The sequence below is a fragment of the Panthera pardus genome, unplaced genomic scaffold (assembly GCF_024362965.1).
Source record: "Panthera pardus isolate Hobbes unplaced genomic scaffold, ASM2436296v1 HiC_scaffold_6, whole genome shotgun sequence".
Classification (NCBI taxonomy): domain Eukaryota; kingdom Metazoa; phylum Chordata; class Mammalia; order Carnivora; family Felidae; genus Panthera; species Panthera pardus.
The window spans coordinates 27,101,981-27,174,069 of record NW_026526991.1 but is presented as its reverse complement, the minus strand read 5'-3'; the positions used below and the strand labels follow the sequence as shown (position 1 = coordinate 27,174,069).

Sequence of the window (72,089 nt, the reverse complement as noted above, 5' to 3'; positions counted from 1 at the left end):
GTATGTAAAATGTATGTCATTTGAAAAATTTACACTTCTACATTGGCCAGAAATACCAAAGCATAATTGATCTTTTACATATCACGGATTCATTGTTGGGGACATTTTTTAGAAATATAAGACTTTAAACAGTCTATGATTCCAGGAGAGGTGTTACCCTCATCTTAACATAACACCGTGTTTCATTCTACAAAGGTATTACAGGACAATCAAACACCATTCCAATATATAATTTATATGAGTGCCTGGCACCATTGTGGCTTTTTATATTCATTAGTTGGTTTAAATCGCACTTTTTAAAAATGTGCAATGTGAATATTTAACAGATGAGAATCAAGGTCCAGATAGGTCAAGTTTCTTGCCCAAGTTCACACAGCTAATGAGTGATGTCACCAGGACTCAACCCAGATCCTAGGCCCACACTCTTTCCTCTCCAGTAAACAGCATACACACACACACACACACACACACACACACACACACACACACACACACACATCTATGAATCACAATTCATAGATCATAGATCTTTCCATTCTTTTATCATGAATCTGTGATAACAGTTCTTCCGGTGAAATTTTAAAATAAATAAGTGAAGCCTTTATAAAGCACTCTAGAGCCCATGGATGGAAAATTTTAAATCATTGCCTGATTCGTCCCGCCTGGCTCTCATTCTCAAATCTGTGTTTGCTTTGGAATCTAGGGACTGGAATAATCTACTGAGACTAAATGAAAGAAGCCACAGAGCATTTGTTGGCCAAAGGGCAAAGGGGGTGTTTCCTTCACTTTGTTTAAGTGTTAAAACAAAATTGTCCATTATTCTACACACTGAATTATTGTTAGCATCTTTAGAAGGGAAGCAGACACATTGATTGCATTTCAAATAAAAAATTGAAAGCAATTAGCAGAGGGAAGAGAGAAATGAGCTCTACTGTCTACAACCACTGTCTGCTCTTTCAAGCCATGGTCTTTAGGATATGACTTTTTTATTGAATTTTTTACTCTCATTAGTGGTTTTTAACAGTGGATTTCTAAATACCCAAGTCTAAACCAAAGCCAACATTATTTAATTCTGAACTGTTAGAAACCTCTAAGAACCCATTCAAAATGCCAGAAAAAGCTCACATAACCCTCATGTATATAGTGAGATTAATATCCCACAGAAATACCTCATTAAACTAATGTCAAAGTAATTCACTTAAAACTTTTCCTGGCAAAACCTAAAACTTCTATGACAGAGAATAATACTGCAGAGATACCAAGACTAAAACAAGCTGAAGAGCTTCGAATCAGATGACCAACTGATTAACTGATGAAGAAAAAAGGAAATATTATCACTGTTGGAAAAGCAGGTTTTTAGTCCAATATACTTCCAATGATACTGAAAACCATTTTGTATCATTCATAGGAAGCCTTCACATATTCGGTCAACAAAATTGGAAACTGGTTTCCAACCTGGTTTTAAATCCTAATCCTATTTTCCATGAAAAATGTCTGTACTTTAAAGAGCTCAGGATGATAATTCCTTTGGAAAAGATTTAATTCTGTGGCTGGCTTGTTATTGTAGATACAAACATCTTAGCTGTCAGCTACAAGCTGAAAAAATCTTATTTCTCTCTGGCTTATGGAGCAAGGAAACAATAACAAAAGCATCTCCCCTGATCTTAAAACCTTCTGACTTCCAACTAGAATATGATACCTAGCACTGTAAATAGTCTTATAAATCTTGCCTTTCCTAACAGACTTAACCTTTCCATTTTCTTAGATATTAGCAATAAAAGTACCACGTGTAAATCTTCTTAAGATTTGGGCAAGACTGGGGTACCTGGGTGGCTCAGTCAGTTGAGCATCCAACTCTTGATCTCAACTCAGGTCTTGATCTCAGGGTTGTGAGTTTGAGTCCCATGTTGGGCTCTGCAATGAGCGTGATGCTTAAAAAAAAAAAAAAAATTGGGGCAAGTTTGTCACAAGATTCAAAATACTCAGTCCCTATGGACAGTTGGCTTTTCATATGGTTAAAGGTAGTGAAACAATTTTGGGAGTGCACAGGGAATAAAGAGGAAAGAGTCAAAATAATAGGGGAAAGACAGAATCAAAAAAATATGTTAGGTTTTAAAATATGTGATTTTTGTTATGCAGACAGTTTCAAATGGAGTAATTCAAGCTGAAGTGTTTTTTGACTTTGGTTTTCCTTAGGGAAACATGCACAGCAGCAAAGAATAATGGAAAAGGCTGGCGTGGACTCTGATACAGAAGGTTTCAATCCCAGTTCCATTTTTCCTAGCCCAGAAACTTGGGCAATAAAAATAAATTGATAATAATAACGGCTAACAGTTATTGAACCTTAAAGTGAGCCAGACACTGGTCAAAGTTTTATGTGTATTAGCTCATTTAATTCTATGAGATAGTAAAGTGTTTAAAACTCTCCCATTTACTAGCTACATAATCCTGGACAAATTCCTCTTCTGCAGAATCATCACGCAGTCTCATCTATCTCCTAGACTGCTTATGAGAATTAATGAGCTAATACTAAAGTTAAGCACATAAAACAGTGTTTGTTTGACACAAGGCAGACACTCAACCAACGTTTGCTATTGTTACTCCCATTTTACATCTAGGAAACTGAGACAAAGAAAGTCTATTTGCTAAAGAAATGGTAATTAACATCTAACTAATGAACCTATAATATTTGGCCTTTGTAAATATTCATACATGGTAGCTATTTTTCATCCTATAATAAACAGAGATCACTGTGAAAACAACTCTCTGTTATTCAAAATGGTGCTTTGCCTAAACTGAACACAAAGAGTTCCAAGTGTAGATTTCTAATACAAAATGTTTAACTAGCTGTCAATTATTATTTGACCTTCCTCTTACATTACTGATTATATCCAAAGCACATCAATAAATTACGCAGATTGAATGGAGACCTACATTCTGCAATAACTATTATACTAAGGCACCTTTCCAATAAGAATCAATGTACTGATCTGTAAAATGGGCAACCCAAACTGACACCCCCCCCCCCCCCCAACAGCAGGGCACTTTCAGGGTGAATTCTCCAGTCTCCAGGTCCTGGTCTACTGGCTAGGCAGCCTCAGGAGCTTGCCGCTGAGAAGAACACAGCCATCTCTTTTGGACAAATTCCCCCTAACCAAGCTCATCACCAAAACCCATGTACAAAACCAGAATGCCAAATGATTAATTACAAGGACATATAACACATCAAACAGATCTGAGACTAGATTAGTTGATGGCCGTATTCACTGCCTGTGAACCAATCTGCATGGGAAACTGGATTATAATTAGAAGGCTACTTGGTGAATGTAGAACCAGTAAGAAGGTACATCGAGTCATCTCCAGGGTAATCAGAACTGAAGAGTTCATACTGGGGCTTGATAGGTCCAATCCTTGGCTCTGCAGATAACCCCTCACAGACAATTTAATTTAGTTTATCTTCGAATCTCTGAGGCTATTAATCCCCTCAGAACTCATTCTTTCTTCATCTCTGAGAATAACTTCAAGCTTGTTGCAGTCAAGGCCAAGGAGCCTGGAAACTATTCCATCCTTTCAGGTAATCCACCTCTATAATCGGACTCCTTTTACACTTGTTTCACAATTTACCTTTCTTAGAAGACAATCTCGTTTCCAAAGCTCAAAGCACAACGGTAGGTACATCTCCATTTCTCCCAAATACTAATAGTAAGATAATTACCTGATCTAGCACAAAATAAATCCTTCCCAAATGTAACGACTTTCTTAATGCCTCCTTTCCAGAGGTCAGCAACAGTTTACCCCGCTGTGGCAGGTACAAGTGTTCATGGAGGATACTGGCAGATCTAAGGGTCAGTTCTTTCATTCACTCCTTTAACTTCTATTTACTTGGTGTCTGTTATGTGCCAAGCACTGAGCAGTACAGTGAGTCAGCAGGAGACCCTGACTGCCCAGATCTCTGAGCACTGTGAAACAGATACTAATCATTTGCTGCAATGCCACCAGAGAAGGGAAAACTACAAACTGAGAAAGTATCCTGGAGGGAGAAAAGAATTACAATTCTTTGAGAAAACTAATGAGTTGACCCAACCAGAAGGGTTAAAAAGCTTTCCCTGAAGAAACAAGATTTGAGTGGAAGTTGAAAGAAGAGTAGTAGGCACTGATGGGGGGGATCAGAGAGCTGCCAGGAGGGGTTGAAGAAAGAAAAACAATTTCAGATGAAGGAAACTGCACTGCAGAAGCCTTGAGGCTTTTGTGAGCAGCAAGCAGCGTGGGCGAAAGAGGAATCTAAAGAAGGTCAAAGGTACCCAGAGGGCAATGAGCCATTGGGCAAAGCAGTCACAAGAACAGTGGGGCAGGTAAGAAGGGGCTGGGCCATGCAGGACCTTGCCAGCCAAAATACAGATTTTGATCTTTATCCTGGGTTGAAGAATTTTAGAGGCAGTTGATGATTCTTGATCAGATTTGCCTCTCAAAAGATCACTCTCCTACAGAGTGGAGAATCAGTTGAAGACGCTATGGAGGAGGCTGGGGCATCAGCTGAAGAGGCAATCACGGTAGTCCAGGCAAGAGATGCTGGTTCCTTAGTGATTAGCACAGATGAAGAGAAACAGACAGGACTGAGATACTGCAAAAGTAAATGTCCATTAACAGGCAAGGGGTAAGAAAAAACTCATTCCATTCTGTGGACAGACTACTCAGCAATGAAAAGGAACAGACCATTCAGAGGACAGAAATTCAGAGGTTCAGCAAAAGGGAACTGACCAGAAATGCACACAAGGGAACTTCTAGAGATGAAATCTAAATTGTGTTGGTAATTACACAAGCATACAAATTGGTCAAAATTCATCAAAATAGGTGTTTTAATGGCTAAATTTTATTGTATGTAAAGTATATCTCAAAAAGGTTAATTTTTTTAGAAATCAGTACATCTTAATTATTAATAACATAGATTTTGGAATCGTACATACATGAATTTAAATCCTAGCTCTACCACTGGTAACTGTGTCACTCTAGAAAAGTCAATAAAATGAGGAGAGAGGATGGCTGTTTTAAGGATCAAATCACCCAGTTTAGCACACTGCCAAATACAAAGGCAGGAGGGTCTACCATTCAAGTTTCATTGACTCAGTAACAGGAGTAGGTAAAGCAATGAACATTATTTGAATGTGTAGGGGTTAGAACAAATCACCCCAAGATGTGCTACTTTGGCATGGGGATTATTTTGAGCTGAAAACAAGCAAGGCCCAAAAGATGCAAGAAGAAACTGTGATCTTTCTCTAACTGCCTAAAAGAATTTAGAGGATCTGCTTCAGGAAGAGAGTTATTACCAAAGATAACTATAGTATAATACAAACTAGGTAGGGTAGACAGGGAGAACCTAGCAAAGCCTATTTGATCAAAGTCCTCTCTGTTCCATTGCTTCTGTATGGCCCAGCAAACATTTGTTTACCAAACATTTAGTCTTTTTTACCTTCCCATGAATTGCTGTCCTTCCCATTTAAGTCTCAGACTCCCACCCCCTTCCCTTTAGTTCAGGATGACATAAATACCTCATTTTGCCTCTCTTTAGAATCTCATGTTTATATGGATTCCCCATATGTATGTAATTAAATTTGATTTTCTCTTATTAATCTGTCTCTTGTCAATTTCATTCTTAGACCAGCCAGAAGAATCTTAAAAGGTGAAAGAAAAGCTTTCCTTCCCAACAAATGCTTCCTGTTCTTAGGTATGTGGTAGGCCCTACAGATGTTTCTCATTTGATCCTAATAAAAATTCTAAGAGGTGGCCATTGTTTCTATAGCTCTGAAACATAGAAATCTCCCAGGAGACAGTAACTTGCCCAAAGTCATTCACAGAGTGAACATGGAGCCCAAGGTCCTTGCAGGTGGTGAGAGAATGCCACCTTAGCCCCCACTTCAGTGTTCTAGGAGGAAACCTGTGGGTCCTCACAGGAAATTTTCCAAAAGGCAATACTAAAACACAGGTAGTCTAAGAAATTCTTTTAAATGCATACAGTTGGACACTTATTTTTTGCTTTTATTGTATTTGTTTTTACGGTTACTATCTTGGTCTGTCCAGGCTACTATAACAACGTATCAGAGACTGGGTAACTTATAAACAACAGAAATTTATTTCTCACAGTATTGGAGGCTGGAAGTCTGAGATCAGGGTGTCCCCATGGTCAAGCAAGGGCCCTCATTCATGTTGCAAACTTCTCCATATATCCCGACAAGGTGATAGTGGACAAGAGAGCTCTCTTTAGCGTTAATCTCATTCATGACAGCTCTACCCTCACGATCTAACCACTTCCCAAAGCCTCCACCTCCTAATACCATCACACTGGGCTTTAGAACAGTGATAGTGGTTTTCTAGTTATGGTGATGAATTACATTTCCTTTCTAAGATAAGTTTAAGTGTTTTAAGTAAATCAAATTAAAACCATGAAGGAATTGGCAGTATGGGCACTACTTAGCTATCTCAAAGTTGTGAAGAGGATTTGGAAATGACTGAAGTTGAGAAAGGCTGGATCAGCTCAAGTAGACAAGGACAGGGCCCCAAGATGCCAGGGAGGTGGGCCAGGGAGGCAGAGAGGATGCAGGCTGATGCTAAGCAACCTTAGGACAGCCTGAGAAGAGAGTTTATAGTCATGTCACTACTGCCTCCCATTTGAGTGGTGTCATGACATTTAGGACAAAACCTGGGCCTTGGAGAAGGAATAAAAATAGGGAAAGGAGAATGGCAAGAGGGGGAAGAATGGGGGGAAGATAGGAAGGGAGATGGAGCAATGATACAGATAGGGTATCTGTCAATACCAGCCCAGGTACAGTGCTATTATGTTTCCACTCCAGCTAGACAGCCTTTTGGGGAAAGCCAAAACAGCTCAAAGCTTTTCTTAGAATCTTTTTTCCTCTATGAACTAAGGAGAATCCATGTGTAAAATGATCATTTTCAGAAACAAAAGAATTAAAATGATGAATCCTCTTATACTTTTGACTTCACTCTGTCGCTGTCACAGGTAGCTTTTGAAAATGAGGCAAGAGACAATAATTATTCCTAAAAAAAAAACAATGATGCTCTGCAAATTGAAATCCACTGCCTCTTACATTGTATTTCTTAAGCAAAGCCTTTGCAGGGCAGCTGGATGACACAAATGATATATTCTTCTTAAAAGAAATATATTTCTTAAAATATATAAATATTATATATGTATATATATATGTATATATATATATACATATATATATATATATATACATATATATATATATGAATATCTCTTAAAATATATTCTTCTTAAAAGAAAAAACCAGTCAGGCCTGGTTGGTCGGTTTTCCTAGTCTGATATCCAAACTAATCTATATGGGATTTTAAAAATGCTTATGGAATGTATTCTATGCCATGTTTTCTCTCCTGTTTCTCTCAGTGATCCTAGCATGTTCTAACTTAAGATTTGGTCAAATTAACTTCTAAGCAAAACCCCTAATTTCTACTCTGATATCTATACCACCATCATCCCCCAAACACACACTGTCTGTGCCCAGGTTCTCAGTAGACATGTCCTAGAAAGTCACCTTTGGAGTGAAAGTTCCTATATTCTTATAGAAATTCTCATATTACTATATTCACCTGTGGAAGCAATAAGACGAAGTGAAATTAAAAAGACTTTTTAGACCTGCAAATCAGTCTGAAGGCTAGAAAGGCAGGAGAATAGAGATAAAACAACGAGAGGTGGCCAAACTTCATGGTCAGACAAGGACAGGACCCGGGAGAAAGAAGCAAACAACCCACACCTGATGGGTGAAATCACTTGGGGAAGAAAGAAGAGTTTATAAAGCAGGGAACTATAGCATCACATGAGGTAATTCTAGAGAATGCTTGATTCAAAATGGACACTGAATGAAGGTTTGCTGATTGAATCAGTAAACATATGAATGATTGCCTAAGCTAGAGGGTCCACGGCAGGCTCAAGAGAGAGAAAATAGGGAGCTGACCACCCAGAAGCTTATCTTTATGCTTCTCCAGCCTCAGTCAAATGTGTGTTGAAGGACAGAGGATATATCAGATATCTTAGCCCCATTGTCCGGACCCATGTATTAGATCAATATGAGACACAGCACGTCTCCTCCTACATTGTACAATAAAGACCATGCCAAAGTGCCTTCTAAGATTAAAGAATCTGAAACTCACTAAGAGTAAGAGAGTCGTGAGAACGTGATATATGATAACTTCCAAAAGAACTCTTAGGGTAAAAATACCCTAAGAATTGGTCTGGTTATTACCATAGCATTCATTGTTTCAGGGAACGTTTATTGAGAGGCTATTGGTACCGAACTATGGTATGGCAGACACAAAAAACTGGGGGGGGGCGGGGGGGGGGGGAAGAGCCAGGAAATATGAATCTGAACCCTGGCTCAGATACTCAGTGACTTTGGGAAAGGGCATTCCAAATGGAAAATAATTTGTGAGCCAACCCAGAGAGATAAGAAACAGCATGAGTTCAAGAAATTACAAGAAGCATCGTGTTCAGCAAAAGTGTCGGTCAGGGATGGCAACACCTTAGGCTAATATATAGTAAGTGCTCAGTAAATATTTGTTGAATGCATGAAGGAGAAATAGGTAGAAACAGATCACAGAGGACCGTATATTCATTCTACGCTAAAAACTTAGGTTTCTCTTGTAGGCAGTGGAGAATCACCAACGGGACAGAACTTTACTCAGATTTAAGTTGTAGCTAGGTGCTATGCTGTATGGAAAATTAATGTAGGCAGAACGAGAAATAAGACGGAAAGACTAGCTGATAGGCAATGGTCCTAGAAAGGGAGAAGAGCAAATGACTTAGAGAAATCAGAGCTAAAAGAGACAGCATTATACCTTGGTGTCGAACACTGGTTCCTGATCTTTTGTACTTAAACCCACTTCATAGTAGTATTTAATTTCATGAACCCGCTTAGGAATTTTTAAAAAATCATTGTATTATTTTTGCAAAGTAACTAGAAAGTAAAGAAGTAATTTTAAACTAAAAATCAATTGATTTTAAACTAAAAATCAATTTTAAACTAAAAAATCAATATTATTAAAGATTCTATTGACATACATTTTACTATTTTCTGAATAGGCCTATAGAAAATTTAACATGAGACAGTGAACAAAAAACTTAGCACAGAGCCCGGCTCATAGTACAATATTCTGTAAACGCTCACTTTTATCATTGTCGTTGTTATCGTTGATCTCTAATAATCATCCAGATGTTTAGCCAAAGAGTGGCTCAAAACAAATGCTAGTTACCTATGGTTCACTAGCATCTCATGACCAGATAAAGCAACCTCATTTTCCAAAATAAAAATAGAAACTTAAGATCAGATACAGGGGTTTTTCTAACATTTTTAGTTTATTCACATGAAAAATCACATTTTTTAGTTTATGGATTTTTTTAATTTAAAATAATTGCCTGAAACTCAGACTTCCCTGGAATATTCAGGGTGTGAAGTTTACTCCCCTAAAATATTGGTTAACAATATCTCAAAGAACACAAACTAGCAGTCCTCCATTTAGATTCAATTTTGAAGACTAAAGTTTCATTTATATCCATATCTTGGCCAGGATAAAAGACTAAATAAATAATCTAGATACACATTTGGAACCTGTGCTTCCAGAAAGATGGAGATGTGCTTTTCCCTATTCCTCCTGCTAAGTACAACTAAAAACTCTGGATCTTATATATAAGACAAACCTAAGACTCTGAAAGGTAGAAAGAAGAAAGACCACTAGGGACTTTGCTAAGACATACAGTCAAACTTCTGAAAACTGAAGACAAAATAAAAATCTTGAAAGCAGAAAGAAATATATGACACTTTATCTATATGTGAAAAAGTGATTATAATGACAGCAGATTATTCATCAGAAATCATGGCAGTCAAGGAAGTAGCTCAACATCTTTCTGTCAGCCCACAATTCTGTATCCAGTGAAAATATCCTTCAAGAATGCAGGAAAAATGTATCCATTCTCAAATGAAGGAAAACTAAGAAAATTTGTCACCATCAGACATACCCTAAAAGAACAGCTAAAGGAAGTTCTCTAAACGGAAAGGAAATGATAAAAGAAGTAATCTGGAAGGAAGGAAGGAAGGAAGGAAGGAAGGAAGGAAGGAAGGAAGGAAGGAAGAGAGAGAGAAGGAGGGAGGGAGAAAGGGACGGAGGGAGGGAGAAGAACAACAAAAACAGTAAAAATATGAATGAATAAATCCTCTTGAGTTTTCTAAATTGTTTGACAATTGAAGCTAAAATGATAACACCATCTGATGTGGTTCTAAATGTATGCAGATAGATTACCTAAGGCACTTATAAACAGGTAGAATAAAAGGAGAGAAGGGGAGGTTAAGATTTCTACACTGTGCTTGAACTGGTAAAATGTCTATACCAGTAGACTGTGCTAAGTTATGTATATATAATGTAATACAGTAACCACTAAAAAAGCTATACAGAGAGATATACTCAAATATACTCAGTAAGAAAGTAAAATTCCAAAAATATGTTCAATTACCCATAGGAGAATGGGAAAAAGAAAACAGAGAAACAAACAAACAAAAAAAACAGAGAGGAAACAAAACAAACGGAAAACAAATACCAAAATAGCAGACATAAGCTGTAACACATCAATAATGACATAAATATAAATGGTCTAATACATCAATTAAAAGACAGATTGGCAGGGGCGCCTGGGTGGCGCAGTCGGTTAAGTGTCCGACTTCAGCCAGGTCACGATCTCAAGGTCCGTGAGTTCGAGCCCCGCGTCAGGCTCTGGGCTGATGGCTCGGAGCCTGGAGCCTGTTTCAGATTCTGTGTCTCCCTCTCTCTCTGACCCTCCCCCGTTCATGCTCTGTCTCTCTCTGTCCCAAAAATAAATAAAAAACGTTGAAAAACAAAAAAATTTAAAAGACAGATTGGCAGAGTGGATTAAAATGCATGACTCAACTATATGCTATCTGTAAGAAACTCATTTCACATATAATTATGTAGGCAGTTTGAAAGTAAAAATATAGGGACATATCATGCAAACATTAATCAAAAGAAAGTGGGAGTGGCTATATTAGTATCATAAAAAGTTAACTTCACAGCAAAGAAAATTATCAGAGATAAAGACATTACATAATGATAAAAGGGTCAATCCACCAAGAAGACATAACTATCCTAAATGCGTATACAACAAAGAGAGTTACAAAATATATAAAGCAAAAACTGATAGAAATGAAAGAATAGGCAAACCCAGAATTATAGTTTTAGACTTCAACACCCTTTCTCTGAACAACGAATGAAACGAGGCACAAAATCATCAACGACATAGAACTCAATTACACTATTAACCAGAAGAATCCAATTGACATTTATAGAATAATCCACCCACCAAAAGCAAAATACATGCATGGAACATATACTAAAAGGGACCATACCCTGAGTCATAACACCTAGATCAACAAATGTGAAAGAAATGAAATTATACAGAATGTTCTCTAGCCACATGCAATCAAATTAGAAACCAAACACTTGGCAACTAAATAACACATTTCCAAATACTCCATAGGTCATAAGAAGTCTCAAGGGAAATTAAAAAAAAAACACATTGAACTCAATGAAAATGAAAATGCAATATAACAAAATTTGTGGGACACAGCTAATGCAGTCTTAAGGGGGAAAATTTGTAGCACTTATGCTAACATTAATAAAGAAGAAAAGTCTCAAATCAATAACCTAAGCTCCCACTTTAAGAAATGTTTTTAAAAAGCAAAATAAACCCAGGGGCACCTGAGTGGCTCAGTTAGTTAAGCGTCCAACTTTGGCTCAGGTCATGATCACATGGTTCCTGAGTTCAAGCCCTGCATCGGGCTGTCTGCTGTCAGCACAGAGCCACTTTCTTTTTTTTTTTTTTTTTTTAATTTACATCCAAGTTAGTTAGCATATAGTGCAGTAATGATTTCAGGAGTAAAATCCAGTGATTCATTCCCTACATATAATACCCAGTGCTCATTCCAGCAAGTGTCCTCCTTAATGCCCATTGCCCATTTAGCCCACAACCCCTCCAGCAACACTCAGTTTGTTCTCTATATTTAAGAGTCTCTTATATTTTGTCCCCCCTCCCTGTTTTTATATTATTTTTGCTTCCCTTCCCTCATGTTCATCTGTTTTGTATCTTAAATTCCACATGAGTGAAGTCATATGATACTTGTCTTTTGCACAGAGCCCACTTTTGATCCCGTCCCCCTTTCCTCTCTCCTACTCATGCTATCTCTCTCTCAAAAATAAATAAACATTTTTTAAAAAGGGCAAAATAAACACAAAGAAAGCATAAAGAAGTAAATAATAACTGACAAACCTCTAGCAGTGCTGACAAAGAACAGAAAGAGAAAAAAACACAAATTACCAATATCAGGAACAAAATGGGATATTGCTATAGGCACTGTAGACATCAAAATGACAGAATGGTACAAACAACTCTACACACATAAATTTGAGGACCTGGATAAGATGGACCAATCCTACAAAAAGCGCACACTACCACAACTCGTCCATATGAAACCAATCATTTGATTAGCCCTGTAACTATTAAAGAAATTGTATTTATAGCTTTAAAACTAATGAAAAGAAGGACAGCTGGGTGGCTCAGTCAGTTTAGCAGTTAAACTCTTGATAACAGCTCAGGTCATGATCTTATGGTTTATGAGGTAGAGCCCCATGCGCTGGCAGTGTGAAGCCTGTTTAGGATTCTCTCTCTCCCTCTCTCTCTGTCCCTCCCCCACTCTTGTTCTCTCTGTGTCTCTCAAAATAGATAGATAGATAGATAGATAGATAGATAGATAGATAGATAGACAGATAAACTTAAAAAAAAACTGCTGAAATCTCCAGGCTCAGAATTTTCACTGGAGAATTTTATCCAATATTTAAAGAAAAATAGGGGTGCCTGGGTGGCTCAGTCGGTTAAGTGTCCGACTTCGGCTCAGGTCATGATCTCACAGTCCGTGGGTTCAAGCCCCGCGTTGGGCTCTGTGCTGACAGCTCAGAGCCTGGAGCCTGTTTCAGATTCTGTGTCTCCCTCTCTCTGTGACCCTCCCCCGTTCATGCTCTGTCTCTCTCTGTCTCAAAAATAAATAAACGTTAAAAAAAAAATTTAAAGAAAAATAAACACCAATTCTACACAATCTCTTCCAAAAAATAGAAGATGAGGGAATAAATGGGTTATTCATTCATTTAATGTGCACCTCTTTGCTCCACTGCAGCTGCCTTCTTTCAGTTTTGAAACTTATAAGGCACCTTGTCTGCTCAAAAGAATGAACACATGCTGTTGCCTTTGCCCGGGATGCTTCCCCTCACACTCCCTTTCATGCTCCCAGATTCATGCCCACTCACCCCTCACATCTCAGCTTATACAGTTCATGCTTTATTTCCTCAGGGAAGCCCAAAGTGGGGGAGGGCCCTGCCTTGTGCACATACAGACCCTGCTATGTTTTCTCTGTGGCACTTACTGCAATTTTAGTTCATTATTTGCAATTAAATATGTAAGGTCTCTAAGGCTTCTCCAACTAGCCTAGGCTGTAAACTTAAACTATATGAGGACAAGATACCAGACTGCTTCATTCACTCTCTACCTCTGACTTGGAGTCAATTGCCTGGGATCCAGACATCACTAGATCAATATTTATTGAGTGAATATATACTCAGGGTCCTGCAGAGAAACATAACAGAACTTAGGATGTGTGTGTGTGTGTGTGTGTGTGTGTGTGTGTGTGTGTGTATACACACATATATACATATACATATCTATCTATCTAGAGAGAGATTGATAAGGAATTGGCACAGATAATCATGAAGACTGATAAATCCCAAGATCTTCAGAGTGAGTCAACAAGATAAAGACCCAGAAAAGACAATGGTAAAGTTCCAGTGCCAGTCCAAAGGCCAGCAGAATCAACCCAGAAAGAGTTGATGTTTCAGTTCAAGTCTAAAGGCAGGAGAAAGCCAATGTCCCAGTCCAAAGGCAGCCAGGCAGAAAGAATTCTTTCTTACTCAGGTCAGCCTTTTTGTTCTATTCAGGCCTTCAGCTGACTGGATGAAGCCCACCTAAATTAAGAAGGGCAAACTTACTGGTCTACCAATTTAAATGTTAATCTCATCCCAAAACACTTGCACAGGAACACCCAGAATAATGTTTGACCAAATATCTGGACACCCTGTCACCCAGTCAAGTTGACACACAATTAACTATCACACTGAGTTAATAATAAGTGAATATTGAAAAAAAGACTTGTCTGTGAAATTAATTTACCAAGTGTCACAGCCTGTGGTCAAAGTTTACTTTTTTTCTTTTGGCCGAAAAGTATATAGCAGCTAACTCATCAATGAACTCATAGTCATTAGCTAGGCTTTGGTCCTGAATGATAGATAACAACCATCATCAAGTATTTTTCTTTGTGTCTATTATCTCTAACCCTTCCAACAACTCCATCAGGCTCAGAGAGGCTTTATAACATATCCTAGGCCACACAACCAGATACTGGCAAAGACATAACAGAAACCCAAATTTGTCTTCTTAGCTCAAGACTTTACCTACTTATAAGTGCTTCCCATTAAGAAAATACAGCCAATAGAATTTCCCAAAATTGATAAACAATGTGTAGCTTAGCCATTTTTGAGCAAGTTATTTAACCTCAAGCTCCAATTTTCTCATTTGTTAAAAAAGAGTAAAAGTACCCTCCTTAAGGAGTTGCTGGAGGATTAGTGGAGCTAATGACTGTAGAATTTAGCATGGCATTTGCACATAGTAGATGCTCAGTAAATGTTAACTTGTAACATCTGTTGTTCAAATTCCATTGGCTCTTACTGGTATCTGCTCTTGTAGGCTTCCCAATTCCTGTCAAATCTTCCTTGAGTATTTCAGCTCACATGTGTTCACAATTCAGTCCACTAGCCACAACTGCCTCATGGCACCCACAGTGCTCTTCCTCTCCATTGTTGCTGGCTCCCAACACAACCCACACCCATACATACATACACATTTCCCACCCCTCATAAAACAGCCCCTTATGTTCCAGGAATCCCCAGGACCTAGCCAGGGGTCATTATCTGACACTGGCACCAGGCCATCCTTTTTCCTTTCTTCCTCCTGTGAGCAGACCCTTTCAATCCAAGCAAATCAGTTCATGCTAATAAATGCTTTCAGGTTACCAGGCCCACCAGCTCATCAGAAATGCCCAAAGCATCTGAATCCAGACTAAAACCCAACTTAGACACAAGAGTAGGCACAATAATAGAATTTGTCATCAATTAAATTCCAGCTAAGTGCTGCTCTGGAACATGTTTATTTCAAATGTCAACATCTCCCTGTCCTATCATTTTCCATTTCGATTTTAGTAACTTCTATTTTATTTTTTCTGTGGATACTTATTTTTAAACAGTAATTTATTAAAACACTATTAAAATACTCATAAAATTCTTTCTAATTAGTCTAATTCCACCCCTCTAATAGGATTATTTTTACTTTAGGAAAATAATCCTCCCAAACTTTGTCAGTGTTCATACATTAGACAGAAAGATATAAAACATACATACATACAATAATGAAATTATACAAATTCTCATTACTTTCCAATACTTACATTGAATTTTCACTAATTCTGACTATTCCTCCCTCTCTGCCCACTCATTTTCAAAAACATCAAAGTTCCCAATAACTTTGCAATCATCAGCTCACAAAACCTAACAAAATATTTAAGCCAAAGACATTTTTAATGCTATTTTCTATTTCCGCCTTACTCATTGGTCCTCCTTGTTGGTAAACAACCTCAGCCCCTTCTCTGTGACAACTATCAGTTTATTCTCTGTATTTATAGATCTGATTCTGCTTGTTTATTCATTCATTTTGTTTTTTAGGTTCCACGTGCGTGAAATAATATGGTATTTGCCTCTCTCAGACTGACTTGTTTCACTTACCTTTAATGTCCTCTAGATTTACCCATGCTGTTGCAAATGGCAAGATCTCATCCTTTTTTAAGGCTCTGTAATATTCCATTTATATGTACTATATCTTATTTATCCATTGGTCTATCAGAGGATACTTAGGCTGTTTCCATATCTTGCACTTACAAATAAAAGTGCAATAAACATAGTCTTTTCAAATTAGTCTTGTGGGTTTTTTCCACGAGTAGTGGAATACCCAGTAGTGGAACTACTGGATCATACATTATTTCTATTTTTAATTTTTTGAGGAACCTCTAATTGCTATACCAATTTATATTACCACCAATAGTGCACGAGATTTCCTTTTTTCCACATCTTCACCAATACTTGTTATTTCTTACCCTTTTTATTTTAGCCATTCTGACATGTGTCAGGTGATATCTCATTGTGGTTTTGATTTGCATTTCCCTGATGATGAGTGATATTTAGCAACTTTTCATGTCTGTTAGCCACCTGTAGGTCTTCTTTGGAAAAATGTCTCATTTTTTAATCAGATTGTTTTGTTGTTGTTGAGTTGTAGAAATTCTTTATATATTTTGGATACTAACCCCTTTTTTGATCTATTATTTGCAAATATCTCCTCCCACTCAGTAGGTTGCTTTTTGTTTTGTTGATGGTTTCCTTTGATGTGCAAAGCTTTTTTTTTTTTTTTTTTGGTTTATTTATTTATCTTGAGAGAGGGAGAGAGAGCAATCAAGTGGGGAAGGGGCAGAGGGAGAGAGGGCAAGAAAGAGAATCCCAAGCAGGCTCCACACCACCAGTGCACAGCACGATGTGGCGCTTGAACTCATGGACTGCAAGATCATGACCTGAGCTGAAGTTGGACACTTAACCAACTGAGCCACCCAGGCACTCCAAAAGCTTTTTTTTTTTTTCTGTTTATTTATTTTTGAGAAAGAGAGAGAGGGAGCATGCATGAGCAAGTGAGCAGGGGAGGGGAAGAGAGAGAGGGAGACAGAATCTGAAGCAGGCTCCAGGCTCTGAGCTGTCAGCAGAGAGCCCAATGCAGGGCTTGAATTCACAAACCGTGAGATCATGACCTGAGCCGAGGTCAGACGCTTAACTGACTGCGCCACCCAGGAGCCCCTCAAAAGCTTTTTATTTTGATGTAGTCCCAGTAGTTTATTTTTGCTTTTGTTTCCTTTACCTTAAGAGACATTATCTAGAAAAATGCTGCTACAGCCAAAGTCAAAGAAATTACCACCTATATTCTCTTCTAGGATGTTTTATGGTTTCAGCTCTCACATTTAGGTCTTTAATCCATTTTTAGTTTATTTTTGTGTATGGTGATAGAAAGTGGTCCAGTTTCATTCTTTTGCAGGTGACTGCCCAATTTCCAAAAACCATTTATAAGAGACTATCTTTTCCCCATTGTTTATTCTTGCCTCTTTTGTCCTAGATTAATTGACCATATAAGCATGGGTTTATTTCTGGGCTCTCTATTCTGTTCCATTGATCTAGGTGTTTATTTTTGTGTCAAAATTGTGTTTATTTTAAATTTGAAAAAAACAAATTGTGGAAACCTACTCTCTTATCTTTTGGGAAAAATTCCAAACTGGCTTCTCCTGGGTTGATCTTGATAAATGTTCTGCTTTCCATACATGGGAGGGCAGGTGCTGGGAATTGTTTTTCCAGCCACAGTGACAGATTTGCAGTGGTTATTCACATCCTATCACCTGTTCCAAGGGCAGGTCAAGAGAACAGTTTTACTATGACTGGCCAGGTTAGAGTACAGCTTGAGGCCAGGAAACCATGGAAAACAGACCAATCAATAAGGAGAGTGAACTTTTGATCTTTCTCAACAGGACCCCTGGTCTTAGACTTGCACCTCTGCCATATGGCCACACTCTGTGGTTGGCAGTCAATTCAAACATGATGACCAAAACTTCAGGCCTAACCAACTGAGCTTCCTCACTGCTATTTTGTTCAAATGGATTTCAAAGTGTTTTCAATTCTTACATGCCCTTTGCATACACAGAAAAAAAAATGTCCATACAAACAAAGTCTCTGAAAAGCACTACATATCAATTCCTGAAATTAAAATGTGAATTTATCTCTTAACAGTTATCCATATGAGAAATAAAACAATAGCCATTTAAGGGAAACTATTGCTGGCAGGTTGAGCTCCCTGGGAAACAGAATCAGAGATGGAGAACTGCATGCAAGAGGTTTATTGGGGAAGGATCTGGGCATCAACACCTGTGTGGAAACAAAAGCTGCCAGTTCAGGCAAAAGCAGAGAATAAGCTGCAATACAATTACAGCAAAGACCTCAGTTAATCTTATGGGGAGCTCTGGAGCTGGGACGGCTCTACGGCTCTACAGAAATGTCCCAAAATAAGGCAATGAGGCTAAAACTTTCTACCCCCACATCAGCCAGTCATGGGATTCTAGCTGCTCCTAGGAAAAGGTCATGATCTTGAAATACATGGCTCCTCTTCACCAGGGTTGGGGGAGCATGAGAACACGGGTGTGAGCTGTTAGCCAGTCCCAACTCCAGCTGCAGTCCTGACGTGGGCCATCTGGGCAGCACACTAGAGTGACACACTCTAGTGCCTACCATAAGTGTGAACTACATATTCTTTCATTCTCACCAGGAAAATGTCTATGTAGACCCAGGAAGTAAAGGCTACTTCCTAAACAAAGAGCAGACTAGTAAAAAAAGAAAGAAAACAAATCATGGGCCATGGAAGTTTTTACCAGAGGTAAGATTTCATGACACTGACAAGACAATGCAGCATCTTATATTCAGCACAAGACTGATCCCAGGTTTTCCTCTGCCCCAAATTGAAAACAGCCCAGCATTGAACCTCATGCAAGTTACCCACTCTTCTCAGCCCCTTACCCAGCATTTGACAATACCTTCACAAATGCCAATGGCTGCAAAATGAACTGCATTTCATATAAGAGAGCCTACTACACTTACTCCATGGGACTCCTGCAATTAGTTTTTATATGAATGCCAACAGACAGAATGAACAGAGGAAGAAAAATCTTATATGGAAATCTTTATGACAGACAAATGGTCTATTATTGGGTATGTCCTTTCCGCAGAGCTCAAAGGTCAAATTGTTGTTTTGATCATGCAATCTTCACGCTTTTTGTATACTACAGACTCCCCAGAAGGATTATCCAATGGGAGAAAGAAATGATTAGGACCTGGAAGAACTTCTGCATCTCATACTGAATGCTTAAAAAAACAAAACAAAACAAAACAAAAAACATATGTCTCTTCATTTAAAACGAGGAAAGTCAGCCTTCTACTCAGTTATGGTATATTCATTTTATATGATGTTTTAAAAAACACACAGTATAAATTTGGAGGGTGAGGGTGGGGAAAAAGGAGCAGGCCTTGCTTCTCATAAGCAGTTTCCAAAAGTAGACAGATAAAATGTTGACCTGTCTAATGTCCCCCCAGGATAATGGCTTCAGAGGAAGCCCTGGGGAAAGCAAGTTCTGTATGTATATCTATCTGTCTTTCTGTTGTGACATCAATGGTTAAACCCTAGAAAGGGGGCTAGACAGCAGAAACTATTTGAGGTGTTTTCTCAAATTCTGTGACTCACTTATCCATCCAGCCCCCAGTTAATCTGGCCACACTTCTAAGTCTAAATCTCCAGGGAAATTTTTTAAAAACAAATAAATAAAATGCAGATGAAACTCAAAGGTAGGGGCAGTCAACCCATTCAGCAAAAAATCAAGGTACCATCAGGGCCCTGCATTTCTTTTTTCCTTAGGTGCAAGTGTAAATATTCTTGCCCCTTGCTCTGTGGGCTGAAATGGCCAGGCTCTTCTGGCCCTTCCAACCAATTTCTTCCAGAGGCTCCATGTGATCCCTTGCCTGTAGTCCCAGGTGTCTGCCTTCCTGAGGTAAACACATTCCTAAAAGGTTATATGTGAATGCGGTGTTTGTAGAACAAATAATACTTTTCCACTGACTTTCATTCTGATCTGAAAAACACTGATCCATAGTGTTTTTATCATTGCTTCTAATCTCTCATGACAAGTGAGTCACTTGTAAAGTGGAGAATTCTTTTTAAAGTGAGCGATCACCCCATCTATTTTGTTTTCATCAAAAGAGGCATCTCAGAATGGCTTTCCCCTTGCTGCCTCAAAGGAGTCCAAACCCAAACTCACTTCCTTTTGCCTGTAGCTGCCAGCCCCGATTATGCAAACCTCATTCTCTACTTTGCTTAGGGCCCCACCGTGGCCTTATCAGTTTGCTAGGACTGCCATAATAATGCAGACTGGGTGGCTTAAACAACAGAAATGTATTATCTCACAATTCTGGAAGCTAGACATCCAAGATCAAGGTGTAGGCAGGACCGGAGTCTTTGGAAGCCTCTCTCTGTCACTTATAGATGGTCATCTTCCCCCGTGTCTTCACATGGTCTTCCTTCTATGCCTCTCTATATCTAAATTTCTTACAAGGACACCAGTCATATTGGATTAGGGCCCACCCACATGACCTCATTTTACCTTAATCACCTCTTTAAATACAGTCACATCCTAAGGTTAGGCATTCAACATATGAATTCTGGTGGAACACAGTTTAGCCCATAACATTGGCTAAATAAAAAATATTTTTGAATACCCTTCTGCATAAGAAGGGAGATGGGAAAGATCATTTACAAATATCTTCCAAAGTTAAGAATTACTCAGTAAAAAGTTAGTTTTTTGTGGGCATCTCATCCCTTCCCTTCTCTGGATAACCATAATGCAGGGGTTCCCAAACTGAAGGGTGCAGCAGAATCACCTGGAGTGCCAGGTAAATACAGATCACCTGCCCCACCCCCAGAGTTTCTGGTCTATAGGGCCTGAGGTGACCCCGAGAATTTGCATTTCTAAGAGGGGGTGCTGTGGTCCACATGTAGAGAACCACTGTAGGACGGCCATGTAATTATGGATATTATCTTACATCTCCCCTCCCCATGTAGCCTTGCATTGTCTCTTGTGCAACTTCAAGGACATTGGTAGTCTACTAAGTGGAAGCCTGACCGTTGTCCTTATTTCAGACAGGAGGCAACTCTGGCTCAACGTGGTTCCAGGCTTGCTCAACGTTGCACCATTAATTAATGGCAGAGCCATCTGTTGGTCTTGTTCTCTCCACCAGCCCGCAACCATCAGGATCAGGGAGGAAACAGATAATGGATTTTACCCAGTATGTAAAAATATCACCACTAAGAATGATAATGGCTATTCTCTGCTACGTGTTCATTATTTTCCAGTCGCTGTTGTGTTTCGCTTGTATTATGTAATTTAATTCACTCAACCACAAGAAGTAGGTACTATTATTAATGCCCACTTTACAGATAAGGAAACTGAGGCTCGAGGAGGTTAAGAAACATATCTAAAGTCACATAACAAATAAGCAGTGGAGCCAGATGAGTCTGATTGTGGAGCCTATGTCCTTAAACACTACTCTTGAAGAAGGGGAATCAACAGCCTTTTCTAAATTTTTTTTCAATGTTCATTTACTTTTGAGAGAGAGAGAAACAGAGCATGAGTGGGGAGGGGCAGAGAGAGAGGGAGACACAGAATCCAAAGCAGGCTCCCCGCTCTGAACTGTTAGCTTAGAGACTGACAGGGGCTGGAACTCACAAACCACAATATCATGACCTGAGCCAAAGTCGGATGCTTAACAGACTGAGCCACCCAGGCGCCCCTCAACAGCCTTTTCTAAATTCTCATTGCCCTTTGGTTCCTGATAATCTGGGCTTTGGTCATGGGCTTTGTGATGAGAATGGGGATTTGCAGAGAGTGAGCAGCTAACCCAGTGTCAAAGCTAGTGGTGGAGGAAGGCACCTGGGCTGCCCAGATAAATGATGGATGGGAGCCAGGAGACACAGAAGGTCTGGAAACTTCCTTGTCTCACACAGTGCTAAGTAGGTGGTTAAGTTTTGTTCCAATTTTAACGAATCAAGTTTCCCTTGCTTCCGAATACTTGCTTCATATTAGCCCCTTCTTCCTTGTGTGTGTCTAGTATGCCTTTTTCCATAAGCTGTTTTCTACCCACTACTCCCAGTTCTTTTAAAGTTTCTGAGGGATGAGGGTGTTGAGAGCTACAAGGGCTACAGGCACAGTTCACCTGTAGTGGGTTTTCTTCATTTCTCTCCTTCCCTCCCCACAAGAGACACCCAAGAGCTCTTTGTGTTCGGCTAATAGATAACCCCAGGCTTTGTGGGTGGCCTCCAAGGTAAACACTTTTATTTGGTTCCCATGACATATCCCTTTTAGGTCATCTACCAACTTCAGATTCTATGCGTCTGTGACTCACGTGCACATGGCATTCCCATATCTGCTCTCTTGGCTGCCCGCATCCTACCGAAAGCTTCATTTGGCACAGATAAAGGGCTAATTTAATAAGAGGAAACATTTTCTGGTGCCCCCTCTGAGCTAGGAGTTGTACTAGTGATTTATAGATGCTGTTCCACCCCTCCCTCCCAGCACATCCATGAGACTGGTATCATCCCACTTTACAGAAGAGCAAGGACAGGGGTTACCTGACCTGCCCAGGCTGAAGAGCCTTTCCATGGCGGCAACAAGATGCACACCTGGGGCTTCATCACCCTGACACCCATCTCTTTCCTCTATTTATCTTAAAGAGAAGTGGCTTCACCAGACACTGCAAAGGTGACTCTGACCTCACCCCTATTCCTCTTGGGCACTTTGGCAGTTTCAGTATATTCTGCGGTCCCTCTTCTGGGCGGAAAGGAAAGCCCAAATCTTCAAGGACTTTACAATACCAGGCATCATTCAACTCCTTCCACTTCGACAAGTGCTTACTATCTATCTACTCAGTGCCTCACTTTGCACTGGTATCAATAGCACTAGGGACCACGGTCCCCCAAATTTCATATATTGAAGCCCTAACCAAAATGAAGGTATCTGAAGAGCAGGCCTTTGGGAATACAGGTGTAGATGAAGTCATGAGGGTGGGCCATCATTACGTCATTAGTGGGCTTATAAGAAGAGGAGCTCTCTCTCTTCTTGAGCACATAGGAGGACACAGAAGGAGGGCACATCTGTGAGAAGGCAGACATCTGCAAGCCAGAGGGGAGCCCTTGTCAAGAAATGAATCTGCGGGCACTCTGATCTGGAGCTTCCTAAACTCCAGAACCATGAGAAATAAATGTTTTGTTTAAGCCACCCAGTCTATGGTATTTTGTTATAACAGCTCTTGGCTAAAACAAAGGGAGAGTGGAAATGTCAGTTCCCGGGCTGGGTCGTTGTGGAAGATATGAGAGCAGCAGGTGAAGGCAAGTGTGCTACCTCTGGTAAAGGCCACTCAATTAAAGTAGCCAATTGTGTCACTTTCTCTGGGGAAGTCACACTTCTCCCAGCTTTTTGCTATTAAAGAGGAAGTTCACAGAAGGGAAATAGTTGCTGACTACTCAGGAGAGCTCTCTCAGAGGGGTTGCAAGACCTTCTGAAATCTCTGTGATGTGTTTGTTTAACAACTAACACATTAATTAATCTAATTAATCTATGTTAATTATAGATTAGAAAGTGAAAGACTGCATCAAAATAAGGAATCAGCCGTTAAGTGTGATGTGTAAGATATCAGAGCCCGTCTCCTGGGTTCAAATCCTACCATTTACCAGCTGTGTCCTTGGGTAGCCTGCCCAATCTCTCTGTGCCAAAGTGTCCTTATCCCTAAAACAGGGATCATAAAAGTATCTACCCTCATGGGCTATCATGAGGATTAAATGAGTTAATACACATAAAGCTTGTAAAACAATGCCTGAGGGCACCTGAGTGGTGGAGTCAGTTGACTATTTCGGCTCAGGTCATGATCCCAGGGTCATGGGATAGAGCCCCAAGTCAGGCTCCACATTCAGTGTGGAGCCTGCTTAAGGTTCCCTCCTCTCTCTCTCTCTCTCTCTCTCTCCCTCTCTCTGTCTCCCCGCCCCCCCCATTCTCTCCCCTACTTGTGCTCTCTCTCAAATTTAAATACATGCATACGTACAATGCCTGATACATAGGTAAATCTCAATAAATAATATATAACATGTAAATATATATATGCATACAAAGATATGTGCAAAGAATCTTCACAGTTACAGAAACCAAATGAGACAATGTTGTCCTTATTGTACCTATAGTCCCTTGACCCTATTTTCTATGTAATGTGACATAGTTCCCATGTTTGACAATTTGAGTGAGGTAATGTTAGATTAACACCCTTCAGGTGTTATTAACTCCTTGTGTCATGAAATAATCTTTGAAATGAAGAACCTAAAAGGCAGAAAAGCAAGTTTGGGAAATGAGGACATGTTCCTCTTGTTTCTTTTTGCCTGTTCCCTATTGGAGTTTGGCACAAAGAAAGGTAATTCAGTTTCTTGCCAAGTTCCTGCTTCCTTTCAGTGCCCCAGTCAGTGTGGTGGGCCTTGACTATTAGGGATGCATCAAGCCAGACTCTGGCCCCAAGGAGCTCCTGACCTGGCAGGTGGCAACATGGTACCCAGCAACTGTAAGCTGTCTGGACTGGTCCTAGGTGACCTGGGGACAGATGCATCCCCACAAGGAAAGATCAAAGTGGAGGATCAGGCAAAATCATATTTATATCCTTCTATATCCTTTTTTGACAGAGTACATACTTTCAAGCACATGTCTAACCCATATTCACCCATATTAACTCACTTTAGCTGACAAGAAACCTATGAGAAGATGCCAGTGTTTATCATTAAGTACAATGTAAAATGTAAACTACAAAATGTGATGAAAATATTTAGGTTTAAGTTATAGTTAAAAGACAGAGGAACTGAATTCAGGCACAATACTCTCATCCAAGCTCAGAATTATGAGGGAAAAAAAAAAAAGTCAGAATCTCACAAAAATGCCTCAAAGTCTCACTCCACTTCAGAAGCGGATCATGGAAGCCATGAAAGCCAGGACCGTTAAAAATAACAATAATAGGATTAACAGACAGAATTTCTTGAACATCTACTGTGTTCCAAATTTGTATGTGTTTAATATTTATGCATAGCCTAGTGCTTAGGAAAAGACTCGACTTCTACTGCTTTAATATCTCAGGTCTGCATTTAGTAGCTTTGGAACATTGGGAAAATGACTTAACCTCTCCATGTCTCAGTTTCCTCATCTGTAAAATGAGGATGCTAATTGTACCTACCTCATAGTGTTGTTGTAGGACGCATTAAGTTAATATATGTAAAACACTCAAAACACTTCCTAAGTGCCTAACACTTAGGAAAAGCAATAGAAGTGCTTGTTGTTAATAAAATCTCACAACAGCCTTATTCTTACTACATAATTTTATACATGAGGAAATAGAGCTTAGATGGCTAAGGGTTAAGTCAATTTGCGCCAGGTGACCCACCCAGAACTTGGCGTGGTAGGGATTCAGACCTAGGTGTGTCAAATTCCAGAGCCTGAGCTCAGAATGAGCCCACAGTGACCTTTACCCCCAATTGTAGCAGAGGAAAGTCAAACACAGGCTGACAAAGGCTGTTGTCTCCTGGTGCACAGTAAGCCCAAACAAGGCCACTGCTCCGGGCATTCAACTCTCCGACCCTGACCTTTGCCCACTTAAAGAGCCAATCCCAAGGCAGCCCAGGGTAAAGGGGCAAGACAAAGGCCTTTTGGTTGTGAGAGCAATGGAAAGGGGTTAAAGCAACTTACCTGGTGGAGGGTGGGGGGGTTGTTTATCACTAAGAATCAATGCTAAAGGCTACTACAGTCAAGAACCAGAGCCCCCCTGGGGCACCTGGGTGGCTCAGTTGGTTGAGTGCCTGACTTCAGCTCAGGTCATGATGTCACCCTTGCTGGGTTCTAGCCCTGTGTTGGGCTCTGTGCTGCTGACAGCTCAGAGCCTGGAGCCTGCTTCCGATTCTGTGTCTCCCTCTCTCTCTCCCGTCCCCTGCTCACACTTGGTCTCTCTCTCTCTCTCAAAAATAAACATTTTTTAAAAACTTTGGCGGGGGGTGGGGGGGACACCTGGGTGGCTCAGTCAGTTAAGTGTCCGACTTCAGCTTAGGTCATGATGTTGTAGCTTGTGAGTTCGAGCCCTGCAATGGGCTCTGTGCTGCTGACAGCTCAGGGCCTGGAGCCTACTTTGGGTTCTGTGTCTCCCTCTCTCTCTGTCCCTGCCCCACATGCTCTGTCTCTCTTTCTCTCTCTCTCTTTCTCTCTCTCAAAAATAAACGTTAGAAAAATAATGAAAAAAAAAAAAAAAAAAAAAAAAAGAACCAGAGTCCCCCAGCCTTTATAATCAAACAACCTTGGTCACTGCTGGGATCAGAGTTCACTGCAGGTTGGTCAGATGTCCTAGCAACAAACTTCCACAGGCCATAAACATCCCCTTTAGGCTGAAGGAAAGATAAGCCTGGATACCTAGGACACAGTCTCCTTAGGAAGTGAACAAACACAGGAAGATGGATTTAGCACCTGACATTTCCCTCTCTTTGACGTTTGTATTCCATCGCCTCTTAGAAGTTAGCAATGTCTTAGGAACTCCAAGTACCATTTTCCAAACAACCTTGGATTCTAGCCAAACACCAAAATGGAAGAGATTCTCACATGACACCAATTAAAATATATACACTAGTAGACGAGAGCTTCATTGGTACATTTCCTAGGTGTACAACTTCTGGTCTCATGATGACTTTAAAACAGAACAAAAGTCATTAGGCATATCTTTATCCTTAAATATATCTGGTACCTTTGTTGAAAAAACTCATTCTGCGATTTCGTATGCATTTAAAAGTATGTTATTGTAACTTTAACAAATAATAAATTTTAGGTTAAAAAAAAAACAACTCCCCTGGAAAGCAGTGGGTAGGGAGTACGAGAGAGGTGCAGCAAACAGAAATAAAACAATTGGTATGAATCACGCTTTCATTAATCCCAAGGAATAGCACTTGGGTGGCCTTGGGCCCACTCAGAGGGACCTCTGTCCATTGTCTGTGACCTTGGGTGGGTTCCATAAGCCACCAGATCTTATCTACAAAATGAAGATAACAATATTCAGTTCTGAGAGCTTTTTGAGGAATAGATGAGATAGTGTATGACAAGTGCCTAATTTTAAGGATAGCCCAGTCTTGGCTTAAAAATGTTACTTTTCTTCCTCCTATACCCCCCTCTTAAATATCCTTCCCCAGGGCTGCGTTAGTTTCCCATCCTTTTATTGTATCCACAGTTGATTTGTTCCTCTTAATTTTTAGCTCTGGAATTTGGAGCAGCCATCAGGTGCTTGGTAAACACTTGTTCATATAGACTTGGTTATGGTATAACTTACATGCTTCCCTTGAGCTCCTGGGGACAGGAACCATATCAGCTAGCATCAGGCATGGTTGTATTACTAAGTGTTGCTTCTCCCATTTTAGAAGGTATACCAACACATCAGTCTTCAGCAGCCAGGCAAGTGACACCAATCAGCTGAATTAAGGTAACAAGAGTAGTAAAGTCTGTGACAAACAGAGTTATCCTCTTGCAGACATTCTGATACAAACTAATAAAACACACTTTTCTAGCCAAACAAAACCATCTGCCCACAGGATCTACCCCCTCTGGCCATAAATTTGCCACCATAAACGGAGCTTCACATTCACAAGTATTTTCTCATACATTATCTCATTTGATATATCAACAACCCTCTGAAGTAAGCATTGTTGAGTTCACCTTGCAGGCACCTGACAGAAAGAGAAACTGAGGCTCAAATACAGTGATCTGTCCAAATCAAACATAGCTAGTTAGTGGCTGACCAGGGAGTTGAATCCATTTTCTGACATCAAACTACAACTCCTACTTCTCTCTACATTCACATACTGTTTGTGATATGCTGCTGTTTTTATGCCCCCATAGTCTTTCTGAAACAAAACCCAAATCCCATCAAAAGGTTAAACCTGTGTCAGATTTACACTCCAATGACCACCATGAGTCATAGTCTACCTAGAACAGAGACAGGTGTCCTTGGAAATGGTACCTTCTTTACAAAAACAGGGACATATTTTACCCAGGCTGTTCATACTGGAAGTTATGGTTAGGGGTGCCAGGCAGAGAGGTGCCAGGAAGAATGGTGAGCAGGTTGATATGAGGAACCCTGCACCTGAACAGCAACAAGGAACCAGGCTCCTTGAATCAATGTGAAGAATCCCCTTTAAAGGAACTTGAATTTGTCAAGAGAGCAAGAAAAACAAGGTAGAATCTTAGCAACCAGAGTAAACAAGCATCTGATGTCTCCAGGCTAGTGTTGTCCAAGGGAAATAAAATGTGATCCACATATACAACTTTATATTTTCTAAGTAGTCACATTAAAAAAGTAGAAAGAAACAAGAGAAAATAATTTGAATATATATTTTGTTTAACTCAATATACCCAAAGTATTATTATTTTAGCATGTAACTAGTATAAAATTATTAAGGAGCTATTTTACATTCATTTTTTCCATAATTTTTTGAAATCCAATATATATTTTACATTTGCAGCTTGCCTCAGTTGCACTGGCTATATTTCAAGTGCTCAATAGCCATGTGGCTAGTGGCTGCCATATTGGACAGCACATATCTAGACCAAAGAAACTCCTAAAAGTCTCTATTTCTTTCTTTCTTTTTTTTTTTTTTACTTTTTAATTTGTTTATTTTTTATTCTAGAGAGAGAGCATGCAGTGGGGGAAAGGGACAGAGAGAGAGAGAATCTTTTTTTTTTTTTTTTTTTTACTGTTTATTTAGAGGGAGAGAGAGAGAGAGAGAGTATGAGCAGGGGAGGGGCAGAGAACGAGGGAGACACAAAATCCGAAGCAGACTCCAGGCTCTGAGTTGTCAGCACAGAGCCCAACGCAGGGCTCAGACTCACGGACCGTGAGATCATGACCTGAGCCAAAGTCAGATGCTTAACCGACTGAGCCACCCAGGTGCCCCGAGAGAGAGAGAATCTTAAGCAGACTCCACACTCAGCGTGGACCCCGACATGGAGCTCAATCCCATGACAGTGAGATCATGACCTGAGCCAAAACCAAGAGTTGGACACTCAACAGACTGAGCGACCCAGGTGCCCCAAAAGTCCCTGTTGCTAGTGTAGTGGAAGCAAGTAATACAGTTGAGGACAAGATCTTACAGCATTCTTCAAAGACACAGACAGCCCTCATTTCTAACCTTGCTAGTTCAATTTTAAAATAAGTCTCTCAGAGCCACCTTCAAACTTTGCCACTATTTGGGGCACAGCTGTGTCAGTTTCCAGCTAGTTGCTCTGTAAAGCCAATCAGAGGTCATTGTGTTTGGCAACCTGTTTTTGCCTTGCAACAGTGCAATCCTCAGCATGTCCCTCTTCAAATACCTATTATTCTGGCTCTTTCTTCAGTATTGCCATGACTGGCAGTGATTAGGGTGACATTTTTTATGTGCCTGAGTTCACAGAGCAATTACATAGTGTGAGCAGCATGGTGATTCAGAGGCTGTATGTAAAGACTAGAATTGCTACATTTGCATGTCTCTGAATCATGAGATTCCTATCTCCATTATATGGCAATGAGGTAGAAATTGATAGCATTATTAACTGTTTACACAGTAAGCACAATTTTCTATTCTCTCTCTCTTTCCCTCCAGCTGGTTTCAAAGATGCTAAAAGCTAGAAGAGGTAACCAGAGGCCATAAAGTCGCCTGCATTGAGTCCCTCAGCAGTTCTACCAAACAGACGTTTTCCGTAGCAAGAGATTTCCACACCTTGTCAATAAATCTTCTGGCTGCCTCCCAGAAGGGAGTCCACACACAATCCAATCCAACCTCGTGGCTTCATAGAGGAAGATATGGCTGCATAGAGAGGTGAGGTTTGTCCAAGGTCACACAGACAACAGAGAAAGAAGGCTAGAAGACAGAGGACTCCGAAGATAGCCATTCCTCCTCCGATTCTCATCCTCTGGTGCCTGACTGTAGCTTTGGAATAACAGAGTCCCATCTTCCAGTCTAATTACATATTGTACATTCTGGTCACACACCCATTTTTCTGTTGAAGTGATGGAGAAACTGGCTAAAATTATAACTTGATTCCCCAAACACAAAGACCTTTTCAGTCGACTAGAAATGAGCCCTAACTAGGCACTGAATCAACAAACATCAATTTTTGCAGCAATGAAATAAATATATGGGGAGATAGTTATGGTTATGGTGGGTTATAAAACAGAGAAAGGGAGAGCTGTGATTGAGTGTTTATGTGGCTCTGCTCCCAGCAATGAAACATTTTTCTATCAACCATGTGGCAGTGACATTTTTGATATCAAGGGCAAAATCAAGGTAATTATATCCAAAGGGATGCTTTAATAAAATAGATCATCAGAGTAACAACCCACAAATGTGTACCAGACAGTCCTTCACTGGCAATGTTGTGGTGTGTAAGGGAGAAAAACTCTCTTCAGTTAAATCCTAACACAACAGTGCTGTTGTAGTGGAATAAACAATCGCAGACAACATGAAGGTTAACTGCCTCTGTATACGAGGAGACACATGAAGGAAGATCTGTCAAGTGTGTAGTGGCATCAGCTTAATGCTTGTGATAGTTAAATGAATTAATAAACAGCTGAAACACTGAATTCCACTAATAAACATTATAGTGAAATGGGTGGCTCAGTCGGTTAAGGGTCTGACTTCGGCTCAGGTCATGATCTCGCTGTTCCCGAGTTTGAGCCCTGCGTGGGCTCTGTGCTGACAGCTCAAAGCCTGGAGCCTGCTTTGGATTCGGTGTCTCCCTCTCTCTCTGCCCTTCCCCCACTCATGCTCTGGCTCTCTCTCTCTCAAAAAAAAATAAATAAACATTAAAAAGTACTGAGTGTCTTAAAATAGCTAGAAGGGTCCATTATATGGAACTTACCCCATCAATAATCAAAGGTCTTGTCCTAGGAGTCAAAGCTGAAGGAGCTTCTGGGTAGCAGAAAGCACAAGAAAATTGGAACATACTGAGTAGTGTGTAAAAGAGGTTGTGAAGACCTTTGCATCTCCACTTAAACTTCACCGCGTTCAGGAGCCTTTCTCTGAACCCAGGGTCTCAATGAATTCCCCCTGTTATAAGTTACCATACTTCTATAGGCACTGTTTTGTAAGGTATATTCATTACAAGTATGTACTTAAAGCCCATCTTCTCCATGAAGAGTAGCAGGTAGGTGCCTAGTTGCCTAACACAGCTGATTCATTAATTCAAAAGGTACCTACAGAACACCTACTAGGAGCTAGGCACCATGCTAAGTGCACAGGTTACACAGGGAACAAAACAATACTGCCCTCCTGTAGCTTACATCCAAATAGGAAGAAATAGACCATAAACAACTAAACAAACAAGCTGATTTTTTATAACAATATGTGCTCTACACAAAGAAAAGGATAATGAGATTGAGAGCAGATGATGGGAGGCTAGTCCCTTTGAGGATGTGAGATTAAGGAAACCTGAGTATTGGAAAGTTCTAGAGGAGGGCACTCCGGGCAGCCAGAAGACAGGTGGAAAGGCCTTGAGATGGGAATAAGTCTCTATGATTGCAACTGAGTGAGGGGAAGAGGGAGTCAGGATGTAGTTTGGGCAGGATCACCTACTTGGCTCTTAGTAAATACTAAATAAACATTTGTTGAATGAATGAATGAATGAATGAATGAATGAATAGGTAAATGTCAGTTATAAGGGCAGGTAATTCCTATTGCCTTATGCAAAAGTGCAACTAACCAATGCTCATATATTGGAAGAACAAATATTGTTAAAATGTCAATACCACCCAAAGCAATATACACATTCAATGCAATCTCTATCAAATAAAACCAGCATTTTTCACAGAGTAAGAACAAACAAATCTGAACTTTGTATGGAAGCAAAAAAGACCCCAAATAGCCAAAGTAATGTTGAAAAGCAAAGCAAGACAGGAGGCATCACAATTCTGGACTTCAAGCTGTATTACAAAGCTGTAGTCATCGAGACAGTATGGTACTGGCACAAAAACAGACACACAGATCAATGGAAATGGACCCACAACTATTTCATCAACCCATCTTCAACAAAGTAAGAAAGAATAGCCAGTGGGAAAAATACAGTCTCTTCAAAAAATGGTGCTGGGAAAACTGGACAGTGACATGCAGAAGAATGAAACTGGACCACTTTCTTACACCATTCACAAAAATTAATTCAAAACGGATGAATGACCTAAATGTGAGACAGAAAACCATCAAAATCCTAGAAGAGAACACAGGCAGTAACTTCCTTGATCTCGGCCCTAGCACCTTCTTACTAGACACGTCTCCAGAGGCAAGGGAAACAAAAGCAAAAATGAACTACTGGGACTTCATCAGGGTAAAAAGCTTTTGCACAGTGAAGGAAATAATCAAAACTAAAAGGCAACCTACAGAATGGGAGAAGATACTTGCAGATGACCTATCACATAAAGGGCTAGTATCCAAAATCTCTAAAGAACTTATCAAATTCAACACCAAAAAAATAAATAATCCAGTTAAGAAATGGGCAGAAGAGGGGCACCTTGGGTGGCTCAGTTGGTTAAGTGTATGACCCTTCATTTTGGCTCAGGTCATGATCTCGTGGGTCATGGGATCAAGTCCCACATGGGGCTCAGTGCTGATAGCACAGAGCCTGCTAGGAATTCTCTCTCTCCCTCTCTCTGCCCCTTCCCACCTCTCAAAATAATAAATATTAAAAAAAAAAAAAAAAAAGGAAATGGGCAGAAGACACGAACAAACATTTCTTCAAAGAAGACATACAAATGGCTAAGAGATATGTGAAAAAATGCTCAACATCACTCATCATCAGGGAAATACAAATCAAAAACACAATGAGATACCACCCCACTCCTGTCAGAATGGCTAAAATTAACAACTCAGGAAACAACAACTGTTGTCAGGATGCAGGAGGGAATGCAAACTGGTGCAATCACTCTGGAAAACAGTATGGAGGTTCCTCAAAGAGTTAAAAATAGAACTACCTTAGGATCCAGCAATTGCACTACTAGGTTTTTATCCAAAGGACACAAAATTAGTGATTTAAAGGGACACATGCACCCCAATGTTTATAGTAGCACTATCAACAATAGCCAAATTGGAAAAAGCCCTAATATGTCTATTGATTGATCAATGGATAAAGAAGAGGTGAGATATTACTCAGCAGTCAAAAAGTATTAAATCTTGCCATTTGCAACAACATGGATGGAACTAGAGTGTATTATGCTAAGCAATATAAGTCAGCCAGAGAAAGACAAATACTATATGATTTCACTCATATGAAATATAAGTGGAATTTAAGAGACAAAACAGGTGAACATAAGGGAAAGGAAGGAAAAATAAAATAAGATAAAAACAGAGAGGGAGGCAAACTGTAAGAGACTCTTAACTATAGAGAACAAACTGAGGGTTACTGAAGGGGAGGTCGTGGGGATGGGATGGGCTAAATGGGTGATGGACATTAAGGAGGGCACTTGTTGTGATGAGCACTGGGTGTTGTATGCACGTGATGAATCACTAAATTCTACTCCTGAAACCAATACTACACGACATGTTAACTAACGTGAATTTAAATAAAAACTTGGGAGGAAAAAAAAAAGTGCAGATTAATCAGCATACAAAGGTAGGGACTAGAAATTTGAAACTTCAAGAAAAACACAGACGGTAAATAAGATGAGGGCTGTGGACTCACACAATAGATAAATGAGATGTTCGTGGCAATGTATAATAAACTCCAAAGTGCTGCAAAGGAATATGGGGACAAGCAAGTTAATTGCAGGCTGACATCATATGGGGTAGGTTCCTGAAGCAGGAAGTTAGCTGGGGTTAGAATCATACACATTAGGTGGAATGAACAGGGAAGGGAGGGCAACACAGGAAAATCAGTCTTATCGTGTTATCCCAAAGGAACAACCACATTTTTTTTCTAGGACGTGGTGTCAGTTCATACTATACTTTGCTACACAGGCAGTGGGGACAATTACATACATGGAATAGACAAGCTGGCATCACTTCATTACTTTAGGCTCAGGCTGCCCCCTTGGAATTCACAGGCTTCAGCTTGAGTGGGAAATTAACTATCTTCAATGTAGAGTGAAGCTGATAAGAGCTGTGGATCTATAATGTATGTTTTAATTCTCTCATTTTCCAGAACCTCACTAGCCTGCTATTCTTGTTGTTGTGGCTTAGTTCCGTTTTAGCACTTTGTTAATTAAACCCTTTTGGAAGTTGTCCAGGATAATCCAACATCATAAAATCTATAATAGATGAGTCACAGTGCCACCACCCAACCAATAGGACTAAGCCAGAAGCTAGGTGCCATCCTTTACTCCACCCTTGCTGCCATTACCCCCACCTTGTATCTAATCCACGAGGTCCCATAAATATCCCTCTCAACTCTCAAAGCTATTTTCCTGCCCCTTCCTCACCACCACTACCTTATGCAGCCCTTTGTCATCTCTTGCCTGAACCCCACTTGCTTCCAACTCTTTCTAAACATTCCTCTCCACTCCCCACCACCTCTGAGTGACTGCTCACGTATTCACCATTATACATATACACACCCTTCATGATTTGCCTTCTTTCCCCTTCCCATCTCCCTCTATGCCTCCCAAACATCCTGAGTTTAAGAAAACCAAGCTGTTTACAGTTTTCCCAAAGCCCCATGCTGCTGGAAGTCTCTATGCCTTTGTGCTTACAGGTCTCTCTGCCTAGAATGCCCCCACCCAACCCTGTATAGATGACTCTGATTCATCCTTTAAGACTTAGCTCAAATATCACCTATTCTGTGAAGCTTTCCCTGATCCCTTTGTATTATTCAGGGTTCTCCAGAGAAACAGAAGCAATGGGATGTGAATATAGGGGTAAAGAGATTAATTTTATGGAATGGGTTCATGCAATTGTGGAAGCTGGCAAACTCAAAACATGTAGGATTGGCTGGCAGGCTACAGATCCAGGGAAGGGCAGGTGCCATAGTTCAAGTCCAAAGGCTGTCAGGCTGGAGACCCGGGAAGAGCCAATGTTACAATTTGGGATGAGGGTCATCTGCTGCAAAATTCTTTTTTGCTTGGAAAAAGTCAGCCAGTCTTTTGTTCTATTGACGCCTTCAACTGATTGGATGAGGCCCACCCACATTATGGAGAGCAATCTGCTTTACTCAAAAGTCCACTAATCTCATCTAATTTAATGATTTAAATGCTAATCTCATCTAAAATCCCCTCACTGAAACCCCCAGAATAATATTTGACCATGTATCTGGGCACCATGGCAGAGGCAAATGGACACATAAAATTAACCATCACAACCATGAACAAGATTAGAATTTTTCCTTCTCTGATCCTGTAGCATCTCAAACAGAACTCTATGTTAGCATTTACTGTTTTGCTTCAATTATCAGTAAACACAACCATCTCACCCCTCATGGGTAGGAACCATGTACTAGTAATATTTATATCCCATTCTTATTACAGCATCAGTAAATACTTGTGAAAGTAATTGACTAAGTGAGTTTATTAACTGCTTTTATATTGTTAGGACAATACTATACAAGCCTAGTTCTTACAGCAATCACCAGATCAGGGAATTATTGTTAGCTTTCCATGAAAGGAAATAAAAAGTACAAACAAGTCATTAACCCAACTTCCCACCAAGAAACCACAAATTCCAAGGTTCACTTGAAACCTTTGTCCCTTTATTAACAAGGCACAAAGGATGCCCTCGCTTCCTTCAGCTTTCTTGAGCAGTGGACATTTGGCCATGAGGATGACTCTATCCAGACAATCCCAGCTCTCACAGCCACTGACCAACAGGAAGTTCCCTACAGCAGTCTGGACTTGTATACTAACTACTCCATGACTCACCTGCTCATAAATGTCCTAGGTTCTTGGCTCAGAGCATTTGTGGCATAATAACAGTCAAGAGACCATAATTCCAAGCATGTGTCATAAAGCAATTAGAACAAATTCTTACCATTATTTTGAAACCCAGGATGCAAGGTATGAAAGACAAGAAATCTTCAACAGCCAAAAACAATGTCATTTTATTCTAGAACAAAGAGGTCCTAGGATTTGGTGAGATGGGCTTCACAATAAGGATTTTGTTAATAGCTACACTTTCGTGAGGATGTATTGTGTTGTAGGCATTCCTCCAGAGCAGTTTATATGCATAATCGTATTTCATACTCACAAAAGCCCTCTGAGGTAGGTACTATTTTAGCTGCATTTTACAGATGAGGGAGGGCACTGAAACACAGAGATTAGGTAATGAGGTTAAGAAGCTCTAAGGCCCACAGTCACAATACAGCCTCCTTGGAGAACTTCAGAATCGTAGAAGCAGACCAAGAGTAAATAAGGAGCTCTCGGAATATGCTCCTTTTTCTATCATATCTCAAGAGGTCTTTAGGACCTGCACCCCCACACCCCACCCATTATCCCCACCCCACCTACTCTTGCAGCCTCCCCTATGTTCCCTCCTTATCTGCATGCTACACTTCAGCCAAAGTGAATGTGTTTTGGTCCCATCAACATCTCTTGCCTGCAAGCCATATACGTGGTATTTCCTTCACCAGGACACCCCCACCCCCATCCATCTTCTCCTGAATCCTATTTATTTTCAGGTCTCAGCTTTGCCCTCATGCCTCTTCGGAAAGCTCTCCTGACCACTCTGCCTGACTTGGGTGCCCTTCTCCCTGTAGGCTCCTATGATCCACTCTGACATTCTCTATTACAGACCTTATCAGACTGTATGGTAATCACTTGTTTAATGGCCTGTCTCCTAACTGTGGCCTCCATGTGATCATTATTAAATCACCTAGCACATGCGTGACATATGGTAGACACTTAATAAACATTTGGTGGAAGGAGGAATATAAAAGTGAATGAATGAATAATAATCATTTATAATTTGCTTCTAAACAGGACACTTTTAAGACACTGTCAAAAGAATCTGTAAGATTTCATCAAAAATTGGTGCCCTCATGACATCTTCTCCCCGGCAATTTAAGAAGCCCCTAAATTTCTCTAGCTAAGAAAAGAGGCTCCAAAAACCAAGCACTAATGACCTCTGAACAGGCCCAAATACCTGTTATCAGAGAGCTGAAGCCTCTAAGAGAGACTCTTTTTTTTTTAATATTTTATTTATTTTTGAAACAGAGTATGACAGAGCATGAATGGAGGGGCAGAGAGAGAGAGGGAGACATAGAATCCTTAGAAATCTCCAGGCTCTGTCAGCTGGCAGAGCCCGATGTGGGGCTCAAACCCACAAACTGTGAGATCATGACCTGAGCTAAAGTTGGACGCTTAACCAACTGAGCCACCCAGGCACCCCAGGTGAGAATCTTGATGCTAATCTAAGGTGAACTTAATCCTGAAGCACTTTTTAAAACTATGTATGGGTGTGGTCCAGCTTTGGGGTTATAAAGATGTTGTCTGTTGTTCATTATTTTTTCATAAGTAATGTTCCATCATTGCTAAACTATGCAAACAAGATTTTCATGATTCCCAAAGAGCACTCCTTTAGTTACAGAACAGGATGTCATTTATGACAACAAATATTGAAGGATATTGTTTCCTCCTGAATATAGACTCTTCTTCTGTCCTGGGACAGAAAGCTGAAAGTCAGAGACATGTGCTTTGTGTAATGTTGCATCCATTCCTCTTTCTGATAGAAAGATGACATCTGAGGTTTCCAATTCTTAACTCTCAAGGAGTCTTTGAAGTCATGAAGTGCGTATATGCACTATTACCAAATAAATGTTATGAGCTGAAGTGTGTGCCCCACAAATTCATATGTTGAAGTCCTAACTTCCAGTACCTCAGAATGTGACATTTTTTGGTGATAGGGCCTTTAAAGAAGTGATTAAGTTAAAATAAGGCTGTTAGGGTGTGCCCTAATCCAATGTGACTGGTGTTCTTATAAGAAGAGGAAATTTGGACACATAAATGCATATGAACAGAGGAAACGCCATGGGAGGACACAGGAAGAAGGCGGCTATCTGCAACCTAAGGAGAGAGGTCTCAGAAGAAGCCAATTCTGCCCATACCTTGATCTTGGACTTCCAGGCTCCGGAACTGTGAGAAAAGCAGTATCTGTTGTTTAAGCCATCCAGTCTGTGGTATTTTGTTATGGCAACCCTAGCAAACAAATACAACAAATTTTATAGCAATATTAGAATCCCAGTGCACGATGTGTTTTATCTGCCATTTTTTAAAATATTTATTTAGTTTTGAGAGAGAGAGAGAGAGAGAGAGTGAGCAGCAGAGGGGCAAAGAGAGATGGAGAGAGAGAATCCCAAGCAGGCTCCACACTGTTAGTGCACAGCCCAACGTGGGTGCTCAAACTAAGGGACAATGAGATCATATCAAGAGACAGACACTTAACTGTGTGGGCCACCCACGTGCCCCATGTCTGCCATTTTGACTCAGGATGCTTTGATTCTGCATTTGTAATACAAATATTATAATTGAGTAGTACTAATATTTATTCATTTTGGTTAAGAAATAATTTGGCGGGTGAATGCCATTAAATCCAGTTTATTTCTTAGTCCATTCTCCATGGAGATGGGCCAAACCACTTCCAGGGTTTTTTGTTTTTGTTTTTTTGTTTTGTTTTAATTTTGTTCAGCTCAAGTCATTTTCATTGAATCAATTTTTATCAATTGTAGATAAAAATGTGTTGAACCACATCCCATCAACAAAGATTTATCAATCAATGTTTTGTTTAAATAAAATGTTATCAATTATAGCCTTTTATAAAGTTTTTGCTATGGCTATTATTTTTACTGAGGTCAATTTTTTCCAGGTCAAATGTTGTTGATAAAATTTGATTCTTTTTGTTAAGTTTTGGAAAAATAACAACCTTATGATGAGCAATGTATAGAATTGTTGAACCACTGTATTATATATCTGAAACTAATATAATACTGTATACAAATTTTAAAAATTAAAAAATGAAGTTTTTTCAGTAAAAAAATAATACCTCCATGTTTAATTTTTAAAAATTAGCTTTATATATAATTCATGTACATAAAATTTATAAAGTATATAATTCATTGGGTTTTAGTGTATTTACAGGGTATACTCATCATTACTATCAAATTCCAGAACATTTTCATCATCTCAAAAATACACTCCCCATTCCCATCTCCATGCCCCTAGCCTCTCGCAACCAGTATCTACTTTCTGTCTCTAAGGATTTGCCTTTTCTGGACGTTTTGTATAAATGGAAATCAATGCAATACATGACCTTTTGTATCTGGTTTCTTTCACTTAATATTTTCAAGGTTCATCCATCTTAAAGTATGTATTGTTACTCCATTCCTTTTTGTGGCCAAACAATATCCCATTATATGGATATACCATATTTTGTTTATTCATCATTTAATGGCATTTGGGTAATTTCTACTTTTGGGCTATTATGAATAATGCTGCTCTGAACCTTCATATACAAGTATTTGACTCTGTTATGTATGTACCTACGAGTGAAATTATTATTTTTTTTTTAAATTTTTTTAATGTTTTTATTTATTTTTGAGACAGAGAGAGAGACAGAGCATGAGCAGGGGAGGGGCAGAGAGAGAGGGAGGCACAGAATCGGAAGCAGGCTCCAGGCTCTGAGCTGTCAGCACAGAGCCTGACATGGGGCTCGAACTCACGAACTGTGAGATCATGACCTGAGCCGAAGTCGGATGCTCAACCAACTGAGCCACCCAGGCGCCCCACGAGTGAAATTATTAATCATATGGTAACTCTGGGCTTAACTTTGTGAGGCACTGCCAGACTGTATTCCAAATTGGCTGCATCATCTTACATTCCCATTAGCAATCCATGAGGGTTCTAATCTTCTCTTAATTTTTATTATCATTTACAACGTGCAGTTTTGGCTTTTTAAGCTGTTTTGTGTTTACAGATAGATATTACCAAGAATAGTCATTAGAAAGTACAAAAATATAATAGCTTGCATTTATTCCTTAGCAAAATCAAGGAAATTAGATATTCTAGGATATTTCTGTTGTCCAGAATTGGCTTATTGCAAGGATGAGAAAACTATAACCCATAGGCCAAGTCCAGCCTGCTGACTGTTTTTGTGTGACCCACATGCTAAGAATGTCTTTTACACTTACAATAATCAAAAAAAGAATAATCAAAAATAGAATAATCAAAAAAAGAATAATATTTTGTGGTACATAAAAATTATATAGAATCCATATAGCATTGACTATAAATAAAGCTTTATTGGAACATAGCCACACTCATGTATTTACATATCATCCATGACTCCTGGAAAGCTAGATAGTAGAGGTGAGTGAATGAGACAGAGATTGGCCCAAGGAGCCTAAAATATTTACTATCTGGCCCTTTACAGAAAAAAGTCTACTGTATTGCCAATCCATCTTTATTTTTCAGATCACATGGTGTTATGGGCAGCAACTGTCCAGATAGTTGTCAAAGATAGAGCATATGGCAGCTATCCCAAATGTGGGCCTTAGCCTGTTGCCAGTTGGTGAGCTATCATGATCCATAATAAGATAAGCAGAGGATTGAGAGTAAGCCTTAGACATTTATAGAAAACTGACAAAGTAAATTTATATCTATGGGATCTAATACTGTAAAAACGGGCTGCATTTTATATGTCTTTGGGGTTTTTTAATTTCCTTTGTCTAGTCATTGCTTTTTTTTTGGACTTCATTAAAGTCTGTTCAAAAGTTGAAATTTTAAAAAAAGAAAACTGGTCCTTTAACACATAGCTTAGAACACAGTCAAACAGAGAATCAATGTCTTTAGAATCAAAGGAGTAGACATATTGGGACATAAGCATCCTGAGGGCAGGGTTTCATCTGCTTTGTGTACTTCTCTGTGTCCCAGCACATTCCCAGTGTCTCACACAATGCAATAAGTGCTCAATAAATACTGGAAAACGTACAAATCCAACACAACCCACTCCAATATCACAACGTTTACCATTTTCTTAATTTGTTCTTTTTTCACTTTTCAGAGGCATTATATACAGCACAGAATCTGGAGCCAGGCCTGGGTTGAGATCCCAGCCTCACCTTTACTAGCCAGGCTACCTTGGGCAAGTTATCCAACCTCCCTGTAATTCTTCCTCTGTAAAATGGGGATAATAATAGCGTCAAAAGAGTTATCAGGATAGTCATCTGAGTTAATATATGCAAATTATTTAGAAGGATACCTAGCACCTAGTAAGAACTACACAAATGTTAGCTATTATTATTACTGTACATATATGTAAAGTGTATATGCCTGAAGTGGTCACAAAACTTTCTTCTATTAGCTGCCCAAAATGGTACATAGCACACTTTATCTTTTTTAAAGTAAATGCATTTTATATTCTTGCCAAATTACTAGGTTAAGGTCACCAGATACTTCTGGAATCACTTACTATAATCCACAAGCTTAATTTCAAGTATATTAAGTGTAGCCCATGAAATGGTGCAAATACTATGCAGAAGTTTCAATTCTGTCATCTCGCACATGACAACTACCCATCCCCAATCATAAATACACTTTACAAAATACAAAATTTTTTCAGCGTGAATCTTAGGCCTGTGGCAGCCTCTTCTCAGCAGGTCTCCAGGCACTGCAGTAAGAGAGGCTACCCCTAGGAATGACTCTCTCTATAATTATATCTCAGTACAATATTCAGGCTTACTGGAAGAAATACAGCTCAACCAGCTCCACAGAAAGTCTTGCTCTCCACAAACATTCTTACCATTCCATACTTCCTGCCTCTGGCTCTGTTCCACCTTCAGCCTGCAATAAATCTCTCAGCCTCTGCCTACTAAGAACATAGACATCCTCTAAGACTAGATACTAATACCACTTCTGTGGCAACTTCCCAGATTCCTTGCAGTCAAAACTAATAAAAAATACAAAACTCTATGTTACCATTCTTGTTCAATGCCTGTCTTGTCCACTAAGCTGACTCCAGAGCATCTACCAAAGTGCCTTGTACATAGTGAGTGGAAAAAGGAAACCAAATAATTTCCTCTAGGAAATTATTGATCAGACATCAGCAAGCTATTATTTAGTTGTCTGTCTTTCCCCACTATCGAAATTGCACAAGGGCAGGAATCTTAACTGTCTTGCTTATTAGCCAGGGACTGGCACAAGTAGATGCTGAACAAATATTGGTAGAATAAATGGGTGAATGAACAAGTGAGGGACCAAGGCAGGGATAATCTTCCTAAAGTAGAACCGTCTGATATTTTATTTGAGCTGATCTTATTTTTCTCCACATAAAGGGATGGGGGCAACTTCCAAAATTACTTTACTCCAGACTTCCAATAATAAAGTTGTTTTTTCCCAGGATCAAAAATAGAGTTGCATATCATGGTGTCACACACTACATACACAGCATACTGATATTGAACTAGGAGGGCTGTTTAAGGAACAGATCTATTTTTTCTTTGCTTCCTTCAGACATTTTTAAATCATCTTCTTTTTCTAGAAGCAAATATTCCAGTTGTCTAGGTTATTTCTCTCATCATTTTCTCATGCCATTAGGGCATCCATTTTGTAATATTTAAGGATTTCGTCTATCTTGGTGACAACAGTCTCCCCTGGATCAAGGTATCAGCAAGCCACAGCACCCTGAGTCACACTAGAGGCTTAGACTTGGAGCAGAAACCCCCACCAGGGACTGGGGTTACCCAAAGGTCAAGGAGCAACTAAACAAATGTTACTAGCTAAATGTTTTTACTGCCCATTATGGGCATGGGTGTTAACCTTCCCAAGGACCTGAGAGAAGAGATGCCAAGAAGGTAACTTGAATGGCACTTTGCCTGCATTTTCACTCACCGCGTTTACTTACAGAGTGTTCCTAATGACTAAGATTCTAGAATCATACATATTAGTGCTAGAAAGGACCATAGAGATAGTTTAGTCCACGGGTGACAAATCCAAAGGCCTCTAGTGGCCAGATCACTTAATTGAAAGAAGACAGCATGTGGGGGCCTAAGGAGAGTAGCAAAGAGGTGCATCTGAAGAGCAGAGCACCATGTCAGCTCAAGCTGGCTGTTGCCAGTTGGTATCTAAGGCCTAAGGTGCCTAATCTTCTGTTATTTCTTTCCCCAAAAAAAGATGACTATTCAGATTTTCATGAGTCATCTCTCAATTTTTTTTAATTATGGTAAAATACACATACTATAAAATGTATTATCTTAAGCATTTTTAAATATTCAAGTGTGTAGTACATTCGTGTTGTGCAAACAGTGTGCAAAAGTTTTTTCATCTTGTAAAGCTGAAACTCTGTACTCCTGAAACAATTCACCATTCCCCCACTTCCCTTAGCCCCTGGCATCCACCAGTCCACTTTCTGTATCTATGAATTTGACAGTTCTAGGTATCTCATATACGTGGAATCATACAATATTTTCATTTTGTAACTGGTTTATTTCACCTAACGTGATATCCTCTAGGCTCATCCATAGTGTAGTGTGTGTCAGAATTTCCTTCTTTTTTAAAAAGTTGAATAATATTCCATGTATGTATATACCACAATTCTTTATCCATTCATCTACCAGTGGACCCTTGGATTGCTTTCTCCTTTTAACTAGAGTGAATACCATTGCCATGAGCATGGGTGTACAAATACCTCATCAAGACTTTGCTTTTAATTCTTTTGGGTTTACACCCAGAAATGGAATTACTGGATCATATGCTAGTTCTAGTTTTGGTTTTTTGAGGAATACCATCCTGTTTTCCATAGTGGCTACACCAGTTTACACTTCCACCAACAGTGTGCAAGGGTTCCAAATTCTCTACATCCTTATCAACACCTGTTATGTTTTCTTTTAGACAGTAGCCACCTTAAATGAGTATGAGGTGGTATCTCGCAGTGGGTCTGATTTGCATTTCTCTAATGATTTCTTCTTTAGAGAAACATCTATTCAAGTCTTTTGCTCATTTTTAAAATCAGATCGTTTTATGGTTGCTTAGGCAAATTTTAAATGGCTGACATGAATCCAAATTTTGTAAAACAAACAAAAAAACAAAAACACTATACAACAAAATACATACTTTCAAGAAGTATATGACCCAGAGAACACCTTCATCTTTCAGATGAGGAAACTAAAACCTGTATCATAAAGTCAACATGCCCACGATTGCAAATGGCTATGTGGTGCCTGAGACAGAAGTAGTCTAAGATACAGAACTGGAGGATATGGTCCTATAATACAGATTGTTAAAATATTTCTTAGAACACTCATTAGAGCCAAAAACTGATCTGTAAGCAGTTCCAACTTGCTAAAAATTCCTGACTGGTCTTGGTGACTTGTGGAGGAAAGGGGAAAGGGCAATAACCCAAAACGTTCCTACAGATAAAGAATAAAAAAGAAAGACAAGATAAATATGTGAGGCTATAGATGTGTTAATTAACTAAATAAGAGGAATCCCAGGGCACCTAGATGGCTCAGCCAGTTGAGCATCCAACTTCAGCTCAGGACATGATCTTGCCATTAGTGAGTTTGAGCCCCATGAGGGGCTGTCAGCACAGATCCTGCTTCGGATCCTCTGTTCCCCTCTCTCTCTGCCCCTCCTCTGCTGGTTCTCTCTCTCTCTCTCTCAAAATAAATATATAAACTGAAAAAAACAATTAAGCTTAAAAAGATAAGAATTCTTTCATAAGGCATACATATGTCAAATCTTCACAATGAACACTTTATCTTATATTTAATTTGTCACTTATACCTCAAAAAGCTGGAGGAAAAAAAGGCAATAACTCAAAGGCAGAGTCAAACTGAAAGAAATTTTCTCTGCCCATTGCCTCCTTCTTTCTCCAGAGGTAGAAGAAATAGGAGGTTGGAGGTCTATTCATTATCAGTTAACAATGGACAAAGAGAAGCCTGTCTGTTGCATTAGTCATTGCTTAGCAGTCCCCAACTTCTAGTTACACTCCTGCTCTCTACCCCCAACTCTTTGATGCTATTTCTGAAAAGGAATGTGACCCTCCAGCTGGGGAGGGTTGAGGGCATGTAGGGAGCATGAATAGGATATTAGAACTGTAATTCCACTTGGGTCTGATGTGTGGAATCTCAAGAATAAATATGGCAACGAGAATTTGGAAAGGGTTGTTATCTGGGGAGGAAAAATGAGGCACATTCTTTTTTTCTTTTTTAAATATTTTTAATGTTTATTTATTCTTGAGAGACACAGTGCAAGTGGGGGAGGGGCAGAGAGAAAGGGAGACACAGAATCTGGAGCAGGCTCCAGACTCTGAGCTGTCAGCATAGAGCCCCACATGGGGCTCGAACCCATGAACCACAGGGCAAGGACCTGAGCTGAAGTTAGATGCTCAATTGACTGAGCCACCCATTCACCCCAAAATAAGGCACATTCTTCTTTTTTTTTTTAATTTTTTATTTACTTTTGAGAAAAAAAGAGCACAAGCAGGGGAGGGGCATAGAGAGAGGGAGACACAGAATCTGAAACAGGTTCCAGGCTCTGAGCTGTCAGCACAGAGCCCGATGCAGGGCTTGAACCCATGAACCATAAGATCATGAAGTGGGCCAAAGTCAGACGCTTAATGACAGAGCCAACCAGGCACCCCAAAACGAGGCACATTCTTAAGAAGAAATAGCAAAGATGTGAAGATTTCCAAATTAGAAAAGGGAATGGCCTTTCTCTTTCTGGGACAGACATGCAATCTGACTTGCTTATTTCAAAGAGAGTAGCACTTCTGCCCCTAACTTGCTGTATGCCCTGAGACAAAGTCCATACCTCCCTCCACCCCAGATTGTCTTTTCATAATATTGGAGAGGTTTCCTGTCTTGCTGATTGTAGCACTTAGACATAGTAAATTGACATCAATCTCACATCCATGCCTCTTATCTTGCCTGGTGTCCCCTGTTCTACTAGCTTCTCTACCAACGCCAGCTGCCTTCGATGGTTCAGGAATCTAGGGTTTGAGTAGACTTAGAGCAGAGGCAGTTGAGGGACCTCATTCAAACTTTTGTTCCTAGAGACCAGCTTGAAATTGCTGGTTACCTGGAGCAAACCACCAGCCAACAACTCCAAACCTGGATAGTATTTGATATTGTTATGAGAGTTACTACTTGCCACGTCTCTGCTGGTTAGAGGTGGGGGTAGTGCAGAGAAAAGTTCCAAAGGGTAGTTAATATTTGAAAAAGCACTTGTGCGATCCTCAGATGAAACTGCTTGCTATCCCCATTGGCCTGCTGGCCAGCTGTATTATCCACACTCTGTGGTTGAGCACTGACGGTTTCCTGACACAACCATGATTCAAGTCAGTCCGAGTGATGTCTTTTTAATACCACGGCTGGAGCTGGCCTTGATCAATCTCCTGCTCCCTAACCATCTACTGTCCTCCATGGAATAAGCTCAAGAGAGTATGTTTGACAAGAATTTGCCCTAACCAGTAAATGGTCCAGTGTGAAGCACCATTTATTAGAAAGGCATGCCTATGTTTGCAGATGGTTTCATTTACACTGCCTAGCATGTTATCAGGATTCAGCCAGAAATGAGACTTTATTATAATCTCCTACATCGGGGAAAAGGCTGAATCTCACTCATCTTTGCATTCCCAGGATCTCATACAGGGCCTGGCCCCTGGTTACTCCTTGTCATCCTGTAGTTCATTCACTCATTATAAAGCTGATTGGGCTCACAATGTGAACAAGGCACTGTCCCGGGAAGGGGCGGGGCAGCAAAAGCAAAACACCAGACAATTCAGGCCCTGCCCTCAGGGCACTTCCAGCCTAGCAGAGCCTCACCTCTTGCAGGAAGCTTCCCTTTCCCCACCATCTCTCACTGATGCTCACTGAAGACCCAGTGCCCATCCAAGAGACCGCACTCACTACATTCTATCATAATTACTTGTATGGATTTCTCAAGTATAGGATTGGAAATTACTCATCTTTGTAACCCTGCTACCTAAAGAAGCAATTGGTACTCTGCAAGTGCCCTACAGATGCTTGTTAATCATCGAACCCACGCTTCCGCTGACTTCCACTAAAATGCACAGAAGACTTGCAGTATGGAATGCGGGATGTTGCCCTCTTGGCTTGTTTATCCCTTGTGCTAACCAGCTGCTTGGTAATTGCCCATTTACTAACCTGGTTACCCTACTAGACTATAAGTTCCCCAAGAGCAAGGAGCAGACCTTAAGCAAGGACCATACTTTGTCCCAACATACAGGAAAAAACCACGTCATAAATGTAAGATTGTTGAACACATAAGTTGAATTAGGAATAAAATGAGAGATGTTTAGATATAAAAGTAATGCCCAATTATATATAATGATAGCATCCTGAAGAGTGATTACCATCGTCCTAACATCTGTAATCCATTGTTGGAGTGATGGTAGTGGTGCTCCTAATTTACAGCAAAACCTCACCAGAGAGATGTAGAAATCTGTCAACAGTTGAACCACTATGGTTCCCATTATCACCTTACGCAGTGAAACACTTCAACCCATCTTTACTTAACCGACTTATCAGATTAAAACAGGTTGTAGTTTCCTCTCTAAAATACACTAATGTTTCACCATAGACCCACTGAAGGAGTACAGTTGGAAGGACCTCCATTTGTCTGAATGCTTCTACTCCTTTGAGCTCAGCTGTGTGCTTTCCAAGACTTAGTTGACCTTGTTCTTGCTCCTGTTTATGTCCAATGTATTTGCTACTATAATTTTGTATTTTAACTAAATACTGCTGATAAAAATAGGAATGCAAAATGAGTTATTTTCATAAAAATTATGTTGAATGTATTGGGAAAAGGTGATAAAATCCATCGTTAAAAACATTCTCAGATTAGATGTGAGTTGGTAAACTCTAAAAGTTTGGGGAGAGAAAAATCTACTAAGATTCCACCCTCAAAATTAGGAAATATAAATAATGCCTTATGGAAACAGTTTGTGCAAAAAGGATGAAGTAAAACTTGAATCAGATGACCCATACTGAGACGAATCCTTAGTTTTGAGGTCTACAAAACTAGACAAATGAATGTACATTCTATATTGTGAATTACATAAAAAAATATTTAAGGTTTGAAGGCATTTTTTTTTAATGTTTATTTATTTTTGAGAGAGAGACAGACAGACAGAGTGCAAGTGGGGGAGGGGCAGGGAGAAAGGGAGACATAGAATCCAAAGCAGGCTCCAGGCTCTAAGCCATCAGCACAGAGCCCGACACAGGGCTCGAACTCATGGACCACGAGATCATGACCTGAGCTGAAGTCGGATGCTGAACCAACTGAGCCACCCAGGCAACCCTATAGTCATATTCTTGATGATCATAAACTTTGACGGAGATTTTCAGTTTACTGATTCCTGGGCTATCGACATGGCAGAGATTTTTCTACTGCATGTTGGATTATTCAAAGGCTTCATCTGAAAATAGAAACGGACCAGGAAGGTCTCTGTAATCCCATCCTCTGGGCCTCCTAGCCTAATGATTAGAGTACTGTAGGATGGTTCTAGCCACATTTCAAGCTTCTCACTTTCTCTAAGCCCCGAATAAGGCAGTGAATGTAACCAACTAGAAGGTATTTAGATATCTATTACCATATCTTTCTAAAAGGTTTTTTACTCTGACATAGTGAAAACAAGAAACTAGTTTCTTTTTGTTTCTGTTTTTGTTTTTTTAATGTTTCTTTATTTTGGGGAGAGAGAGTGACAGAGCATAAGGGAGAGGCAGAAAGACACAGAATCCAAAGCAGACTCCAGGCTCTGAGCTGTCAGCACAGAGTCCAATGCGGGGCTTGAACTCACTAACCGAGAGACCATGACCTGAGTTGAAATCAGACATTTAACCAACTGAGCCCCCCAGGCACCCCAAGAAACTAGTTTCTTAAACAGAAGCTGTCTCTGGATTTTTTCAGGAAGGGAAAATGGGGAACTGATTTTGTTAAGTACCTTCTGAGAGCAGTTGGCTTTTCATACCTAATCTCATGTAATCATCACAAATACCCTGTGAGCTTGAGCTCACTGGCCTCATTTTACAGATGAGGAAACTGAGGACCCGAGAGGTGAAGCAAGGTCACACAATCAGTACTAGAGAAGTGGTATGTTACCCACTGTGAATCAATATACTTCCCAAGCCACCAAATTACCCCTGATGATTTGCCCCAGATCTGACATCCAATTTTTTTTTTTTTTCAGACATAAAGCACTATTGTGGCTATGTAATGTTTCTTTCCAAGAAGTTCCAGCCACTTCAAGGGGATTTTTTCAGTTTCATTGTTGGTATGTGTCCAAGCTAAGCAGCTCCCCTCTCTCCTCCAATGCTGGCTGAAGCTGCCTAGGGCTTATAAAAAGCCTAATGCTATGCTATATTCCAGCTACTCTAGAAATTCTCCAGGCTACCCTCCACTCCTCCACTTTTCCCTTTCTCATTCTCTCTCTGTTGTGGGTTTGAATTCTGTGCCCCCAAAAGATACCCAACTCCTATGAATGTGACCTTATTTAGAAAATAGGATCTTTTGGGAACCTGGATGGCTCAGTCAGTTAAGCATCTGACTCTTGGTGTCGGCTCAGGTCACGATCTAATGGTTCTCAGGATCAAGCCCCACATCAGGTTCTGTGCTGACAGAACGGAGCCTGCTTGGGATTCTCTCTCTCTCTGCTCCTCCCTGCCTTTCTTTCTTTCTCTCTCTCTCTCAAAATAAATAAACTTAAAAAAAAAAAAAAAAAGAAAGAAAGAAAATAGGATCCTTGCAGATAATCAAGTCAAAATGAGGTCATTAGAGTGGGCCCTGATCCATTGGTATCCTTATAAAAATGGCAAATTTGGACACAGAGATAGACACAGAGGTAAGTCAGTATGAAGACTCCAGGATGATGCCATCTACAAGCCAAGGAACACCTGAGGGTACCAGAAGCTAAAAAAGGCATGGAACTGATTCTCAGTGACATCCCTCAAGTGGAACTACCCCTGATGACACGTTGATCTCAGACTTCTAAACTCTAGAACCATGAGATACTACATTTCTGTTGTTTAAGCCATCCAGTCTGTGGTGCCTTGGGACAGCAGCTCTAGGCCTCCCCTCAAGCCTCTGTCTCTGCCTCTGGCCCAGTTTCCATGGATTACAATTCACCCCACCTTGAAGCACAATGCTGCCGCACCTCCCCCCTTCCCCGCTCTGGGACACTTGCTCTTTCCTGCCAATAAACCAAGCTCCAGCACACCAAGGTCCAACTCAGGCCTCCAGTTCAGAAGGGGTACACCAGGGGAAGTGATATTGAGCAGTATTAGAATGGTCATTTGTTTTTTGTTTTTGAACAGAATTATAATGCATGGCAGACACTACTGTATAGAATGTTCCTTTTTCACACAAGTTGACTATTATCATGGCTATTCCTTGCTGACCAAATCTCTTCTATTTTGTGTCCTCTATTTTTATCACATGATCAGGCTCCAACAAGCCTTTCCCTGAAATTGCCAAGAGAATCACAAAATTAATCAAAAACTGCAAAGTACTCAAGTTTCTATTACAAAATTCTTTGGTGTCATCTTGACCGAATCCCTCAGACATTCTAACTGAAGTCAGGAGTGAGGCATAAATCATTGTCTCCACATTGTACCATATTGGGTTTTAGTATTTAATCACTTATCATTTGAAAGATGCCTGAAGGGGGGGGGGGGGGTTAATGCATCTTTTTAAACACATCAGAAATTCACATCCTTATTTGTTTTAAATGGGACCATACATAATTCCAGCTTAGTCACTTATCAAATATTAATCAAGTATCTACAAAACGACAGGCACTTTTTTAGGCACAGTGGCAAACAAGATAAAGCTCCTGTCCTCCTAGAGTTTATTATAGTTTCCTATCAGAGGTAGATGATAAATATATATGTATATATAATTGAATCTCAGGTCATTATAAATATTATGGAGAAAAATAAAACTATAAATATTTGTTCAACTGTCTTCCTTTTAGGTTATGATGACAATGGCCATGTCTGTCTCAGTGCTAGCTCATAGTAGGCATTTAAGAATACTTGTTAGGTGGATGGACAGATGGATGGACGGATGGATGGATGGATGGATGGATGGATGGGGAGGGGAGGGAGTTAGGGATGGTGGTGCAAGAAAAGAGTCCCAAGGGAACTGAAACTTGAACTAAACCTTGAAGAGACTGTCAGTCAGGTCCAGACAAGGGATTCCAGGCACAGTGACCAGTACGGGCAGAGCATGAAGATAGGAAAGTTGAAGGACAGCAAGACAATCATTTGGTCGGATAGAAACAAAGGAATGGCCTCTGAGGCTGGAAAGTAAGGCAGGAGCCAAATGTTGATCTGTCTCATCTGCATATGTCAGCTCTTTCATTGCGGAAATCTGATGAGCTTATCAGACAGGTTCTAAAGGTCAGCAATGCTGAATGATTAGGGACATTGAAGTAGATAAATGAGTCGTTGCCTAGAAACCTCGTTTGGCACAAAAGCATCTTTTTTTCTCCCATGCACTGCTTTGTTTCCACCCTGGAGGGTGTCAGATTCTGTGTCCTCCTATGACTGAGAACCACAGACTGTTTCCCAGGCAGGCATAGGTGAGGCCACTCAAGTGGCCCATTTGTCCAATTGCAAGCGTGCTAATCCCAGATTCAAATCTGCTTGCCTGCACTGCGCCTCACTGCCACAAACCTGCTCCACTGGTTTATGCTAGCTGCTTCCAGAAAGGAGAAACATTTAGTCACTCAGTGGGGGAAGAGGGAGTGCTCTGCTGGTCTTTAATGAACTGCTTGCAGAGAAATGCTACCTATGGTATGTTGCTTTATACCTTACAATTCAAAAGAGGAAAACACGTCTTAATGAATTTTATTCATTACTTCATAACTTTACAAAGTTAATTGTGCCCCAGGATTTAAAAGAAAAAAATTTTTTAATAGTCATTTATTTTTGAGAGAGACAGAGAGAGCACAAGTGGGGGAGGGACAGAGAGAGGGAGACACTGAATCTGGAACAGGTTCCAGGCTCTGAGCTGTCAGTGCAAAGCCCAAGAAGGAGCTCAAACTCTTGAACTGTGAGATCATGACCTGAGCCGAAGTCGGAAGCTTAACCATTGAAAATTAGAGGAAATACAGAGAATAAAGTTAAAATTACAGTAAAACAATTACTTAGAACACTTGTTAATATTTGGGAGTACTTCTTTCTAGTCTTTTTTCTATGAACACACACATACATACATATACACATAGAAATTTATCTCTCAGCACCTGCCACAGTGTCTGAAACATCTATGTGCTAATAAATGTTTGGTAAATAAATATTTTATTTTTACACATTTAGAACAATACTTATATGCAGTATGGAATTTTGCTTCTTAAAATTTTGCTCAGTGGGGTGCCTGGGTGGCTCAGTCAGTTAAGCATCCAACTTTGGTTCAGGTCATGATCTCACAGTTCATGAGTTCAAGCCCTGTATCGAGCTCCTCGCTAACAGTGTGGAGCCTTCCTGGGATTCTCTCTCCCTCTCTCTCTTTTCCTTCCCCACTTGGGCACACATTCTCTCTCTCCTCTCTCTCAAAATAAATATATACAAATACATACATACATACATTTAAAAATAAAATAAAATTTTGCTCAATATGGTGGGTGTATTTTTCTATGCCACTTTTAAAGCATTTTTTATGAATGCACAAATACTATTGTGTGGATAATGCTGACCTGAACATCCAGCACATAACCCTACATTTGCATCTCTGAAGACTTCCTTAGGCTAGATTCCTAGCTATGAAATTAACAGGTGAAAGAGACTCAATTTTTTAAGGTTGCTGCTGTCAGTCAGTGTTGAGCATTCCAAATTGAAGTGATGCTTTATATGAAAATGCAACCGGACCTCTGAAAGTGCTCTGGCAGTTTGCAAGTAGCTGCTTCTGCCTGCTAAAGGAATAACCCTCTCTGATGGTCTTTGGTCCCATAAATCCTCTCACATCCCAGATAACCTCCCTCTTCCAGCCCCCCAGGCCCATCCTGGGCTGGACCCTACTGGATTCAGCTCCAGCCCAGCTGCTCTGGTCCTCCACAAAGGTTCAAGGGACAAATCTAATATTCGGTATTGCATACCATTTAATTTTCACTTAAGGGTTGTCTTTACTATTTTCCTACTTTGTTCACTGTATCTATTCTGAACAAACTCTGCGTCACAAAGCCACTTCTGTCTTTCTTTTTCCTGTATTGTATCTAGTTTCACTGGGGGGAATGAAATGGGTGGCTTTATCCTCCCTTAGTACAACATAACTTTGTACTTAAAAATATCATTTTAATTGTATTCTGGGTCTTTAGTGACACCATGATATATGCCATTCCAACTATGCTGTGACCTGGAAAGGATTTTATTTAAAAAAATTTTTTTTAATGTTTATTTTATTTTTGAGGGAAAGAGAGAGACAGAGCGTGAGTGGGGGAGGTGCAGGGAGAGGGGGAGACACAGAATCTGAAGCAGGCTCCAGGCTCTGAGCTGTCAGCACAGAACCCGACGCGGGCTCGAACTCACAGACCTCATGACCTGAGCCGAAGTCGGATGCTCAACTGACTGAGCCACCCAGGTGCCCCAGGATTTTATTTTTTAATGATTAAATGTGTGCCTTACAGAACTCAGATCCACCACTATGATGTCTTGGCCCAACTGTTATTCCCCTGGGAGCCTTTCTTTACTATTCTATTTACATCTACACTCTCCTTCGTCCTCTACTTAATTCTTTTCAAAGTAGTTGTCACCATCTCACCAACTATACATCTTATTTGTCTTAACTGTATGTCTCATCCACTAGAAGCACAACCAGGACAAAGCAGTCCATTAACTAATTAATGAATTAATAATAAAAAATTCAGTATTTACAAAACACTTCTAGGTGTCTAGAATTGTGATAAGCATGGGGTTGGGGACAACAAAAACATCTAAGACTGCTTTCTAGGAGTTACAACTGAATTAGAAATACCACCCAGTTAAGCAAAGATCTAAAGCAAGTTGTAATCTTAAAACATTAAAATAAATGAGGCAGGACAAAGTAGGTGTGCTCTAGAAAAAGTGGAAAGAACAGACTGTGAAGTGAGGGTAAAAGCCAGTTAAGAGAAGATGAGGTTCAAAGGCAGGTTGGAGCTTGATGAGGAATTTACTGTAGAAACATTTGGCTTATCCTGTAAGCGGTGCAGGTTTTTGAGCGAGACAGTAGCATAATGAGATAGTTTATAAAAATGATCAGTGTACAGAGAGTGAAAATGAAAACGATGGTGACCGGCCAGACGAGGGGACACTGTTTGGAGAGATCAGTGGGGCCGAGGTGGGGAGGGACAAGAGGAAGGTGGTAAATGAGGAAGGATGAAAGGGTGGAGGGCAGCACCACAGAGGCACAGCTGAAGTACTCTGGCCTCCAGTCAGGCAGTTCTCAGAATGTCGAGATCACCAGCCATTCAAGAGGACCTCGTTCCTGGTGGCAGGAGACTGAGGCTGGCTGCCTAAAAGGGGAGGTGGAAGTGGAAGGCAGCATACAGCACAGGACAGAGACAGCTGGGGTATTCTATGCAAAGTTAAACTGACTTACAGAGCCCAGATAAAGAGAATAAAAATGAGAAGAGGGAAAAAAATAAGAATCTCTATTTTAGATAAATCCCATATGGGTTATGCTCTTAATTTACTTAGAGCAGATGGCTGGACCTGGGACTGCCTAATTTATTACTGTCCTGCCATTCAGAGCCAGAGCTTTCCTTAGGTTCCTAAGCAACTCTGATGGAAATGTCAGATTGCATGAAATTTTCTGATTAGACCATGTGACCTAAGCACATTCCACAGAAAATGATTCAAATACTCAAATTCGCTTATCCTAGACCACAGCTGCCAGGTCTATTCCCTCCCAACTCACAGCAGATGGGGGGTGGGCCTTCCCCTATGTGCAGACAGTATGGTGGGAGTTCTAGGAATAAAAAAGACCAAAATAGAGGGTGGGAGAGGATTTGGAAGGAAGCTTAAGAATCTGGTATTTCAGATTCTCTCCTGTTATCCTATTGCTTTCCAAAATTTTCTGTAAGGAAAGGAAAGTAGCAAAGCACTTAAAAAGAAGCATTCAAATTTCTCAGGCAATTAAGCAGCCTCTGAGTCAGCAAACTCATCAACGAAACTGAGTAACATTTGAGACAGCATGAAGAGAATTAAAAAAGTATGAACAGAATCAGGAGCTAGGTTGGTTTACAACCTGAAAAGGAAAGCACAATGATTTTAAAAAGCTATAATTAACATTTTTGGAGGAAGAGTCACCATGTGCCAGGTTCTGTAGGAATTATTATTGCAGATGAGAAAAATGAGGATTTAAGTTCAGTCCTACAACCAGGAAGGGTACTGTTTCAGGCCAGTCCTATGGATCTGTCAGAACGTAAGAAAGGAGTTGGCTAGAAAAGTGAAGGGCAGAAAGCCGCAAATGCCAGAACTAAAGAATGCAAGGTGTTCCTCTGTGACATTTCTTTGGAGAAGAGCACACAGTTCAGGCTAACAGAAGTGACTGCTTAGGGCAGAAGAGAGCATTTGCCAAATGCAACGGGGTACCCGGTATTGGATCCTGCAACAGAGAAAAGACATTAGAGAAATACGAAAAAAAGTCTGGGGTTTAATTAAGAGCAATGTACCAGTATTGGGTTCTTAGCAGTGATAAAGTTACCATAGTGATGGGAGATGCAGGTAAGGGATATAGAGGAACTTTCTGTACCATCTTGTAACTTTTCTGTAAATCTGACATAATTCTAAAATAAAATTAAAAGATTAAATATTTTTAGGGGGAAAAAAGAGTACTTGTGACATGTTTACATTTTTCAGAACAGTACCATTTTTTTCTTAAAGATTTTACTTTTAAGTAATCTCTACACCCAATGTGGGGCTCAAACTTAACAACCCTGAGATCAAGAGTTGCATGCTCCACTGACTGAGCCAACCAGGTGCCCCCAGAACAGTGCCATCTACATGCAAGTGGCAACGGCAGCGTTTTTTGTGGCTGTTCATATTTCTTGGCAGACAAGATTATTACTAATGACAATCAGAATGACTAACATTTTGGAGCACTTATAATATCCAGCCTTTGTCCAGCAGACATTACACACATTCCCACATGTCATCTTCAAGACAATGCTTATAAACTAAGTAGGTGCTATTATCATCCTAACTTACAGATTAGAAAAGCCCTTAGAATAGTGCCTAGAATCTGGTAGTCAAAAATCAGGGATATCTATATACCTATCCATCTATTTTTATTATAGAAGCTAAGAAACTGGCCAGCCTGAGAACAACACAGTAACAATTCAAACCAAACTCTAAAAGGCGTCCAATCCTGGCACAAAAACAGACACTCAGATCAATGGAACAGAATAGAGAACCCAGAAATGGACCCACAAACATATGGCCAACTAATCTTTGACAAAGCAGGAAAGAATATCCAATGGAATAGAGACAGTCTCTTCAGCAAATGGTGCTGGGAAAACTGGACAGCAACATGCAGAAAAATGAACCTGGACCACTTTCTTACACCATACACAAAAATAAACTCAAAATGGATGAAAGACCTCAATGTAAGACAGGAAGCCATCAAAATCCTCGAGGAGAAAGCAGGCAAAACCCTCTTTGATCTTGGCCACAGCAACTTCTTACTCAACACGTCTCCAGAGGCAAGGGAAATAAAGCAAAAATGAACCATTGGGACCTCATCAAAATAAAAAGCTTCTGCACAGCGAAGGAAACAATCAGCAAAACTAAAAGGCAACCGACAGAATGGGAGAAGATATTTGCAAACAACATATCAGATAAAGGGTTAATATCCAAAATCTATAAAGAACTTACCAAACTCAACACCCAAAAAAACAAATAATCCACTGAAGAAATAGGCAAAAGACATGAATAAACACTTCTCCAAAGAAGACATCCAGATGGCCAACCTACACATGAAAAAATGCTCAACATCACTCATCATCAGGGAAATACAAATCAAAACCACAAGGAGATACCACCTTAGACCTGTCAGAATGGCTAACATTAACAACTCAAGCAACAACAGATGTTGGCGAGGATGCAGAGAAAGAGGATCTCTTTTGCACTGCTGGTGGGAATGCAAGCTGGTGCAGCCACTCTGGAAAACCGTATGGAGGTTCCTCAAATAATTAAAAATAGAACTACCCTATGACCCAGCAACTGCACTACTAGGTATTTATCCACGGGATACAGGTGTGCTGTTTCGAAGGGACACATGCACCCCAATGTTTATAGCAGCACTATCCACAATAGCCAAAGTATGAAAAGAGCCCAAATGTCCATCAATGGATGAATGGATAAAGAAGATGTGGTACACACACACACACACACACACACACACACACACACACGAGTATTACTTGGCAATCAAAAATAATGAAATCTTCCCATTTGCAACTACATGGATGGAACTAGAGGGTATTATGCTAAGTGAAATTAGTCAGAGAAAGACAAATATCATATGACTTCACTAATATGGACTTTAAGACACAGAACACATGAACATAAGGGAAGCAAAAATAATATAAAAACAGGGAGGGGGACAAAACATAAGAGACTCTTAAATATGGAGAACAAACAGAGGGTTACTGGAGGGGTTGTGGGAGCGGGGACGGGCTAACTGGGTAAGGGGCATTAAGGAATCTACTCTTGAAATCATTGTTGCACTATATGCTAACTAATTTGGATGTAAATTAAAAAAATAAAATTAAAAAAAATTTTAAAAGCTTCCAATCCCAACCTTGCCACTTACTAATGCTATGGTTTGGGCAAGTTTGTAAACAAAAGAAAGCTAATATCAGGGAGTGGATTTAAAAGTTTTTTGAGAAATAACGAGTGTTGGTGAGGATGTGGATAAAAGGGAATGCTTCTGCACTGTTGGTGAGAATGTAAACTGGTGCATCCACTCTGGTAAACAATATGGAGGTTCCTCAAAAAAATTAAAAATACAACTACCATATGATCTAGTAATTGCACTCCTGGACGTTTATCCAAAAAGAACAAAAACACTAATTGAAAAGATTTATACACCCCTACATTCATTGCAGCATTATTAACAATAGTTAGATAAGGAAGTAACCTACTGATAGATGAATGAATAAAGAAGATACCATACACACACACACACACACACACACACACAAACACACCACACACACACACACACACACACACACACACACACACACACACACGAATATTATACAGCCATAAAAAAGGATGAACTGTTGCCATTTGTGACAATATGAACAGACCTAGATGGTATTGTGCTAAGTGAAATAAGTCAGAGAAAGACAAATACCGTAAGATTTCACTTATATGTAGAATGTGAAAAACAAATGAACAAACAAATAGAAACAAACTCATAAATATAGAGAACAAACTAGTGGTTGCCAGAGGGGAGGTGGGTAGGGGAATAGGCGAAATAGGTAAAGGGGACTAAGAGGAACAAACTTCCAGTTATAAAATAAGTAAGTCATGGGAATGAAAAGTATAGCATAGGGAATATTGTCAATAAAATTGTAATAACTTTGGGGGCACCTGGGTGGCTCAGTCGGTTAAGCGTCCAACTCAAGATTTTTGGCTCAGGTCATGACCTCATGGTTCGTGCAACTGAGCCCCATGTGGGGCTCTGCACTGATAGCACAGAGCCTGCTTGAGATTCTCTCTCTCTCTCCCTCTCTCTCTCTCTGCCCCTCCCCTGTTTGTGCACTATCTCTCTCAAAATAAATAAATAAACTTAAAAAATAATGAAGACAATTGTTTATTATATATTTTTAAATTTTTTATTAAACTTACTTGAATAATATGAAAACACCCAGGCTACTATAGTGTTGTCCTGGGGGGTCAATACAAAAATTCCATATATACCTTTCTTAAGAATCCTTGGCTACACCTCCAGATACAAGAACGAAATAAGAGCAAGCAGAGACAGTAAGGGAAACTATTAGCCCCCAGTAAGCACAGAAGCCACTAGGAAAAGAATGCTTGCAAATTTCTTTAGGGGTCAAATGCCTACAGTTCATTGGACCAGGCAGATTCCTGTAACGACAAGCATTTCCTTAGGAGGGGAAAGTGGAAGAGGCAAATTATGAAGACAGTCTTGTGATGGCTGGGGTGGAAATGTCAGCAGGCAGAGGGGGAAGATTGGTTGGTGGTCAGCAGCCTTTGTTCATCTACATTTAATTCAACCCAACTGCTCTTTATTCAATATTTTTAGTGTCAGGATGATGTTAAACTCTGAGAAAGACACAAAGGTGAAAAAAGTAAAACAATGCCTAACTTCAGCAAGTTTACATCTAGTGGTATATTTCACCAGAAGAAAATAAGCAAACATGTGGCACAGGGGAATACCTTGAGTCTGAATCTTCTCTCCACCTCTCACTCCACACCTGGCCCAAGTTGTAGACTCTCTTCAGACCTCAGTAAGAATAATGTAATTAATATTTGCCTTGGAAGATGGTGAATACTGAAAAGGAGGAAAATGTCTATAATGTCTGACACAGAAAGAAGAGTTCCATCATAAATCAATATTTTTTTTTTACCCAACAAAAGAGACAAATCTCTAATACCCCCAGTCATCCAACTCTTCATTTCAAACTAGACCTTGTCTCAAATGACTAGAAAGGGAGGTCACAGCAGAGTGTTAAGAGAAGAATTTTTGGTTTCAGAGATTGTAGGAGCCCAGGTTCAAAGAGTATAAAGACTACTGAGTGGGGACAGTAGTTCAAGAACGGACTTTGGGGGGCACCTGGGTGGCTCAGCCGGTTGGGCGTCCAACGTAAGCTCAGGTCATGATCTCATGGTTTGTGTGTTCGAGCCCCACACTGGGCTCTGTGCTGACAGCTCAGAGCCTGGAGCCTCTTCGGATTCTGTGTCTCCTTCTCTCTCTGCCCCTCCTCCACTTGTGCTCTGTCTCTGTGTCTCAAAAATAAATAAATGTAAAAAAAAAATTTTTTAAATGGACTTTGGAACCTTTCCACATTATTATGTTATCCATCTGCTCCCAACCTATCCCCAAAGATGGAGGTGCTGAGATCCAAACTATACATTGCTGACACAAAGCTGCTTACAACCTTAAAAAGTGCAAGCCCTTTCTAATCTATCTGCATAGAACTTCCCCACTCCCTTACCTGCCTAAAATGTGATACCTAGCACTTCTGGACCCAAAACAGGTTGAGAAAACAATAAAACCCTAAGCCTGGAGGCATATAATTTATTCATTGATTCAACAAATATTTATTCAGCCACTACTGTGTGCTCTGGAACATTTTCTTCTCCCTGCATTCCTGGGGCTGCCTCTCTCTATTCTACCCTTGCTGACCCTGCAAACCTCTAGTTTATAATCTATTTACTGTTCCTTAGCCAATATCTCACCTCCTGACATGCGGGTTTACCATCCCTTTCTTCCACAATAGAATATTGTTCTATTACACTCCTGTCCCCCAGACTTTACTTCTTTCTTCCTGGCTTAATTCAAAGCTCTTAATCCCTTCATTATTCAGCTCCTCTTGGTTCTCTGCCTGTTCTCAAGTCACCCATACCACAGCCCCTGAAAAGAGCAAATGGGGCTGTAATTCATTTGCTTGTGATGAGCCAACTCGTGAGCAATCTAACTCAACAAATTCTGTAAAAGTAATAATAGTAACAATAATAGCCAGCACTTAAGACTGAGATTAGGGACAGGTTACAGTCATTAGTAATGACTAAGTCCAAGAACTAACTGTGGGAGTGAGTACATGAGGTAGGGTAGGGGCAAGGTCATTGGAGAAGGGGAATCTAAAGAAAACCAAGATAATGAAAAAATAACTTATGAGGATAAAACAATCATCAAGAAGTATGGCAGAAGTAGTGCAGGATGGAGGGATCTGGAGCTAAAATTTTAAGGAACGAGGGTGTGTGTTAGAAGAAGGAGGTAATAGAAGACTACAGGTAGGGTATAGCCTGATGACTTGAGAGTCAGAATTGGTTAGGAGCTCTGAGGGGTAAGGGGAATGTTCTGGAAGCAGTAATAAGGATAATCCCCTGTCTTAGTCCATTCACTCTGCTGTAACAAACTACCATTGATGTGGTGGCTTATAAACAACATTTATTTCTCATTGGAAATCCAAGATCAAGGCACTAGCAGATTCTGTGTCTGGTGAGACCTAGTTTCCTGGTCCATGGATGGCTATCTTCTTTGTCCTTATGAGGCAGAAGGGGCAAGGGAGCTCTCCAGAATCTCTTTAATAAGGGCACTAATCTCATTCATAAGGGCTTCACCCTTATGACCTAACCACCTACCAAGGGCCCCACCTCCAAAGAACACCCCATTGGGGGCTAGGTTTCAACATTTGAATTTGGAGAGAGACAAAAACATTCAGTCTGCAGCACCGACCCTGCTTGTGGGCCCATGATATGAGGAGTGTAGGAGAAAAAAAAGCCATCAGGAAAGGAACCAGTGTTCTCAAGAGAGCCAGGTCACCACTGTAGCAAGAAGCTGAAGAGAGTATCCAAGAAGTGAGGTAGAGGGAGGATGCCATGAAGTCACTGTGGAAGGGTTTCAGAAGTTGGGGAGCAGTGAGACATGGCATCAGAAAAGGGGCATAGGAGGCCACGTGGAGATCAGAGTCCAAAGAATGAGAGATGACCTGGGGGACCAAGGCTGACATTAAGGGGAGAGAGGCATGATGGGATTAGCACAGGCCCCCAGGGCCAATAGCAGTGGCAAAGCTGTACATATTAGGGGCCAAGAGTGAGGGTTTGCCAGGAACACTCAGAGTTCTTGCCCAGTGCAAATTCATAATCTGTTAGGGGAGACCCATACATACTGACAGAAAAATGCACCCCAGATTACTTCTGGAATTCAAAGACTATGGAAGCCCATCAGAAGGCCACTCAACTCAGAGAAGGCCAAGGAAAATGAGATGGGGGGTGGGGGGGTGGGGTGGAGAATGGAAAGACAATTCCATAAAACTACCACCACCACAAGAAAATAATTGAGATGCTCCTCCTATGGCAATGAGTGTACTGCACTTGATCTTAGCCAAAAGGCCAAGAAGTGGTGCAATGAGACTTTGTATAAATGGACCACAAGTTTAAAATGTAGTGCAATATTTTAGATTCACAGTATTTGAATAGTCTTTGATCTTGCAGATTGAAATTTATTGCTTTTGGCTAAAGAACTCTGCAAGATTACACAGCAAAGGGTGAATATAATATTATCTTTAATGTAAGTTGTAGAATTCTACATAGATGGAAGTTAGAGATTTTCTGAGGGTAAAAAGTAGGAAACATTTTAAAATTAAAAGTCTAATATATTCATTCCTATCTTTTTATTACTTAAGATGTCTGAAATTACCTCCAGTATTTGGGGTGATGGGAACAGGGGAAAAATTAAATTGATGGAACATTCCCTGACTCCCACATCTAAACTAGCCATACTCCTTTTATGTCAACATTTGTTGAATGCTCAGATGTATCTTATGTAACCCTCATAACCCAAAGATGATAATTTCCATTTTACTGACAAAAAATCTAATGCTTAGAAAGATAAAAACACTTGCCAGCGTCCCACAGTGAAGAGCTAAAGGAAATTCACAAGTCTGTTAAAACAACTGTACTTACCTTACACCATGATACAGTCACATTTTTAAGAGTTTTTAAGCTATTTGTGTTGTCGATACTAGTCACTGATTCACTTACCTCTTTCAGTAGTTTCAAGGAAGAACTCCAGTTGATTAGACCAGAAAAGCTTTTTACATAAAGTTGGATAAAATATAATGGGAAGAATCTTTCAGGAATTCTGCTGATTACAGGCTAGTTTAGCAAAGCGAAGTACAATTGTGTTCAGTAGAAGAAAAATATTGGAGACAGGCTGACAAGTTTGGCCAGCCAGAAAACCCTAATGGGAACACGTGTTATCACACCATGACTAGAGAGCTGATGTTGAAAATTGGCTTAGTCTGCATAGCATCCTCATTTAAAAAACAAACAAATAAAAAAGACATCAGTGGACCCATAGAGATGGCCTACTATTCAAATGTAGAGCACTGGGACACCTGGATGGCTCAGTCCATTGAGTGTCTTGACTTCAGTTCCTGGGATCAAGCCCTCAGTCTGGCTCCATACTGAGCGTGATGCCTGCTTAAGATTCTTTCTCAATTTGTCTCTCTCTCCCCGCCCTTCTCCCCTGCTTGTGTGTGCTCTCCTTCTCTCTCTCTCTGAAAAAAAATGTAGAGTATTTACTCATGTTAGATCTATGAGAACATGTTTTACAAACACAAAAAAGTTCAATCAGGAGTGATGAGACAACCATATATCAATCTCCATCAACGTTTATGGAATTCAGATAAAAAATCTGCAGAGCCCTAATGCAGGTCAGATGAACCCCAGGATTTTGTGAGACACACTTTAAACACCTAAATCAATTAAAAACTATTAGTATTCCTTTGCATGGCTATCCTATGTATTATTTAAATAATCCCCTACATGTGGGGAGTTTGGTTAGTTCTATTTTTCCCCAATGAAAATAACACTGTAATTAATACCCTTGTACATATATTTTGGCATAATTCGTTGTTTCCTTAGAAAAAATTCCTAGAAATGCTGGGTCAAAGCACAGATGTATTTTTGAACTTTTTGCTAGACATTGCCAAAATGCCCTCCACATATTCAAATACTGGGTTGAGATTTCTAGCTCAGTGAAAGGAATAAAAGGAAGAGATTAGCTTAGGGATCCTGGGTTTTAACCCTAGCTTCACCACTTGTTAGCTGTGTGGCCTTGGGCAAGTTATTTAACCATTCTGTGTCTCTGTTTCCTTACCTATAAATTGGGTATAATCAGTTCTCACCTCATAAAGTTGCTGTTAAGAATTAAATAAACTAAATAAATCTTTAGGGATGCCTGAGTGGCTCAGTCGGTTAAGCGTCCGACTTCGGCTCAGGTCATGATCTCACAGTCCGTGAGTTCAAGCCCCGCGTCGGGCTCTGTGCTGACAGCTCAGAGCCTGGAGCCTGCTTCGGATTCTGTGTCTCCCTCTCTCTCTGACCCTTCCCCATTCATGCTCTGTCTCTCTCTGTCTCAAAAATAAATAAAACATTAAAAAAAAGGAATTAAATAAACTAATGTGTATAAAGCTCTTAAAACAGAGACTGACTTATAATATGCCTTACATAAGTGTTCACTATCATAATTATTCCTGGTTCTTAGACATTGGGATTTCAAAAGCCAATTTAAAAAAAAAAGAATTTAAGGCAATATGAGTTTGACTTTTTTTTTACTTTACCAAAATAAAAACATTTTTTAAAAACCCAGTACATAAGCAATATTTCATAGAAAAAATATATCTTAATAACACTAAAAATTTAGGGAGAATACAGTATCAAAATAAATGACTTTTATTAATATATTTAGCTTTAACAAAGATTTTGTACATTATTTTTCTCACTTCTCTATGGAGCAGTGAACATGCTATTTGTTTACTGTTTGAGAACAAATGGACAGTCATATTTTCTAGAACTCTTACATTTCTATTTTTTACTCATTAATAGTTAAAAGTTTTTAATTTTTAGGAAAAAATAATCATAGAATTATTGACAGTAGCTTTTGTGAATTATGTGAACAAAAGATAATAGGATCCTAAGGTCAGCTTACTGGCTTTACAAGATGCAAATAACAGAGGAAAAGGAAACATTCTTTTAGATGGCTCTGAAAGAAAATAAAAGTGAAGCTTTTGGCCAAGAAACTTGACATCCCTACTTTTATTCTGATAGAGAAGTGCCTATAAAGCTGCTGAAGTGGAAATAAAATTCCTGAGTCCCTAAGGGCCACATCATTTATGGGGGAGCCAGGATTGGAATTAATTCCCAGCAAGACCCAAAAAGGAACACAAAAAACATGTGAACTGCACTAATGGCAAAGAAATTGATCAATGTGCAATTGTCTCCATCTTAAAAACCATTTGTTTGGGATGAATAATGAATGCTATTGCATTATTTGTTGACCAGTTTTCTAAGTCATTTGTTAATTGTCAGGCACACATTGAACAAATATCTAATTATAATCACTAGCATTTGATGAGAATTCACCAGGTGCCTTGCACTGTGTGTTGCATTCCCTCATTTCATCGTGACAGCCATTCTCTAAGGGAGTATTGCTCTAACTTCCTTTTTGAAGTTGACAAACTGACATAGAGAAGCTAAATCAAAGCCTTGCTCTAAAGTTACACAGATGGAACCAAAACACAAACCTAGTCTAGCTGACACCAGAGGTCTCACTCTTAACCAGGGTGTCACATTACCATTCCAGACCTATTTTATCTTTTTGATTTGATTTTATTTTAATCTGGTATTTTATCATTTTTAAATGTTAAGGAGAAAATACGGTGTTTCTATCTAACAAGAAAAGAAAACACAGACTATCATCATTAGTAAGTATCCTGGATTAGACCTGAACTAAAAGGAATCTTCCATCCCAGGCTAGGTTCCCTACTTACTCTGTTGACCTTAGTAGATTCCAGCTTTAGCTTTCTAATCTCTTTTTTTGAAATGAGTGATATCTAAAGTTCTGTCAGCCAAGGAATTTTTAGGGGTAAAGATTCAATTGATTTCTTCTTTCCTTAAATTGAAAATTGGCTCTTGGGGTGCCTGGGTGGCTCAGTCGGTTGAGTGTCCGACTTTGGCTCAGGTCATGATTTTGCAGTCTGTGAGTTTGAGCTCCGCATCGGGCTCTGTGCTGACAGCTCAGAGCCTGGAGCCTGCTTCAGATTCTGTGTCTCCCTCTCTCTCTGACCCTTCCCCGCTCATGCTCTCTGTCTGTCAAAAATAAATAAACATTAAAAAATATTTTCAATTGAAAATTGGCTCTAGTTAACAATTTAGGTGGGGCATATGGTGGGAAATGAAGACAACACTAAGAATCTTAAGAATTATTTTGGAAGATTACTTAGTATTTAGTATTTTTTAAAAGCTTCCTTTTTTTTTTTTAAGTTTATTTATTTATTTTGAGGGAGACTGAGAGCCCGAAAGCGGGAGAGGGACAGAGAGAGTCCTAAGCAGATTCCATGCTGTCGGCACAGAGCCTGACTTAGGGCTTAATCTCACGAACCATGAGATCATGACCTGAGCTGAAATCAAGAGTTGAACACTTAACTGACTAAGCCACCCAGGTGCCCCTAGTATTTAGTATTACTTAGAAGATCATTTCTTTTATTAGTTATACATCTAGGAAGGTCTTAACAATTACAGGCACACATAAAGAAGAAATTTGTCTATGAACTATGGTACTGAAAACTCTCAAGGACTATGAAGGCTCTGAGATTGTATCTTACTTGTAAATTAACCAGTAAGCCTACCACAGTTTTATGCACGCTGGTAAAAGACATGAGACTCCTGAGTCAGACACAAAGTATGTTATTACTCACATCAATGCCAGTAGCCAGAGTATCAGCACTCTCTTACACTGGTTCTCAGAGTCTCAATCCCCACAAGGTGACATGAAAGGGCCCAGATAACATCTGCACATGCACTGGTTTGCATTACAGGAAAGGAACGCTGAATCTTTTATAATAGGCAGCAAATAAACCTGTTCCTTTTCTCCAGAAGGAGACAGGACCTCTATTTTCCAAGACCATTCGCTATACAAACATCCTTGAAAGGATAGTCTAGAACGAATACAGTCAGTGCATCTGCTCACAAGATAGGCAGAAATGTGAGAGGCCCGTGGAAAATGTCTCCCAACACTGACCATTCTGCTTGTTAGAAGAATACATGTTTGGGGCGCCTGGGTGGCTCGGTCGGTTAAGCGTCCGACTTCAGCTCGGGTCATGATCTCACAGACTGTGAGTTCGAGCTCCGCGTCGGGCTCTGGGCTGATGGCTCAGAGCCTGGAGCCTGCTTCCGATTCTGTGTCTCCCTCTCTGTCTGCCCCTCCCCCATTCATGCTCTGTCTCTCTCTGTCTCAAAAGTAAAAAAATAAAAAAATAAAAAAAAAGAAGAATACATGTTTGAAGACTGTATCTTACTTAGAGCCATAGATTTTTATAAATGTTATAGAGGCGACAAATTATTCACCAGGATCTTGGATTATTCGTTTTCAAAAAAGTCAGTTGTGCCACTATGCCTGTCATATTTTCTACATATCCTAATGAGTCAATACAGATTTTTTTAAGTTTATTTATTGCTTTTGAGAGAGAGAGGGACCACATGTGCATGGGGGAGGGGCAGAGAGAGAATCCCAAGCAGACTCCATGCTGTCAGCACAGAGTCTGACATGGGGTTCAATCCCACAAACCCCAAGAGCATAACCTGAGCCAAGACCAAGAGTTGGACACCTAACTGACTGAGCCATCCAGGTGCCCCCAATACAGATTTTAATAATAAAATTTTCACACAATATAAAATGTGGTGTGGAAACTCACCCAGAGCATCCCAAAGTCAACATGCTCTAAATACACAACATGAGCATTTACACTAAGACTGCTGATTATAATATTCTAGAACAAAATCATTTCAGTAAACAGCTATGAGGTTTTTTTTAAAGTCTGAATCTTAAAGCCTAGATTGGATGATACTGAATCCCCATTTACTCATTATCTCTTGTGAGAGATAAATTGAAAGGAGGAGAGTTCTCTCTTAGGGACAGTTTTCTTATAAGAATACAAAATTTTGAGCTACTTTCCTTCTGATCCATCAATACTGTCCTCACTCCTAAAATTGCACTAGTTCCTTCTTCCCAATGGCTCACAGGATTCTGAGTCTCACAGAACCACCTCTTAATAATTAAAAGCTAATATAATGAGATTCAGAGATCTGTGTTCAGAAAATGCCTTGTTAAGTATGCACTGTTAAGTATTTAACAGTAATGCTGAGTAGCAGCAAGTTACAAAAATTAAACTTAAAAGCAAACCATTCTGTTCCTCATATCCATGAGTTTATAGTTATAGTTTATCCATGCAAGCCATTTTCATTGCCTTTCCCCTATTTCCTTGAATGTTACTCTATTTATGTCTTACAGTTTCCCCATTTACTCCCACAAGCCAGTTCCATGCACCATTCATAAAACGAAACAGTAGCAAAGATTTGCTGCTTCAAAATGAGGACATATATCCTTTTCCCCAAATTTATTTCACCCAAGTATAAACACCCACTGACAAAAAGATGTGGAAAATATGGTGTGATCGAGAACTGCATCTCATATATTGGGTTTTTTTAAAATAATATTTGTGTGGCAGAGTGTTATATATCTGTGTTTCTGTGGCTTTGGAAACACAACACTAGCAAATGTAAAATATAATTTTGTCTCCTAATTTCAATAAAGCTTGCTTTGGCAAATGTCTAGAAATAAACTCAAAATGTGATTGAAAGCCAATTTTTGTTGTTTTTTAAAAAATGTAACATTCAACCAAATCAGAGGTTGGTTTCAAAAGAAATGTCACTCTCCTTCTTTGAATGGCATAACACACACACGCGCGCGCGCGCACACACACACACACACACACACACACACACACACAAATACACACGCCCTGGAGAATACTTAACAAGAGCTAAGCTCTAAAATTAAAGAATCTATAGAAAATACAATGATGCACCTGAAAATTATTTTCATTCTCTCCTTTGTGTGAAATTCAATCACATAGAAAGCAAACAAATGGAGCAAACAATGAAAATGGCACATGGGATTTTTTTCAATTACTATAAACTGCACTCTCTAACACAAAAAGACCACTTATGCAGCAATTGCATCTAATGATGTACATTGTTCTCTTGTCAGGCTATTTCTGATTTTAAAAATGCTGTTTCTTGGGACCTCATAACACTAAATCCGGTATTAACTCCTTTATAATAAGAAACTAACTCTTCCCAGAAATGCAAACTTAATATTGCTTTTATCATGATGTGTCAAAAAAAAAAAAAAAAGCCCACAAAAAAAGAAACCTTGGAACTTTGACAATACGAAGACACAATATGGTATTTATATCTTTCTAGAAATATTTCATTGAGTTTACTGTGACCATTCTAAGGCAGCAAAAATGAAAAGTATGAAATTTCATTGCTTTAACTTAGTTCTAACGTATTGCTTTAGAATTAAAAAAAAACAAAAAACAAGCTACTCTAATATATAAATACAGCCCTTATAAAAATACCAAAACATACATTTAACAGATTAATCTTCTAGAAAATTAAAATACACAAAATTCTTCTTCGTACTCCCTTCAAAAGCAATCTCTTATATTTATAAGATGACTCAAGAACAATTAAAATTTTGCTCCAAAAAACAAACAAAAAAACTAATTTAACACATCTCCTCATAACACATATCCAGGAGAATGATACCAAGAGGCTGTCTTAATTAAAAAAATATTTTTATTGGTATTAATATATGTTCAATTATCTCTCTAGAACCACATTATGTGAAAGAATATATGTTTATTAATGTTAATTAATATACATTTCTCTCTATATATAACTACACCATGGGAAAGGACTGCAACCTCAAATTGAACTGGAGGATATTATATGAGGAATCTCATGCACATGCCCTCAGAAGAACAGAACTTAAGAATTAAGACACTGATTTCCCACAAACAGCTGATTTACAGAAGATGGGGCTTATCTCCTCATCAGTGAACATCCAGCAAGAATCTCTCCCCATCCTCCAGCCAATGAACTTACCACCTGGACTCTGGCTAGACTTTCCCATCTTTGCATTCCTTGTTCACAAGTCCACCCCAAACCCTTATAGCTCGCTATAGCATGAATTTCCCAAATTGCAATTCCTCCACTATTCCCAAATAAACTCAATTTCTGGTCCTTTGAGCTTGCCTCAGTTTACCTCTTTCTTTAGGCTGACATATGTGTCACATATATGTCACTTTCCAAACCTATGTCATTTGGGCTTGAATTGATAAGACATACAAGATGTAAATGACTTACTGCAGATGCCCTCCTCCTCCCAGATAGATTCAATTGCTTTAATGGGGAACAATCCCTTGAGCCAGAAGAAATTTAAACATCCATGACAGCTGGTGGTGACATTTCAAGCTCTTCTGCCACATTCAAAACAGACTCTACCACCCACCTGCTCTCATGCCTCAAAACGGTGATACCTATTGGTGAAAGCCTTGGAGTTCTACTCACACACACCTGAGACGATGGGACAACCAGGTGACAGATCTCACCACCTGCCAGTCCTCTTTCTGGAGACAATGTAGTATGGTGGAAAGAGCACTGGGCTTTGGAGTGAGACAAACCTGGAATCCAAACCATTTGCTCCCCATATTGATCCTTGGGCTAGTGGCTTTATAACTCTGAGTTTTAGGTGTCCTCAACCAGCCTTCAGGGTTGTAGTGAAGATTAGATAACATATGTAGAGCTTCAGGAAGAATGCATGACAGTGATAGGTAGACATGAGGGAGCCCTCCTGGTGGGGGAAGTAGGACAGGTTCCAAAATTTTGAAGGAGTTAAAGTATTTGTGAGATGTCTGAAAACTTGGGTCTTGGGCAAATCCTGAACATCACTATCAAGGATGGGAATTGTTTTGTTCATGCATTCCTTTATCCACTGCATACACATTTATTGAGCTTCTTATCTAGGCTAGTAAGGGAGACAGACTCATGCATTACTCATTATTAAGGCACAGGTGCTATGACATAGGTTAGCTGAAGGGAGGGTTGGAAATGACAGTCAGTAAGGTCCTCAAAACAAAAGGGGACCTTCCAGGTCAAGTCACATATAGTCAGAGAGGATTTAGTAGAACACTGCAGGGGAGTTTCAGGGCCACCGACGGTTCATACCTGTCTCTCTAGGAGTCTGTAGTGGGGAGCAATTGCACACCTTCTAGTGACCTGCAGGGTGGTTTCTCTGTCGCCACTGTGGCAGGCACTCACAAGGGGAGAGGTTATGAGTACATTCAGGCCACAAGGAGTTCCAGGCTTCCTTCCAGATCACTGGACCTTCACAAAGTGAATGGACTTCACTACCACCAATTTGAGAGAGCAGTTTAGTTACAAAGGAGAACCTGAAAGGCACAGAGAAGGTTTTCAGCTATTATATCCTTCCAAATGGGATGAGGGGATCAGATGCATTGTATACTTGATAATACAAATAACCAATCAAAAGTTTCAATATAAATTAGAGTGGATTGATGAATAATGAAGTGACAGCTGCTTCTGCTTCTCTGATTCTATACATTCCTGATTGTGTTGATGATGACAATGATGATGATTATAAAAATAATAACAGCAGCTACCATATTCTGGATATTTCTTATGTATCAGGCAATGATTTGAGATAGACAATTGTTACGCCCATTTACAAATGAGCAAACTGAGAAACTGAGAGATTAAGTTAATTAGCTAAAGGCTACACAAATAGGAAGTGATGGAGCTGGATTTCAGACCCAAAACTGCCTACAACTCCAGAATCTGCATTCTACCTACTGCCTACATGCTTATTGAATCTCTAAATGACTCTTTGGACATTCTCAAAATAAGAAGTTACCAAAATGGTATTTATTAATCTCTATTATCATAAAAAATCTTACTTACATTTACTATAACAATGATACATTTCTCTATCTTAAGAGTTTTAGGTCCCAAAGAGACCTATGGGGTAAATTTAACCAATCCTCTCAATTCTACAAATAAGGAACTGAGCTATCCCAGGTTCAATTGAGCTACACTAAAACACCAATGGTTCTCTTAAAAATTTTAAAAAGGAACCTCTTTGCCTATACCTATTGATGATGCTGATAATCAAAGTTTGAAATAAAATTATGATATACTAAAAAGATGGTATAGACCTACCCGGGATTTGACACAAAAGGTTGGAATGTTTTCAAACCTCACTTACTAACTTTGTTGCTGGATAACTTGGAAAAAATCAAATGGCTTCCTAAACACTGGCTATTTCGCTCTCCCTTAATAATTCTTAAAATATCTAAGGTATGTCCTGGTTTAAAGGTATCCTTAGTGGATTAATTTTATTTAAAAAACTAGTCATTCAAAACTGAAATTTAATTTTTTTGCAAGCAGAAGTAAAACCTTTCTAAAAGTAACTGAAAACAAAAACACTGCCCGAAAAGCAAAAATTAGGCAAAATCAATTATAGAATAAGGCTAATATCAACCATTGGCTAAAAGTAACAGACAGAAAATTTGGCTTCTGGTTGTGTTCATTGGTTTA

At 39.7% G+C, this 72,089-nt stretch overlaps 1 long non-coding RNA gene across 1 annotated transcript; it reads right to left on the bottom strand.

Moving 5' to 3' along the window:
• Positions 1 to 58,961: 58,961 nt before the first annotated feature.
• On the bottom strand, positions 58,962 to 70,920 carry LOC109265328 (uncharacterized). The gene is made up of 3 exons (XR_002079131.2): positions 70,701 to 70,920; positions 59,277 to 59,391; positions 58,962 to 59,162 (listed from the first exon to the last, which is right to left on the bottom strand). It is a non-coding gene; the product is annotated as an uncharacterized LOC109265328 (long non-coding RNA).
• Positions 70,921 to 72,089: the final 1,169 nt, after the last annotated feature.